Source organism: Oncorhynchus kisutch, unplaced genomic scaffold (genome assembly GCF_002021735.2).
Source record: "Oncorhynchus kisutch isolate 150728-3 unplaced genomic scaffold, Okis_V2 scaffold3971, whole genome shotgun sequence".
Lineage (NCBI taxonomy): Eukaryota > Metazoa > Chordata > Actinopteri > Salmoniformes > Salmonidae > Oncorhynchus > Oncorhynchus kisutch.
This window is the reverse complement of record NW_022265916.1, coordinates 490,382-556,186: the sequence shown is the minus strand read 5'-3', so window position 1 is coordinate 556,186 and position 65,805 is coordinate 490,382. Positions and strand designations below refer to the sequence as shown.

Genomic DNA, 65,805 nt, shown 5'->3' with positions numbered 1-65,805 from the left:
CGTTCCACAGGGATGCTGGCCCATGTTGACTCTACACGGTGTTGAAAGCGTTCCACAGGGATGCTGGCCCATGTTGACTCTACAAGGTGTTGAAAGCGTTCCACAGGGATGCTGGCCCATGTTGACTCTACAAGGTGTTGAAAGCGTTCCACAGGGATGCTGGCCCATGTTGACTCTACAAGGTGTTGAAAGCGTTCCACAGGGATGCTGGCCCATGTTGACTCAAATGCTTCCCACAGTCGTCAAGTTGGCTGGATGTACTTTGGGTGGTGGACCATTCTTGATACACACAGAAAACTGTTGAGCGTGAAAAACCCAGCAGCGTTGCAGTTCATGACACCTATCACACCCTGTTCAAACGCACATAAATCATTGTCTTGCCCATTCACCCTCTGAATGGCAACACATACACAATCCATGTCAGGGTTGTCTCAAGGCTTAAAAATCCTTCTTTAACCCTCCCCTTCATCTACACTGATTGAAGTGGATTTAACAAGTGAGATCACAGCTTTCACCTGGATTCACCTGGTCAGTCTACGTCATGGAAGGTGTTCTTGATGTTTTGTCATTGTGAAATCGACCATGTCTTTATCTCTGCTGCCCTCATGTGGTTTTGCCTCAACAGTGTCTCTGCTCTTTTCTGAGGTTGTGTTTTTTTTTTCTGTAGTTTCATCAAAATGTCTTATCAAGTGAGGACTACAAACAGAAAAAGTCGACGTCATGCAGGTTGGCATTTATTGTCATGAATGTTGTTCTGGAGGCAGCTCTGCAGAGGGCTCACTAGCTGGCACAGCCACAAAGTCATCACATCTGATTTTGGACCAAACCTTAACGATAACCTTAACCACACTGCTAACCCTAATGTCTGACCCTGACCTTAACCACACTACTAACCCCAATGTCTGACCCTAACCTTAACCCCAATGTCTGACCCTAACCTTAACCACACTGCTAACCCTAATGTCTGACCCTGACCTTAACCACACTGCTAACCCTAATGTCTGATCCTAACCTTAACCACACTGCTAACCCTAATGTCTGATCCTAACCTTAACCACACTGCTAACCCTAATGTCTGATCCTAACCTTAACCACACTGCTAACCCCAATGTCTGACCCTAACCTTAACCACACTGCTAACCCCAATGTCTGACCCTAACCTTAACCACACTGCTAACCTAATGTCTGACCCAAACCTTAACCACACTGCTAACCCTAATGTCTGACCCTAACCTTAACCACACTGCTAACCCTAATGTCTGACCCTAACCTTAACCACACTGCTAACCCTAATGTCTGACCCTAACCTTAACCACACTGCTAACCCTAATGTCTGACCCAAACCTTAATTAACCACACTGCTAACCCTCATGTCTGACCCTAACCTTAACCACACTGCTAACCCCAATGACTGACCCAAACCTTAACCACACTGCTAACCCTAATGTCTGACCCTAACCTTAACCACACTGCTAACCCTAATGTCTGACCCTAATGTCTGACCCTAATATCTGACCCTAATGTCTGACCCTAATGTCTGACCCTAATATCTGACCCTAATGTCTGACCCTAATATCTGACCCTAATATCTGACCCTAATGTCTGACCCTAATGTCTGACCCTAATGTCTGACCCTAATGTCTGACCCTAATGTCTGACCCTAATGTCTGACCCTAATGTCTGACCCTAATGTCTGACCCTAATGTCTGACCCTAATATCTGACCATAATGTCTGACCCTAATGTCTGACCCTAATATCTGACCCTAATATCTGACCCTAATGTCTGACCCTAATGTCTGACCCTAATGTCTGACCCTAATATCTGACCCTAATGTCTGACCCTAATGTCTGACCCTAATGTCTGACCCTAATGTCTGACCCAAACCTTAAATTAAGACTAAAAAGCTCATTTTGACTTTGCAGCTGGACTATCTTGCTGGAAATGGCTCAGTTCTGCCTCCAGGGAAAGATTCATGACAATAAACGTCAACTTGCACAAATGGCACCCTATTCCCTACATAGTGCACTACTTTAGATCAGGGCTGGCACCCTATTCCCTACATAGTGCACTACTTTAGACCAGGGCTGGCACCCTATTCCCTACATAGTGCACTACTTTAGACCAGGGCTGGCACCCTATTCCCTACATAGTGCACAACTTTAGACCAGGGCGGGCACCATATTCCCTACATAGTGCACTACTTTAGACCAGGGCTGGCACCCTATTCCCTACATAGTGCACTACTTTAGACCAGGGCTGGCACCCTATTCCCTACATAGTGCACAACTTTAGACCAGGGCTGGCACCATATTCCCTACATAGTGCACTACTTTTGATCAGGGCCCATAGTGCTCTGGTATAAAGTAGTACACTATATAGGGAATATTTTGCCATTTGGGACACGGATCAAATCTCTTGACCAGACTATCCTACTGTCTGATTCCTCTCTTTACACCATAGATTATGAGCCTCAATGCGTTTGAAATGTCACAGAATATCTACTGAATGTATTTTATACTGTTTCCATAGGCCTGTGTGGGTGGCAAATACCTCAAAGTAATGGATTTTATACACAAGCATACCATTAAAATAAAAACAAACATGTGTTTGACATTTTAAAAATGGTTTATTACAGATTTCACTTTAAGGACAATGGTTCTGGGCTTTTCAGTAGGCGACAGAACGTTGAAGTGGTGATAGAATGGAGCCTCGAGTTCCGAGACGTAGCAACAAGAGAGCTGTTTCCATGGCAACATGGATCTACCTTCCCTTTCCTCCATCAGGAGCACACTGAGTCACATTACTCTGTTGCGTGTGGAGAAAACAACTGTCTGTCTGTTCCAAATGGTACCCTATTCTCTATATGGTCCACTACTTTTGAACAGAGTCCTATGGGCCTTGGCTAAAAGTAGTGCACTACATAGGGAATAGGGTGCCATATCGGATGCAGCCAGTGTGGCTGTGTGGAGAAAATAACTCTTATGTGCTGTGTACTCGTTAAAAACAGTGGCCTTGATTAGAATAAAGGAGAGGAGATGGAGAGATGGAGACATGGGAAGATGGAGATATGGGGAGATATGGGGAGATATGGGGAGAGGGAGACATGGGGAGATGGGGAGATGGAGACATGGGGAGAGGGAGACATGGGGAGATGGAGACATGGAGACATGAGGAGAGGGAGACATGAGGAGAGGAGACATGAGGAGAGGGAGACATGGAGAGATGGAGACATGGGGAGATGGGGAGATGGAGACATGGGGAGATGGAGAGATGGAGACATGGGGAGAGGAGACATGGAGACATGAGGAGAGGGAGACATGAGGAGAGGGAGACATGGGGAGAGGGAGACATGGGGAGATGGAGACACGTGCTTCTCCACCTGCATTGCTTGCTGTTTGGGGTTTTAGGCTGGGTTTCTGTACAGCACTTTGAGATATCAGCTGATGTACGAAGGGCTATATAAATAAATTTGATTTGATTTGATTTGATTTGATGAGGAGAGGGAGACATGGGGAGAGGGAGACATGGGGAGATGGAGACATGGGGAGATGGAGACATGGGGAGATGGAGACATGGGGAGAGGGAGACATGGAGAGATGGAGACATGAGAGGAGAGGAGACATGGGGAGAGGGAGACATGGGGAGAGGGAGACATGGAGAGAGGGAGACATGGAGAGAGGGAGACATGGAGACATGGGGACATGGAGAGAGGGAGACATGGGGAGATGGAGACATGGAGACATGGAGAGAGGGAGACATGGAGAGAGGGAGACATGGAGACATGAGGAGAGGGAGACATGGAGAGAGGGAGACATGGAGAGAGGGAGACATGGAGACAGGGAGAGAGGGAGACATGGAGAGAGGGAGACATGGAGAGAGGGAGACAGGGAGACATGGAGAGAGGGAGACATGGAGAGAGGGAGACATGGAGACATGAGGAGAGGGAGACATGGAGACATGGAGACATGGAGACAGGGAGAGAGGGAGACATGGAGAGAGGGAGACATGGAGACATGAGGAGAGGGAGACATGGAGACATGGAGACATGGAGAGAGGGAGACATGGAGAGAGGGAGACATGGAGAGAGGGAGACATGGGGAGATGGAGACATGGAGACATGGAGAGAGGGAGACATGGAGAGAGGGAGACATGGAGACATGAGGAGAGGGAGACATGGAGACATGGAGACATGGAGACAGGGAGACAGGGAGACAGGGAGAGAGGGAGAGAGGGAGAGAGGGAGACATGGAGAAAGGGAGAGAGGGAGAGAGGGAGAGAGGGAGAGAGGGAGAAAGGGAGAGAGGGAGAGAGGGAGAGAGGGAGAGAGGGAGACATGGAGACATGGAGAAAGGGAGACATGGAGAGAGGGAGAGAGGGAGACATGGAGAGAGGGAGACATGAGAAGAGGGAGACATGGAGAGATGGAGACAGGGAGACATGGAGAGAGGGAGACAGGGAGACAGGGAGACATGGAGAGAGGGAGACATGGGGACAGGGAGACATGAGGAGAGGGAGACATGGAGAGATGGAGACAGGGAGACATGGAGAGAGGGAGACATGGAGAGAGGGAGACATGGAGAGAGGGAGACATGGAGACATGGAGAGAGGGAGACATGGAGACATGGAGACATGGAGACAGGGAGACAGGGAGACGGGGAGAGAGGGAGAGAGGGAGAGAGGGAGAAAGGGAGAGAGGGAGAGAGGGAGACATGGAGAAAGGGAGACATGGAGAGAGGGAGAGAGGGAGACATGGAGAGAGGGAGACATGAGGAGAGGGAGACATGGAGAGATGGAGACAGGGAGACAGGGAGACATGGAGAGAGGGAGACAGGGAGACATGGAGAGAGGGAGACATGGGGACAGGGAGACATGAGGAGAGGGAGACATGGAGAGATGGAGACAGGGAGAGATGGAGACAGGGAGACATGGAGAGAGGGAAACATGGAGAGAGGGAGACATGGAGAGAGGGAGACATGGAGAGAGGGAGACAGGGAGACATGGAGACATGGAGACAGGGAGACATGGAGAGAGGGAGACAGGGAGAGAGGGTTGGAGGAGATGGAGACATGGAGAGAGGGAGACATGGAGAGAGGGAGACATGGAGAGAGGGAGACATGGAGAGAGGGAGACAGGGAGAGAGGGTTGGAGGAGATGGAGACATGGAGAGAGGGAGACATGGAGAGAGGGAGACATGGAGAGAGGGTTGGAGGAGATGGAGACATGGAGAGAGGGAGACATGAGGAGAGGGAGAGAGGGTTGGAGGAGATGGAGACATGGAGAGAGGGAGACATGGAGAGAGGGAGACATGGAGAGAGGGAGAGAGGGTTGGAGGAGATGGAGACATGGAGAGAGGGAGACATGGAGAGAGGGAGACATGGAGAGAGGGTTGGAGGAGATGGAGACATGGAGAGAGGGAGACATGGAGAGAGGGAGACATGGGGAGAGGGTTGGAGGAGATGGAGACATGGAGAGAGGGAGACATGGAGAGGGGGAGACATGAGGAGAGGAGACATGGGGAGAGGGAGACATGGAGAGAGGGAGACATGGAGAGAGGGAGACAGGGAGAGAGGGTTGGAGGAGATGGAGACATGGAGAGAGGGAGACATGGAGAGAGGGAGACATGGAGAGAGGGTTGGAGGAGATGGAGACATGGAGAGAGGGAGACATGGAGAGAGGGAGACAGGGAGAGAGGGTTGGAGGAGATGGAGACATGGAGAGAGGGAGACATGAGGAGAGGAGACATGGGGAGAGGGAGACATGGAGAGAGGGAGACATGGAGAGAGGGAGACAGGGAGAGAGGGTTGGAGGAGATGGAGACATGGAGAGAGGGAGACATGGAGAGAGGGTTGGAGGATATGGAGACATGGGGAGATGGAGACATGGGGAGATGGAGACATGGGGAGATGGAGACATGGGGAGATGGAGACATGGGGAGAGGGAGACATGGAGAGAGGGAGACATGAGGAGAGGAGACATGGGGAGATGGAGACATGGAGAGAGGGAGACATGGAGAGATGGGGAGAGGAGACATGGGGAGAGGGAGACATGGAGAGAGGGAGACATGAGGAGAGGAGACATGGGGAGAGGGAGACATGGAGAGAGGGAGACATGAGGGGAGGAGACATGGGGAGAGGGAGACATGGAGAGAGGGAGACATGAGGAGAGGAGACATGGGGAGAGGGAGACATGGAGAGAGGGAGACATGGGGAGAGGAGACATGGGGAGAGGGAGACATGGAGAGAGGGAGACATGGGGAGATGGAGACATGGAGAGAGGGAGACATGGGGAGAGGGAGACATGGAGACATGGGGACAGGGAGACATGGAGACATGGAGACATGGGGACAGGGAGACATGGAGACATGGAGAGAGGGAGACATGGGAGAGGGAGACATGGAGACATGGAGAAAGGGAGACATGGAGACATGGGGAGAGGGAGACATGGAGAGAGGGAGACATGAGGAGAGGAGACATGGGGAGAGGGAGACATGGGGAGAGGGAGACATGGAGAGAGGGAGACATGGAGAGAGGGAGACATGGGGAGAGGGAGACATGGAGAGAGGGAGACATGGGGAGATGGAGACATGGAGAGAGGGAGACATGGGGAGAGGGAGACATGGAGACATGGGGACAGGGAGACATGGAGACATGGAGAGAGGGAGACATGGGGAGAGGGAGACATGGAGACATGGAGAAAGGGAGACATGGGGACAGGGAGACATGGAGAGATGGAGACATGGAGAGAGGGAGACATGGGGACAGGGAGACATGGAGAGATGGAGACATGGAGAGAGGGAGACATGGGGACAGGGAGACATGGGGAGATGGAGACATGGAGAAAGGGAGACATGGGGACAGGGAGAGAGGGTTGGAGGAGTGGGTAGTTGTTTTGATATATTGTTTCATCTGTTCTGTTATTGTGTGTCACTCTGTCTCCACTCCAATATCTGGTTTACACAGATGGTTTACACACCTAATGTGAAACTGCAAGGCATTGTAGTGTACCTCACGATCTGTAATCCAAAAACCTTCAACAGTCAATCCTCCTCTACAGGGCTGGTTGACCCAGACTCTCCACAGACTATGCTTTTTGCAGATAGAAAGTCTATTTCTGAAATTAAAGAAACATTTCAGTAGAGAGGGTCAGTTGGTTTTTCATTGACGTCAAAGTGTTTGAATGTGTGACTTCTCCAAGAGTAGGGTGCAGCACACTGGCACAGAATGTTCTCTGCTTTTAACCTAGGTGCTTCTGGCCCAGAATGTTCTCTGCTTTTAACCTAGGTGCTTCTGGCTCAGAATGTTCTCTGCCTGCACACTGGCCCAGAATGTTCTCTGTTTTTAACCTAGGTGCAGCACACTGGCCCAGAATGTTCTCTGCTTTTAATCTAGGTGCATCCTGGCCCAGAATGTTCTCTGCTTTTAACCTAGGTGCAGCACACTGGCCCAGAATGTTCTCTGCTTTTAACCTAGGTGCATTCTGGCTCAGAATGTTCTCTGTTTTTAACCTAGGTGCAGCACCCTGGCCCAGAATGCTCTCTGTTTTTAACCTAGGTGCAGCACACTGGCACAGAATGTTCTCTGCTTTTAACCTAGGTGCAGCACACTGGCCCAGAATGTTCTCTGCTTTTAACCTAGGTGCAGCACACTGGCCCAGAATGCTCTCTGTTTTTAACCTAGGTGCAGCACCCTGGCCCAGAATGCTCTCTGTTTTTAACCTAGGTGCAGCACACTGGCCCAGAATGCTCTCTGTTTTTAACCTAGGTGCAGCACCCTGGCCCAGAATGTTCTCTGCTTTTAACCTAGGTGCAGCACACTGGCCCAGAATGCTCTCTGTTTTTAACCTAGGTGCAGCACCCTGGCCCAGAATGTTCTCTGCTTTTAACCTAGGTGCATTCTGTCCCAGAATGTTCTCTGCCTGCACACTGGCCCAGAATGTTCTCTGCTTTTAACCTAGGTGCATTCTGGCCCAGAATGTTCTCTGCTTTTAACCTAGGTGCATTCTGGCCCAGAATGTTCTCTGCTTTTAACCTAGGTGCATCCTGGCCCAGAATGTTCTCTGCTTTTAACCTAGGTGCAGCACACTGGCCCAGAATGTTCTCTGCTTTTAACCTAGGTGCATTCTGTCCCAGAATGTTCTCTGCCTGCACACTGGCCCAGAATGTTCTCTGCTTTTAACCTAGGTGCATTCTGGCCCAGAATGTTCTCTGCTTTTAACCTAGGTGCATCCTGGCCCAGAATGTTCTCTGCTTTTAACCTAGGTGCAGCACACTGGCCCAAAATGTTCTCTGCTTTTAATCTAGGTGCAGAATTTGACATCTTCTGGGATCAGACAGTACCTGGAACATAGTCTGGACAGACTCAGGACCCAACATGTAACATTAATGATGTTCTGTTCCTGTAGGCCTGTTGCTCCTTTCCATGTGGAGAAGTAATGTGATCAAAATGTAATGTGATGTGTGGTGTCATGTGTCTCTCCTTTTCATGTGATGATGGTGATGATGATGCGTCATTCTCTGTCACATGTTGATTTTCCCACGGATGACCAGGCACAGCAGCTGTTACGTTCAAAGTGTTCCCCCCCTGGACATACAGGCACAACAGGTGTCACAATCAAAGTGTTCCCCCTCTGGACATACAGGCACAACAGGTGTCACAATCAAAGTGTTCCCCCTTGGACATACAGGCACAACAGGTGTCACAATCAAAGTGTTCCCCCTCTGGACATACAGGCACAACAGGTGTCACAATCAAAGTGTTCCCACTAGATCCACTGACACAATGATGTAGACAGACAGAGAGAGAGAGAGAGAGAGAGAGAGAGAGAGAGAGAGAGAGAGAGAGAGAGAGAGAGAGAGATCTGAGCTCTGCAGGGGAGTGTGTATGAGACAGAGAGAGAGAGAGAGAGAGAGAGAGAGAGAGAGAGAGAGAGAGAGAGAGATCTGAGCTCTGCAGGGGAGTGTGTATGAGACAGAGAGAGAGAGAGAGAGAGAGAGAGATCTGAGCTCTGCAGGGGAGTGTGTATGAGACAGAGAGAGAGAGAGAGAGAGAGAGAGAGAGAGAGAGAGAGAGAAAACATTTGTGAGAAAGAAGAACATATTGATGGATATGACAGAGACAGCAAATTGAGGCACAGATCTGTTGTTGTGTGTTTCAGTTTTTTCCTCAGGTAATTGTAGGTGTCTGCTAAATCATGTTCTTCCTTTACGATTACTAGTTGGATGACTCATCGCTGGGCGGTGTTGTCTTGAACAGTGTAGAGGCCTATCATTGAAATACAACCCACTGGCTGGGTTCTGAACCTCCATCATGTAATATGAAGTATGGACACGATGTGCCCTTTCTTCCCTCTCTGAAAGTGTGATGGTGTCTACATCCCAATATGGCACCCTATTCCCTACGCAGTGCACTACCACTGGTCTGAAGTAGTGCACTGGGAGTAGAACATATAGAGGTGCCATTTGGAATGCATCCATTATGACACAATCAAATATGATCCAGTTTATCACCTCGGTTCTAAAGAGCGACTGCATCAGATTCATAGCAGCCCGTGAGGGTGTTAAGTGACAAATGACACCCTATTCCCAGCCCCATTGGCCCCGGTCAAAAGTAGAGCACTATATAGGAAATAGGCTGGCATTTGGGACGCTACCCGAAGTCTCTCCACAGAAGGGATAATGTAAGTGGCCTGTGAAAGGCGTGATCACAGTGAACACTGAACAAGATGAGGCTCAAAAACATCATGTGTCACACGGCAGAAAGCACTAGAACTATTGAGCTGCAAGGTTGATAACAACCAGCCACAGCAAATAGACCAACCTGTTGTTGTTGTACTTCTGCATGGGACACTGATCCTTTACTGCAGCATTAAACACTGATCCTTTCCTACTGCATGGGACACTGATCCTTTACTGCTGCATGGGACACTGATCCTTTACTGCAGCATGGGACACTGATCTTTTACTGCAGCATGGGACACTGATCCTTTACTACTGCATGGGACACTGATCCTTTACTGCCTCGTGGGACACTGATCCTTTACTGCCTCGTGGGACACTGATCCTTTACTGCAGCATGGGACACTGATCCTTTACTGCTGCATTAAACACTGATCCTTTACTGCTGGGTGGGACACTGATCCTTTACTGCAGCATTAAACACTGATCCTTTACTGCTGCATGGGACACTGATCCTTTACTGCTGCATTAAACACTGATCCTTTACTGCTGCATGGGACACTGATCCTTTACTGCAGCATGGGACACTGATCTTTTACTGCAGCATGGGACACTGATCTTTTACTGCAGCATGGGACACTGATCCTTTACTACTGCATGGGACACTGATCCTTTACTGCAGCATGGGACACTGATCCTTTACTGCTGCATTAAACACTGATCCTTTACTGCTGCATTAAACACTGATCCTTTACTGCTGCATTAAACACTGATCCTTTACTGCAGCATTAAACACTGATCCTTTACTGCTGCATTAAACACTGATCCTTTACTGCTGCATTAAACACTGATCCTTTACTGCCTCGTGGGACACTGATCCTTTACTGCAGCATGGGACACTGATCCTTTACTGCTGCATTAAACACTGATCCTTTACTGCTGGGTGGGACACTGATCCTTTACTGCAGCATTAAACACTGATCCTTTACTGCATCTTGGGACACTGATCCTTTACTACTGCATGGGACACTGATCATTTACTGCAGCATGGGACACTGATCCTTTACTGCAGCATTAAACACTGATCCTTTAATGCTGCATTAAACACTGATCCTTTACTGCTGCATGGGACACTGATCCTTTACTGCTGCATTAAACACTGATCCTTTACTGCATCTTGGGACACTGATCCTTTACTACTGCATGGGACACTGATCCTTTACTGCAGCATGGGACACTGATCCTTTACTGCAGCATTAAACACTGATCCTTTAATGCTGCATTAAACACTGATCCTTTACTGCTGCATGGGACACTGATCCTTTACTGCTGGGTGGGACACTGATCCTTTACTGCTGGGTGGTACACTGATCCTTTACTGCTGGGTGGGACACTGATCCTTTACTGCTGGGTGGGACTCTGATCCTTTACTGCTGGGTGGGACACTGATCCTTTACTGCTGGGTGGGACACTGATCCTTTACTACTGGGTGGGACACTGATCCTTTACTACTGGGTGGGATACTGATCCTTTACTGCTGGGTGGGACACTGATCCTTTACTGCTGGGTGGGACACCGATCCTTTACTGCTGCATGGGACACTGATCCTTTACTGCTGGGTGGGACACTGATCTTTTACTGCTGGGTGGGACACTGATCCTTTACTGCTGGGTGGGACACGGATCCTTTACTGCTGGGTGGGACACTGATCCTTTACTGCTGGGTTGGACACTGATCCTTTACTGCTGGGTGGGATTCTGATCCTTTACTGCTGGGTGGGACTCTGATCCTTTACTGCTGGGTGGGACACGGATCCTTTACTGCTGGGTGGGACACTGATCCTTTACTGCTGGGTGGGACTCTGATCCTTTACTGCTGGGTGGGACTCTGATCCTTTACTGCTGGGTGGGACACGGATCCTTTACTGCTGCATTAAACACTGATCCTTTACTGCTGGGTGGGACACTGATCCTTTACTGCAGCATTAAACACTGATCCTTTACTGCTGCATTAAACACTGATCCTTTACTACTGCATTAAACACTGATCCTTTACTGCAGCATTAAACACTGATCCTTTACTGCAGCATTAAACACTGATCCTTTACTGCAGCATTAAACACTGATCCTTTACTGCTGCATTAAACACTGATCCTTTACTGCTGCATTAAACACTGATCCTTTACTGCAGCATTAAACACTGATCCTTTACTGCAGCATTAAACACTGATCCTTTACTGCAGCATTAAACACTGATCCTTTACTGCAGCATTAAACACTGATCCTTTACTGCTGCATTAAACACTGATCCTTTACTGCTGGGTGGGACACTGATCCTTTACTGCAGCATTAAACACTGATCCTTTACTACTGCATGGGACACTGATCCTTTACTGCTGCATTAAACACTGATCCTTTACTGCATCTTGGGACACTGATCCTTTACTACTGCATGGGACACTGATCATTTACTGCTGCATTAAACACTGATCCTTTACTGCAGCATGGGACACTGATCCTTTACTGCAGCATTAAACACTGATCCTTTAATGCTGCATTAAACACTGATCCTTTACTGCTGCATGGGACACTGATCCTTTACTGCTGCATTAAACACTGATCCTTTACTGCTGGGTGGGACACTGATCCTTTACTGCTGGGTGGTACACTGATCCTTTACTGCTGGGTGGGACACTGATCCTTTACTGCTGGGTGGGACTCTGATCCTTTACTGCTGGGTGGGACACTGATCCTTTACTGCTGGGTGGGACACTGATCCTTTACTACTGGGTGGGACACTGATCCTTTACTACTGGGTGGGACACTGATCCTTTACTGCTGGGTGGGACACCGATCCTTTACTGCTGCATGGGACACTGATCCTTTACTGCTGGGTGGGACACTGATCTTTTACTGCTGGGTGGGACACTGATCCTTTACTGCTGGGTGGGACACGGATCCTTTACTGCTGGGTGGGACACTGATCCTTTACTGCTGGGTTGGACACTGATCCTTTACTGCTGGGTGGGACTCTGATCCTTTACTGCTGGGTGGGACTCTGATCCTTTACTGCTGGGTGGGACACGGATCCTTTACTGCTGGGTGGGACACTGATCCTTTACTGCTGGGTGGGACTCTGATCCTTTACTGCTGGGTGGGACTCTGATCCTTTACTGCTGGGTGGGACACGGATCCTTTACTGCTGCATTAAACACTGATCCTTTACTGCTGGGTGGGACACTGATCCTTTACTGCAGCATTAAACACTGATCCTTTACTGCTGCATTAAACACTGATCCTTTACTACTGCATTAAACACTGATCCTTTACTGCAGCATTAAACACTGATCCTTTACTGCAGCATTAAACACTGATCCTTTACTGCAGCATTAAACACTGATCCTTTACTGCTGCATTAAACACTGATCCTTTACTACTGCATTAAACACTGATCCTTTACTGCAGCATTAAACACTGATCCTTTACTGCAGCATTAAACACTGATCCTTTACTGCAGCATTAAACACTGATCCTTTACTGCAGCATTAAACACTGATCCTTTACTGCTGCATTAAACACTGATCCTTTACTGCTGGGTGGGACACTGATCCTTTACTGCAGCATTAAACACTGATCCTTTACTACTGCATGGGACACTGATCCTTTACTGCTGCATTAAACACTGATCCTTTACTGCATCTTGGGACACTGATCCTTTACTACTGCATGGGACACTGATCATTTACTGCTGCATTAAACACTGATCCTTTACTGCAGCATGGGACACTGATCCTTTACTGCAGCATTAAACACTGATCCTTTAATGCTGCATTAAACACTGATCCTTTACTGCTGCATGGGACACTGATCCTTTACTGCTGCATTAAACACTGATCCTTTACTGCTGAGTGGGACACTGATCCTTTACTGCTGGGTGGGACACTGATCCTTTACTGCTGGGTGGGACACTGATCCTTTACTGCTGGGTGGGACTCTGATCCTTTACTGCTGGGTCGGACACTGATCCTTTACTGCTGGGTGGGACACTGATCCTTTACTACTGGGTGGGACACTGATCCTTTGCTACTGGGTGGGACACTGATCCTTTACTGCTGGGTGGGACACTGATCCTTTACTGCTGGGTGGGACACTGATCCTTTACTGCTGCATGGGACACTGATCCTTTACTGCTGGGTGGGACACTGATCTTTTACTGCTGGGTGGGACACTGATCCTTTACTGCTGGGTGGGACACGGATCCTTTACTGCTGCATTAAACACTGATCCTTTACTGCTGCATTAAACACTGATCCTTTACTGCTGCATTAAACACTGATCCTTTACTGCTGCATTAAACACTGATCCTTTACTGCCTCGTGGGACACTGATCCTTTACTGCAGCATGGGACACTGATCCTTTACTGCTGCATTAAACACTGATCCTTTACTGCTGGGTGGGACACTGATCCTTTACTGCAGCATTAAACACTGATCCTTTACTGCTGCATGGGACACTGATCCTTTACTGCTGCATTAAACACTGATCCTTTACTGCTTCATGGGACACTGATCCTTTACTGCAGCATGGGACACTGATCTTTTACTGCAGCATGGGACACTGATCTTTTACTGCAGCATGGGACACTGATCCTTTACTACTGCATGGGACACTGATCCTTTACTGCAGCATGGGACACTGATCCTTTACTGCTGCATTAAACACTGATCCTTTACTGCTGCATTAAACACTGGTCCTTTACTGCTGCATTAAACACTGATCCTTTACTGCTGCATGGGACACTGATCCTTTACTGCTGCATTAAACACTGATCCTTTACTGCTGGGTGGGACACTGATCCTTTACTGCTGCATTAAACACTGATCCTTTACTGCTGCATTAAACACTGATCCTTTACTGCCTCGTGGGACACTGATCCTTTACTGCAGCATGGGACACTGATCCTTTACTGCTGCATTAAACACTGATCCTTTACTGCTGGGTGGGACACTGATCCTTTACTGCAGCATTAAACACTGATCCTTTACTGCTGCATTAAACACTGATCCTTTACTGCATCTTGGGACACTGATCCTTTACTACTGCATGGGACACTGATCATTTACTGCTGCATTAAACACTGATCCTTTACTGCAGCATGGGACACTGATCCTTTACTGCAGCATTAAACACTGATCCTTTAATGCTGCATTAAACACTGATCCTTTACTGCTGCATGGGACACTGATCCTTTACTGCTGCATTAAACACTGATCCTTTACTGCATCTTGGGACACTGATCCTTTACTACTGCATGGGACACTGATCATTTACTGCTGCATTAAACACTGATCCTTTACTGCAGCATGGGACACTGATCCTTTACTGCAGCATTAAACACTGATCCTTTAATGCTGCATTAAACACTGATCCTTTACTGCTGCATGGGACACTGATCCTTTACTGCTGCATTAAACACTGATACTTTACTGCTGGGTGGGACACTGATCCTTTACTGCTGGGTGGTACACTGATCCTTTACTGCTGGGTGGGACACTGATCCTTTACTGCTGGGTGGGACTCTGATCCTTTACTGCTGGGTGGGACACTGATCCTTTACTGCTGGGTGGGACACTGATCCTTTACTACTGGGTGGGACACTGATCCTTTACTACTGGGTGGGACACTGATCCTTTACTGCTGGGTGGGACACTGATCCTTTACTGCTGGGTGGGACACCGATCCTTTACTGCTGCATGGGACACTGATCCTTTACTGCTGGGTGGGACACTGATCTTTTACTGCTGGGTGGGACACTGATCCTTTACTGCTGGGTGGGACACGGATCCTTTACTGCTGGGTGGGACACTGATCCTTTACTGCTGGGTTGGACACTGATCCTTTACTGCTGGGTGGGACTCTGATCCTTTACTGCTGGGTGGGACTCTGATCCTTTACTGCTGGGTGGGACACGGATCCTTTACTGCTGGGTGGGACACTGATCCTTTACTGCTGGGTGGGACTCTGATCCTTTACTGCTGGGTGGGACTCTGATCCTTTACTGCTGGGTGGGACACGGATCCTTTACTGCTGCATTAAACACTGATCCTTTACTGCTGGGTGGGACACTGATCCTTTACTGCAGCATTAAACACTGATCCTTTACTGCTGCATTAAACACTGATCCTTTACTACTGCATTAAACACTGATCCTTTACTGCAGCATTAAACACTGATCCTTTACTGCAGCATTAAACACTGATCCTTTACTGCAGCATTAAACACTGATCCCTTACTGCTGCATTAAACACTGATCCTTTACTACTGCATTAAACACTGATCCTTTACTGCAGCATTAAACACTGATCCTTTACTGCAGCATTAAACACTGATCCTTTACTGCAGCATTAAACACTGATCCTTTACTGCTGCATTAAACACTGATCCTTTACTGCTGGGTGGGACACTGATCCTTTACTGCAGCATTAAACACTGATCCTTTACTACTGCATGGGACACTGATCCTTTACTGCTGCATTAAACACTGATCCTTTACTGCATCTTGGGACACTGATCCTTTACTACTGCATGGGACACTGATCATTTACTGCTGCATTAAACACTGATCCTTTACTGCAGCATGGGACACTGATCCTTTACTGCAGCATTAAACACTGATCCTTTAATGCTGCATTAAACACTGATCCTTTACTGCTGCATGGGACACTGATCCTTTACTGCTGCATTAAACACTGATCCTTTACTGCATCTTGGGACACTGATCCTTTACTACTGCATGGGACACTGATCATTTACTGCTGCATTAAACACTGATCCTTTACTGCAGCATGGGACACTGATCCTTTACTGCTGGGTGGGACACTGATCCTTTACTGCTGGGTGGGACACTGATCCTTTACTGCTGGGTGGGACACTGATCCTTTACTGCTGGGTGGGACTCTGATCCTTTACTGCTGGGTGGGACACTGATCCTTTACTGCTGGGTGGGACACTGATCCTTTACTACTGGGTGGGACACTGCTCCTTTGCTACTGGGTGGGACACTGATCCTTTACTGCTGGGTGGGACACTGATCCTTTACTGCTGGGTGGGACACTGATCCTTTACTGCTGGGTGGGACACTGATCCTTTACTGCTGGGTGGGACACTGATCTTTTACTGCTGGGTGGGACACTGATCCTTTACTGCTGGGTGGGACACGGATCCTTTACTGCTGGGTGGGACACTGATCCTTTACTGCTGGGTTGGACACTGATCCTTTACTGCTGGGTGGGACTCTGATCCTTTACTGCTGGGTGGGACTCTGATCCTTTACTGCTGGGTGGGACACGGATCCTTTACTGCTGGGTGGGACACTGATCCTTTACTGCTGGGTGGGACTCTGATCCTTTACTGCTGGGTGGGACACTGATCCTTTACTGCTGGGTGGGACACGGATCCTTTACTGCTGGGTGGGACTCTGATCCTTTACTTCTGGGTGGGACTCTGATCCTTTACTGCTGGGTGGGACTCTGATCCTTTACTGCTGGGTGGGACACGGATCCTTTGCTGCTGGGTGGGACACTGATCCTTTACTGCTGGGTGGGACTCTGATCCTTTACTGCTGGGTGGGACACTGATCCTTTACTGCTGGGTGGGACTCTGATCCTTTACTGCTGGGTGGGACACTGATCCTTTACTGCTGGGTGGGACTCTGATCCTTTACTGCTGGGTGGGACTCTGATCCTTTACTGCTGGGTGGGACTCTGATCCTTTACTGCTGGGTGGGACACGGATCCTTTACTGCTGGGTGGGACACTGATCCTTTACTGCTGGGTGGGACACTGATCCTTTACTGCTGGGTGGGACTCTGATCCTGGGACTTCACAGATAATCATTATTTCATGTTGCAAACAACGTGATGCTTTTTAATTTGCTCCCTTTATTTCCCACATAAACCCTAACCCTGTCCATCTTGGAAATACTGTGATGCTTTTCAAAAGTCTCATTTAATACATTTTTATAAACTTTATCAATTTTTTTAGCACACAAATGAGCCAACCTGGTCACAAAGCTGAACCATTAGGAAACCAATTAGTGACAACAGACAGATAATGATCTTAATTACTGCAGTGTACCATACAGGAGAAACACAATGCCTGTTACTGCAGTGTACCATACAGGGAAACACTATGCCTGTTAATGCAGTGTTCCATAGAGGGAAACACTATGCCTGTTACTGCAGTGTACCATACAGGGAAACATTATGCCTGTTACTGCAGTGTACCATACAGGGAAACACTATGCCTGTTACTGCAGTGTTCCATAGAGGGAAAACACAATGCCTGTTACTGCAGTGTACCAGTGTACCATACAGGGAAACACTATGCCTGTTACTGCAGTGTACCATACAGGGAAACACTATGCCTGTTACTGCAGTGTACCATACAGGGAAACACTATGCCTGTTACTGCAGTGTTCCATAGAGGGAAAACACTATGCCTGTTACTGCAGTGTACCAGTGTACCATACAGGGAAACACTATGCCTGTTACTGCAGTGTACCATACAGGGAAACACTATGCCTGTTACTGCAGTGTACCATACAGGGAAACACTATGCCTGTTACTGCAGTGTTCCATAGAGGGAAAACACTATGCCTGTTACTGCAGTGTACCAGTGTACCATACAGGGAAACACTATGCCTGTTACTACAGTGTACCATACAGGGGAAACACTATGCCTGTTACTGCAGTGTACCATACAGGAGAAACACAATGCCTGTTACTGCAGTGTACCATACAGGAGAAACACAATGCCTGTTTACTGCAGTGTACCATACAGGGGAAACACTATGCCTGTTACTACAGTGTACCATACAGGGGAAACACTATGCCTGTTACTGCAGTGTACCATACAGGAGAAACACAATGCCTGTTACTGCAGTGTACCATACAGGAGAAACACAATGCCTGTTTACTGCAGTGTACCATACAGGGGAAACACTATGCCTGTTACTGCAGTATACCAGTGTACCATACAGGGAAAACACAATGCCTGTTACTACAGTGTACCATACAGGGGAAACACTATGCCTGTTACTGCAGTGTACCATACAGGAGAAACACAATGCCTGTTTACTGCAGTGTACCATACAGGAGAAACACAATGCCTGTTACTGCAGTGTACCATACAGGGGAAACACTATGCCTGTTACTGCAGTGTACCATACAGGGAAACACTATGCCTGTTACTGCAGTATACCAGTGTACCATACAGGGAAAACACAATGCCTGTTACTACAGTGTACCATACAGGGGAAACACTATGCCTGTTACTGCAGTGTACCATACAGGAGAAACACAATGCCTGTTTACTGCAGTGTACCATACAGGGGAAACACTATGCCTGTTACTGCAGTGTACCATACAGGAGAAACACAATGCCTGTGTGCACATGGTGAATGATGATCTGTCACTTTTCTCCAGAAACATTCCCCACCTACGCGTGAGCCCCCAGGACCCATGATGACTACCTAGCTGGATGATGTGGGTAGAGAGCTTGCACATTATTACAGAGAGAGGGGAGAACAGGGCCAGGGGGGTCCCATCGCCCACGTCTCATCGGATGTCCAGAAATAGCCGAAATCTAATGTCTAAATATACCCCATATACCTCTAAATATACCCCATATACCCCTAACTATACCCCATATACCCCTAATTACACCACATATATCCCTAATTACACCCCATATACCCCTAATTACACCCCATATACCCCTAACTATACCCCCTATACCCCTAATTATACCCCATATACCCCTAATTACACCCCATATACCCCTAATTACACCCCACATACCCCTAATTACACACCGTATACCCCTAATTATACCTCATATACCCCTAACTATACCCCATAAACGCCTAATTATACCACATATACCCCTAATTACACCCCATATACCTCTAAATATACCCCATATACCCTAATTATACCCCATATACCCCTAATTATACCCCCCAAAAAACCTAACTATACTCCATCTCTAGCTGTGCTCCATCTCTAGCCGTGCTCCATATCTAGCTGTTCTCCCTCTCTAGCTGTGCTCCATATCTAGCTGTGCTCCATCTCTAGCTGTGCTCCATCTCTAGCTGTGCTCCCTCTCTAGCTGTGCTCCATCTCCATCTCTAGCTGTTCTCCCTCTCTAGCTGTGCTCCATCTCTAGCTGTGCTCCATCTCCCTCTCTAGCTGTTCTCCCTCTCTAGCCGTGCTCCATATCTAGCTGTTCTCCCTCTCTAGCTGTGCTCCCTCTCTAGCTGTTCTCCCTCTCTAGCCGTGCTCCATATCTAGCTGTGCTCCATCTCTAGCTGTGCTCCATCTCTAGCTGTGCTCCATCTCTAGCTGTGCTCCATCTCTAGCTGTTCTCCCTCTCTAGCTGTGCTCCATCTCTAGCCATGCTCCATCTCTAGCCATGCTCCATCTCTAGCCGTGCTCCATCTCTAGCCGTGCTCCCTCTCTAGCTGTGCTCCATCTCCATCTCTAGCCATGCTCCCTCTCTAGCCGTGCTCCATCTCTAGCCATGCTCCCTCTCTAGCTGTGCTCCCTCTCTAGCCGTGCTCCCTCTCTAGCTGTGCTCCATCTCCATCTCTAGCCATGCTCCATCTCTAGCCGTGCTCCCTCTCTAGCTGTGCTCCATCTCCATCTCTAGCCGTGCTCCATCTCTAGCCGTGCTCCCTCTCTAGCTGTGCTCCCTCTCTAGCCGTGCTCCCTCTCTAGCTGTGCTCCATCTCCATCTCTAGCTGTGCTCCATCTCCATCTTTAGCTGTGCTCCCTCTCTAGCTGTGCTCCATCTCCATCTCTAGCTGTGCTCCATCTCCTTCTCTAGCTGTCCTCCATCTCCATCTCTAGCTGTGCTCCATCTCCATCTCTAGCTGTGCTCCCTCTCTAGCTGTGCTCCCTCTCTAGCTGTGCTCCCTCTCTAGCTGTACTCCCTCTCTAGCTGTGCTCCATCTCCATCTCTAGCTGTGCTCCCTCTCTAGCTGTGCTCCATCTCTAGCTGTGCTCCATCTCTAGCTGTGCTCCCTCTCTAGCTGTACTCCCTCTCTAGCTGTGCTCCCTCTCTAGCTGTGCTCCCTCTCTAGCTGTGCTCCATCTCCCTCTCTAGCCGTGCTCCCTCTCTAGCTGTGCTCCATCTCCCTCTCTAGCTGTTCTCCCTCTCTAGCTGTGCTCCATCTCTAGCTGTTCTCCCTCTCTAGCTGTGCTCCATCTCTAGCTGTTCTCCCTCTCTAGCTGTGCTCCATCTCTAGCTGTGCTCCCTCTCTAGCTGTGCTCCATCTCTAGCTGTGCTCCCTCTCTAGCTGTGCTCCATCTCTAGCTGTGCTCCCTCTCTAGCTGTGCTCCATCTCTAGCTGTGCTCCCTCTCTAGCTGTACTCCCTCTCTAGCTGTGCTCCCTCTCTAGCTGTGCTCCATCTCCATCTCTAGCTGTGCTCCCTCTCTAGCTGTGCTCCATCTCCCTCTCTAGCCGTGCTCCCTCTCTAGCTGTGCTCCATCTCCCTCTCTAGCTGTTCTCCCTCTCTAGCTGTGCTCCATCTCTAGCTGTTCTCCCTCTCTAGCTGTGCTCCATCTCTAGCTGTTCTCCCTCTCTAGCTGTGCTCCATCTCTAGCTGTGCTCCCTCTCTAGCTGTGCTCCATCTCTAGTTGTGCTCCCTCTCTAGCTGTGCTCCATCTCTAGCTGTGCTCCCTCTCTAGCTGTGCTCCATCTCTAGCTGTGCTCCATCTCCATCTCTAGCTGTTCTCCATCTCCATCTCTAGCTGTGCTCCCTCTCTAGCTGTGCTCCATCTCTAGCTGTGCTCCATCTCTAGCTGTGCTCCCTCTCTAGCTGTGCTCCATCTCCATCTCTAGCTGTTCTCCATCTCTAGCTGTGCTCCATCTCTAGCTGTGCTCCATCTCTAGCTGTGCTCCCTCTCTAGCTGTGCTCCATCACTAGCTGTGCTCCATCTCTAGCTGTGCTCCATCTCCATCTCTAGCTGTTCTCCATCTCTAGCTGTGCTCCATCTCTAGCTGTGCTCCATCTCTAGCTGTGCTCCCTCTCTAGCTGTGCTCCATCTCTAGCTGTGCTCCACCTCTAGCTGTGCTCCATCTCTAGCTGTACTCCACCTCTAGCTGTGCTCCATCTCTAGCTGTGCTCCATCTCTAGCTGTGCTCCACCTCTAGCTGTGCTCCATCTCTAGCTGTACTCCATCTCCCTCTCTAGCTGTGCTCCATCTCTAGCTGTGCTCCATCTCTAGCTGTGCTCCATCTCTAGCTGTGCTCCATCTCCATCTCTAGCTGTTCTCCCTCTCTAGCTGTGCTCCATCTCCCTCTCTAGCCGTGCTCCCTCTCTAGCTGTTCTCCCTCTCTAGCTGTGCTCCATCTCCATCTCTAGCTGTGCTCCATCTCTAGCTGTTCTCCCTCTCTAGCTGTGCTCCATCTCTAGCTGTTCTCCCTCTCTAGCTGTGCTCCATCTCTAGCTGTGCTCCCTCTCTAGCTGTGCTCCATCTCTAGTTGTGCTCCCTCTCTAGCTGTGCTCCATCTCTAGCTGTGCTCCCTCTCTAGCTGTGCTCCATCTCTAGCTGTGCTCCATCTCCATCTCTAGCTGTTCTCCATCTCCATCTCTAGCTGTGCTCCCTCTCTAGCTGTGCTCCATCTCTAGCTGTGCTCCATCTCTAGCTGTGCTCCCTCTCTAGCTGTGCTCCCTCTCCATCTCTAGCTGTTCTCCATCTCTAGCTGTGCTCCATCTCTAGCTGTGCTCCATCTCTAGCTGTGCTCCCTCTCTAGCTGTGCTCCATCTCTAGCTGTGCTCCTTCTCTAGCTGTGCTCCATCTCCATCTCTAGCTGTTCTCCATCTCTAGCTGTGCTCCATCTCTAGCTGTGCTCCATCTCTAGCTGTGCTCCCTCTCTAGCTGTGCTCCATCTCTAGCTGTGCTCCACCTCTAGCTGTGCTCCATCTCTAGCTGTACTCCACCTCTAGCTGTGCTCCATCTCTAGCTGTGCTCCATCTCTAGCTGTGCTCCACCTCTAGCTGTGCTCCATCTCTAGCTGTACTCCATCTCCCTCTCTAGCTGTGCTCCATCTCTAGCTGTGCTCCATCTCTAGCTGTGCTCCATCTCTAGCTGTGCTCCATCTCCATCTCTAGCTGTTCTCCCTCTCTAGCTGTGCTCCATCTCCCTCTCTAGCTGTGCTCCCTCTCTAGCTGTTCTCCCTCTCTAGCTGTGCTCCATCTCCATCTCTAGCTGTGCTCCATCTCTAGCTGTGCTCCATCTCTAGCTGTTCTCCCTCTCTAGCTGTGCTCCATCTCTAGCCATGCTCCATCTCTAGCCATGCTCCATCTCTAGCCGTGCTCCATCTCTAGCCGTGCTCCCTCTCTAGCTGTGCTCCATCTCCATCTCTAGCCATGCTCCCTCTCTAGCCGTGCTCCATCTCTAGCCATGCTCCCTCTCTAGCTGTGCTCCCTCTCTAGCCGTGCTCCCTCTCTAGCTGTGCTCCATCTCCATCTCTAGCCATGCTCCATCTCTAGCCGTGCTCCCTCTCTAGCTGTGCTCCATCTCCATCTCTAGCCGTGCTCCATCTCTAGCCGTGCTCCCTCTCTAGCTGTGCTCCCTCTCTAGCCGTGCTCCCTCTCTAGCTGTGCTCCATCTCCATCTCTAGCTGTGCTCCATCTCCATCTTTAGCTGTGCTCCCTCTCTAGCTGTGCTCCATCTCCATCTCTAGCTGTGCTCCATCTCCTTCTCTAGCTGTCCTCCATCTCCATCTCTAGCTGTGCTCCATCTCCATCTCTAGCTGTGCTCCCTCTCTAGCTGTGCTCCCTCTCTAGCTGTGCTCCCTCTCTAGCTGTACTCCCTCTCTAGCTGTGCTCCATCTCCATCTCTAGCTGTGCTCCCTCTCTAGCTGTGCTCCATCTCTAGCTGTGCTCCATCTCTAGCTGTGCTCCCTCTCTAGCTGTACTCCCTCTCTAGCTGTGCTCCCTCTCTAGCTGTGCTCCCTCTCTAGCTGTGCTCCATCTCCCTCTCTAGCCGTGCTCCCTCTCTAGCTGTGCTCCATCTCCCTCTCTAGCTGTTCTCCCTCTCTAGCTGTGCTCCATCTCTAGCTGTTCTCCCTCTCTAGCTGTGCTCCATCTCCCTCTCTAGCTGTGCTCCCTCTCTAGCTGTTCTCCCTCTCTAGCTGTGCTCCATCTCCATCTCTAGCTGTGCTCCATCTCTAGCTGTGCTCCATCTTTAGCTGTTCTCCCTCTCTAGCTGTGCTCCATCTCTAGCCATGCTCCATCTCTAGCCATGCTCCATCTCTAGCCGTGCTCCATCTCTAGCCGTGCTCCCTCTCTAGCTGTGCTCCATCTCCATCTCTAGCCATGCTCCCTCTCTAGCCGTGCTCCATCTCTAGCCATGCTCCCTCTCTAGCTGTGCTCCCTCTCTAGCCGTGCTCCCTCTCTAGCTGTGCTCCATCTCCATCTCTAGCCATGCTCCATCTCTAGCCGTGCTCCCTCTCTAGCTGTGCTCCATCTCCATCTCTAGCCGTGCTCCATCTCTAGCCGTGCTCCCTCTCTAGCTGTGCTCCCTCTCTAGCCGTGCTCCCTCTCTAGCTGTGCTCCATCTCCATCTCTAGCTGTGCTCCATCTCCATCTTTAGCTGTGCTCCCTCTCTAGCTGTGCTCCATCTCCATCTCTAGTTGTGCTCCTTCTCCTTCTCTAGCTGTCCTCCATCTCCATCTCTAGCTGTGCTCCATCTCCATCTCTAGCTGTGCTCCCTCTCTAGCTGTGCTCCCTCTCTAGCTGTGCTCCCTCTCTAGCTGTACTCCCTCTCTAGCTGTGCTCCATCTCCATCTCTAGCTGTGCTCCCTCTCTAGCTGTGCTCCATCTCTAGCTGTGCTCCATCTCTAGCTGTGCTCCCTCTCTAGCTGTACTCCCTCTCTAGCTGTGCTCCCTCTCTAGCTGTGCTCCCTCTCTAGCTGTGCTCCATCTCCCTCTCTAGCCGTGCTCCCTCTCTAGCTGTGCTCCATCTCCCTCTCTAGCTGTTCTCCCTCTCTAGCTGTGCTCCATCTCTAGCTGTTCTCCCTCTCTAGCTGTGCTCCATCTCTAGCTGTTCTCCCTCTCTAGCTGTGCTCCATCTCTAGCTGTGCTCCCTCTCTAGCTGTGCTCCATCTCTAGCTGTGCTCCCTCTCTAGCTGTGCTCCATCTCTAGCTGTGCTCCATCTCTAGCTGTGCTCCCTCTCTAGCTGTGCTCCATCTCTAGCTGTGCTCCCTCTCTAGCTGTACTCCCTCTCTAGCTGTGCTCCCTCTCTAGCTGTGCTCCATCTCCATCTCTAGCTGTGCTCCCTCTCTAGCTGTGCTCCATCTCCCTCTCTAGCCGTGCTCCCTCTCTAGCTGTGCTCCATCTCCCTCTCTAGCTGTTCTCCCTCTCTAGCTGTGCTCCATCTCTAGCTGTTCTCCCTCTCTAGCTGTGCTCCATCTCTAGCTGTTCTCCCTCTCTAGCTGTGCTCCATCTCTAGCTGTGCTCCCTCTCTAGCTGTGCTCCATCTCTAGTTGTGCTCCCTCTCTAGCTGTGCTCCATCTCTAGCTGTGCTCCCTCTCTAGCTGTGCTCCATCTCTAGCTGTGCTCCATCTCCATCTCTAGCTGTTCTCCATCTCCATCTCTAGCTGTGCTCCCTCTCTAGCTGTGCTCCATCTCTAGCTGTGCTCCATCTCTAGCTGTGCTCCCTCTCTAGCTGTGCTCCATCTCCATCTCTAGCTGTTCTCCATCTCTAGCTGTGCTCCATCTCTAGCTGTGCTCCATCTCTAGCTGTGCTCCCTCTCTAGCTGTGCTCCATCACTAGCTGTGCTCCATCTCTAGCTGTGCTCCATCTCCATCTCTAGCTGTTCTCCATCTCTAGCTGTGCTCCATCTCTAGCTGTGCTCCATCTCTAGCTGTGCTCCCTCTCTAGCTGTGCTCCATCTCTAGCTGTGTTCCACCTCTAGCTGTGCTCCATCTCTAGCTGTACTCCACCTCTAGCTGTGCTCCATCTCTAGCTGTGCTCCATCTCTAGCTGTGCTCCACCTCTAGCTGTGCTCCATCTCTAGCTGTACTCCATCTCCCTCTCTAGCTGTGCTCCATCTCTAGCTGTGCTCCATCTCTAGCTGTGCTCCATCTCTAGCTGTGCTCCATCTCCATCTCTAGCTGTTCTCCCTCTCTAGCTGTGCTCCATCTCCCTCTCTAGCCGTGCTCCCTCTCTAGCTGTTCTCCATCTCTAGCTGTGCTCCATCTCTAGCTGTTCTCCCTCTCTAGCTGTGCTCCATCTCTAGCTGTTCTCCCTCTCTAGCTGTGCTCCATCTCTAGCTGTGCTCCCTCTCTAGCTGTGCTCCATCTCTAGTTGTGCTCCCTCTCTAGCTGTGCTCCATCTCTAGCTGTGCTCCCTCTCTAGCTGTGCTCCATCTCTAGCTGTGCTCCATCTCCATCTCTAGCTGTTCTCCATCTCCATCTCTAGCTGTGCTCCCTCTCTAGCTGTGCTCCATCTCTAGCTGTGCTCCATCTCTAGCTGTGCTCCATCTCTAGCTGTGCTCCCTCTCTAGCTGTGCTCCATCTCCATCTCTAGCTGTTCTCCATCTCTAGCTGTGCTCCATCTCTAGCTGTGCTCCATCTCTAGCTGTGCTCCCTCTCTAGCTGTGCTCCATCTCTAGCTGTGCTCCATCTCTAGCTGTGCTCCATCTCCATCTCTAGCTGTTCTCCATCTCTAGCTGTGCTCCATCTCTAGCTGTGCTCCATCTCTAGCTGTGCTCCCTCTCTAGCTGTGCTCCATCTCTAGCTGTGCTCCACCTCTAGCTGTGCTCCATCTCTAGCTGTACTCCACCTCTAGCTGTGCTCCATCTCTAGCTGTGCTCCATCTCTAGCTGTGCTCCACCTCTAGCTGTGCTCCATCTCTAGCTGTACTCCATCTCCCTCTCTAGCTGTGCTCCATCTCTAGCTGTGCTCCATCTCTAGCTGTGCTCCATCTCCATCTCTAGCTGTTCTCCCTCTCTAGCTGTGCTCCATCTCCCTCTCTAGCTGTGCTCCCTCTCTAGCTGTTCTCCCTCTCTAGCTGTGCTCCATCTCCATCTCTAGCTGTGCTCCCTCTCTAGCTGTGCTCCATCTCCATCTCTAGCTGTGCTCCCTCTCTAGCTGTGCTCCATCTCCATCTCTAGCTGTGCTCCCTCTCTAGCTGTGCTCCATCTCCATCTCTAGCTGTGCTCCCTCTCTAGCTGTGCTCCCTCTCTAGCTGTGCTCCATCTCCATCTCTAGCTGTGCTCCCTCTCTAGCTGTGCTCCATCCTCCTTAGCTATGTGTTTCCCTGACATGTGAATTGGAAGGCTATAGCCTACACTTGACTGATATCACATGATTACAGATATTTCTATGAAACTACCATAAAAGGAGCGGAGCGTTAACGCGATGTGATGATTCTCTCTAATGACGTAGAAACCAATCTGCCCAGCCATACTCTATAAATAACCGCGCCGACGCTCCTCTCCGCACACTGCAACGCTCCACTGCAACGCATCACATGGTGAAGCAACAGGTGTAACAGACCTGTAACAACAGACAACCCGGATGATCCCCGTGCCTGGAAGGAACATGGAGGTGAACACAGCAGAGAAAGTAGTCTACCTTTCCGTTGATGGCACCGCCGACACGTTCAGCTCTTGCGCAACTGCCGGGCATCCACAGATCCAGCTCAACATGGACGATAATGTTGAACAAACGATTTCCAACCAGCTTCCCAATGTTAAAGTCACAGGTGTCAACTGTCAATCGCCTACAATCCTCATGCGATACAAAAAGGTCTCGAGCATGACCAAGGCGAGTAAAGGGATCTTTAAAACGGTCACTGAGCACTGGAGACACACGGACAAGAAGACGAGGGTGGTCCGGTCTTCCAGCACGGGGACCACTCAGCCTACATCCTCGGAAATGTTCCCCAAAAGAAGATCCTTCGACCCGCTAGCGACGTTGACCCTCCCGGATCAGACTGCATGCACCGCGCCACTGGAGGAGATGCGCCTCACCAAGCCCCGTAACTGCCGGCGCGTTGTAGTACTCGGCGCACCCAGAGTGGGCAAGACGAACATTCTCAGGCGGTTCCTGCGCGGCGGGTTCGAGGAACAGTACGAGCCCACGGCAGAAGACTTCCACAGGAAGTTGTACCAGATCCGAGGAGAAACCTATCAGATTGATATCCTGGACGCAGCGAAGGAGAGAGACTTCCCCGCCAGACGGAGGCTGTCCATACTGACAGGTGTGTAGGTTATGAGTGTATAGGCTTTTGACCGGCTATAGATCTAATTGAGTTGCATTGAATTGGCCTTTGCATAGCCTTGATCTAATACATTGAGTTGGGAAATAAATGTGGGTGTTTTTTAGTTGTTGCATTGAATTAAATCACTAAATCTGTACTCTTCTCTACAACAGGTGACATATTTCTCCTGGTGTTCAGTGTGGATGACAGAGACTCCTTCAAAGAGGTGTACACACTGCGCAAAGAGATAATAGCAGCCAAGACCAAGCTGATGAAGCTCAAAGAGAATGCCCGGGTTCCCATAGTGATATGCGGCAACAAAGTGGACTTAGAGGCGGAGAGGGTCATCAGTCGTCCGGAGATGTTCCGAGCTCTTGGGGAGGACACGGCGCTCTTCGAGACATCAGCCAAAGACAGTACCAGTCTAGAAGAGATGTTCCAAGCCCTTGTCAAGCTAGGCGGTCTCCCTACCGAGACGCGTCCGTCGCAGCACCGCGAGATCTCCATACGTACCTACCAGGCGCTGAGCACCAGCAGAAGCCGTTGCGGCAGACGGAGCCGTGCGTTGGTTCCAGACGCGCCTTGCGGTGCGGTTTACCCACTGGCCCGCCGCCCCAGCTTTAACAGCGACCTACAGCTGGTAATGGGCCCCAGCCCCACTAAACGGAGCAAACCCATAGAGAAGTGTCAAATTCAATGAATTGAGGGACTTCTCAGTACAATACACATATTGTAGTATTACAATATATAACCACTATGTCAAGAGTTATACTCTGCTTTAGGCTACTGGCTGGACCAGTTGAGCCAACTGTGTAAATGTAGATTTTATTTGTGTACTGTGAAATAATAAAAAATATATTATCATATTAATATGAGTTGTGTTGTGATATTTTAGTTAGCCTATCATTTTACACTTAGTTGAATCTCGCTTTGGGCTTCTGCTAAGTTAAAAAACATCAAAGACAATTTTACACAAGTGATCGATATCAAACAATTAACTCTTTATAGCTATTGGTTATATATATATATATATAAATTCCATTTAACAGACGCTTTAAATGGAATCCAGAGCGACTTACATTCATGCGTGCATAAATGTTACATGTGGGTGGTCCCAGGTATCGAAACAACTAGCCTGGCGTTGCAAGCGCCATTCTCCATCAACAGAACTACAAAGCTTCATATCAAATAGGTAGGATGACCATTTATGGACAGATTCACATGGAAAGTACGTGGGTGGTAAAAGCCTGCAGGGTGCTATGTTCTATAACATCTCTCCGGTGGGCACGTCAGTTCTCTCCTTTCTGTTAAAAAGCACAAGGCAAGGCTTTGAGTGTGGAGCATTTCCGAGTGAATGCAATGTCGTCGTCCCCCGGTCCCCCCAACACACAGTCCAGAACTTTCTATTGCAATGAAAGGCTCCTCATGACGTTAATTAATCGTGCTCAATTAACCATAGAAATTACACAATTACGCAGCCATAGTATCAGCACGGAAGTGAGAGTTCTTTTACAGATCAAGTTAATTATAAAATGCCAGGGTTATTAAGTTGATTACCAGATACTGAAAGCAACAGGCCTACAGTATGTCCACGTGATATCATCCATCCTCTGTGTTTCAGCACCATGGACAGGGCGTACCAAAACGTAAATTCATACGTATTTCCAAGGGCAACATGATCAAACATTAACCGGCACGAAGCACTCATTAAATACAGCTGAGGACCATGTCGTTAACGGTGAGCACTGCGGTTCCAATATAGACACGAACGTCTCCCTTGTGACAGACAATAAACTGCATATAATTCCTTTTGGGGGCAAGTAGACACAAGCATTCATTCTGAATGTGAAAACATTGAGAGAAAAGTACAACGAAGAAGACATATTATTCCAAAACGTTATTCTATAAATGTATTTTATGATGGAGCTTACTGTCCCGCCCTTGTCTAAAGCAAACGTTCACCACATTGAATGTCCTTTCATTATAAAAAACGAATAAAAATAAGACAGTTTATAAAAATAACAAATCTGAACACTCAATGTGTGACGTAGTAATTGACGAGTTTCATTCCAAAACGCCTTCTATCCATTTTCAGAAGTGTTGGTAAATTAGCTTTTATTATTTATAGAAATTATGAACGAGATTGGTGTGTTTCTTCACGATCTAAATCACTCACGCGGTTGTTCAATGACAGACGTGTTTAGTTTTAAATAACTTGTTTCATTTCAGAGACAAATAATCGTTTTTTTTTGCTAAATGGTATATATCTGCCTCACTCTCAGAGAAATCCGTAGTACTACTAGGTTTTACACAGTAATAATATATATCTGCCTCACTCTCAGAGAAATCAGTAGTACTACTAGGTTTTACACAGTAATAATATATATCTGCCTCACTCTCAGAGAAATCAGTAGTACTACTAGGTTTTACACAGTAATAATATATATCTGCCTCACTCTCAGAGAAATCAGTAGTACTACTAGGTTTTACACAGTAATAATATATATCTGCCTCACTCTCAGAGAAATCAGTAGTACTACTAGGTTTTACACAGTAATAATATATATCTGCCTCACTCTCAGAGAAATCAGTAGTACTGCTAGGTTTTACACAGTAATAATATATATCTGCCTCACTCTCAGAGAAATCAGTAGTACTACTAGGTTTTACACAGTAATAATATATATCTGCCTCACTCTCAGAGAAATCAGTAGTACTACTAGGTTTTACACAGTAATAATATATATCTGCCTCACTCTCAGAGAAATCAGTAGTACTACTAGGTTTTACACAGTAATAATATATATCTGCCTCACTCTCAGAGAAATCAGTAGTACTACTAGGTTTTACACAGTAATAATATATATCTGCCTCACTCTCAGAGAAATCAGTAGTACTACTAGGTTTTACACAGTAATAATATATATCTGCCTCACTCTCAGAGAAATCAGTAGTACTACTAGGTTTTACACAGTAATAATATATATCTGCCTCACTCTCAGAGAAATCAGTAGTACTACTAGGTTTTACACAGTAATAATATATATCTGCCTCACTCTCAGAGAAATCAGTAGTACTACTAGGTTTTACACAGTAATAATATATATCTGCCTCACTCTCAGAGAAATCAGTAGTACTACTAGGTTTTACACAGTAATAATATATATCTGCCTCACTCTCAGAGAAATCAGTAGTACTACTAGGTTTTACACAGTAATAATATATATCTGCCTCACTCTCAGAGAAATCAGTAGTACTACTAGGTTTTACACAGTAATAATATATATCTGCTTCACTCTCAGAGAAATCAGTAGTACTACTAGGTTTTACACAGTAATAATATATATCTGCTTCACTCTCAGAGAAATCAGTAGTACTACTAGGTTTTACACAGTAATAATATATATCTGCTTCACTCTCAGAGAAATCAGTAGTACTACTAGGTTTACACAGTAATAATATATATCTGCTTCACTCTCAGAGAAATCAGTAGTACTACTAGGTTTTACACAGTAATAATATATATCTGCCTCACTCTCAGAGAAATCAGTAGTACTGCTAGGTTTTACACAGTAATAATATATATCTGCCTCACTCTCAGAGAAATCAGTAGTACTACTAGGTTTTACACAGTAATAATATATATCTGCCTCACTCTCAGAGAAATCAGTAGTACTACTAGGTTTTACACAGTAATAATATATATCTGCCTCACTCTCAGAGAAATCAGTAGTACTACTAGGTTTTACACAGTAATAATATATATCTGCCTCACTCTCAGAGAAATCAGTAGTACTACTAGGTTTTACACAGTAATAATATATATCTGCCTCACTCTCAGAGAAATCAGTAGTACTACTAGGTTTTACACAGTAATAATATATATCTGCCTCACTCTCAGAGAAATCAGTAGTACTACTAGGTTTTACACAGTAATAATATATATCTGCCTCACTCTCAGAGAAATCAGTAGTACTACTAGGTTTTACACAGTAATAATATATATCTGCCTCACTCTCAGAGAAATCAGTAGTACTACTAGGTTTTACACAGTAATAATATATATCTGCCTCACTCTCAGAGAAATCAGTAGTACTACTAGGTTTTACACAGTAATAATATATATCTGCCTCACTCTCAGAGAAATCAGTAGTACTACTAGGTTTTACACAGTAATAATATATATCTGCCTTCACTCTCAGAGAAATCAGTAGTACTACTAGGTTTTACACAGTAATAATATATATCTGCCTCACTCTCAGAGAAATCAGTAGTACTACTAGGTTTTACACAGTAATAATATATATCTGCCTCACTCTCAGAGAAATCAGTAGTACTACTAGGTTTTACACAGTAATAATATATATCTGCCTCACTCTCAGAGAAATCAGTAGTACTACTAGGTTTTACACAGTAATAATATATATCTGCTTCACTCTCAGAGAAATCAGTAGTACTACTAGGTTTTACACAGTAATAATATATATCTGCCTCACTCTCAGAGAAATCAGTAGTACTACTAGGTTTTACACAGTAATAATATATATCTGCCTCACTCTCAGAGAAATCAGTAGTACTACTAGGTTTTACACAGTAATAATATATATCTGCCTCACTCTCAGAGAAATCAGTAGTACTACTAGGTTTTACACAGTAATAATATATATCTGCCTCACTCTCAGAGAAATCAGTAGTACTACTAGGTTTTACACAGTAATAATATATATCTGCCTCACTCTCAGAGAAATCAGTAGTACTACTAGGTTTTACACAGTAATAATATATATCTGCCTCACTCTCAGAGAAATCAGTAGTACTACTAGGTTTTACACAGTAATAATATATATCTGCCTCACTCTCAGAGAATCAGTAGTACTACTAGGTAGTACTACTAGGTTTTACACAGTAATAATATATATCTGCCTCACTCTCAGAGAAATCAGTAGTACTACTAGGTTTTACACAGTAATAATATATATCTGCCTCACTCTCAGAGAAATCAGTAGTACTACTAGGTTTTACACAGTAATAATATATATCTGCCTCACTCTCAGAGAAATCAGTAGTACTACTAGGTTTTACACAGTAATAATATATATCTGCCTCACTCTCAGAGAAATCAGTAGTACTACTAGGTTTTACACAGTAATAATATATATCTGCCTCACTCTCAGAGAAATCAGTAGTACTACTAGGTTTTACACAGTAATAATATATATCTGCCTCACTCTCAGAGAAATCAGTAGTACTACTAGGTTTTACACAGTAATAATATATATCTGCCTCACTCTCAGAGAAATCAGTAGTACTACTAGGTTTTACACAGTAATAATATATATCTGCCTCACTCTCAGAGAAATCAGTAGTACTACTAGGTTTTACACAGTAATAATATATATCTGCTTCACTCTCAGAGAAATCAGTAGTACTACTAGGTTTTACACAGTAATAATATATATCTGCCTCACTCTCAGAGAAATCAGTAGTACTACTAGGTTTTACACAGTAATAATATATATCTGCCTCACTCTCAGAGAAATCAGTAGTACTACTAGGTTTTACACAGTAATAATATATATCTGCCTCACTCTCAGAGAAATCAGTAGTACTACTAGGTTTTACACAGTAATAATATATATCTGCCTCACTCTCAGAGAAATCAGTAGTACTACTAGGTTTTACACAGTAATAATATATATCTGCCTCACTCTCAGAGGAATCAGTAGTACTACTAGGTTTTACACAGTAATAATATATATCTGCCTCACTCTCAGAGAAATCAGTAGTACTACTAGGTTTTACACAGTAATAATATATATCTGCCTCACTCTCAGAGGAATCAGTAGTACTACTAGGTTTTACACAGTAATAATATATATCTGCCTCACTCTCAGAGAAATCAGTAGTACTACTAGGTTTTACACAGTAATAATATATATCTGCCTCACTCTCAGAGAAATCAGTAGTACTACTAGGTTTTACACAGTAATAATATATATCTGCCTCACTCTCAGAGAAATCAGTAGTACTACTAGGTTTTACACAGTAATAATATATATCTGCCTCACTCTCAGAGAAATCAGTAGTACTACTAGGTTTTACACAGTAATAATATATATCTGCCTCACTCTCAGAGAAATCAGTAGTACTACTAGGTTTTACACAGTAATAATATATATCTGCCTCACTCTCAGAGAAATCAGTAGTACTACTAGGTTTTACACAGTAATAATATATATCTGCCTCACTCTCAGAGAAATCAGTAGTACTACTAGGTTTTACACAGTAATAATATATATCTGCCTCACTCTCAGAGAAATCAGTAGTACTACTAGGTTTTACACAGTAATAATATATATCTGCCTCACTCTCAGAGAAATCAGTAGTACTACTAGGTTTACACAGTAATAATATATATCTGCCTCACTCTCAGAGAAATCAGTAGTACTACTAGGTTTTACACAGTAATAATATATATCTGCCTCACTCTCAGAGAATCAGTAGTACTACTAGGTTTTACACAGTAATAATATATATCTGCCTCACTCTCAGAGGAAATCAGTAGTACTACTAGGTTTTACACAGTAATAATATATATCTGCCTCACTCTCAGAGAAATCAGTAGTACTACTAGTTTTACACAGTAATAATATATATCTGCCTCACTCTCAGAGGAATCAGTAGTACTACTAGGTTTTACACAGTAATAATATATATCTGCCTCACTCTCAGAGAATCAGTAGTACTACTAGGTTTTACACAGTAATAATATATATCTGCCTCACTCTCAGAGAAATCAGTAGTACTACTAGGTTTTACACAGTAATAATATATATCTGCCTCACTCTCAGAGAAATCAGTAGTACTACTAGGTTTTAACACAGTAATAATATATATCTGCCTCACTCTCAGAGAAATCAGTAGTACTACTAGGTTTTACACAGTAATAATATATATCTGCCTCACTCTCAGAGAATCAGTAGTACTACTAGGTTTTACACAGTAATAATATATATCTGCCTCACTCTCAGAGAAATCAGTAGTACTACTAGGTTTTACACAGTAATAATATATATCTGCCTCACTCTCAGAGAAATCAGTAGTACTACTAGGTTTTACACAGTAATAATATATATCTGCCTCACTCTCAGAGAAATCAGTAGTACTACTAGGTTTTACACAGTAATAATATATATCTGCCTCACTCTCAGAGAATCAGTAGTACTACTAGGTTTTACACAGTAATAATATATATCTGCCTCACTCTCAGAGAAATCAGTAGTACTACTAGGTTTTACACAGTAATAATATATATCTGCCTCACTCTCAGAGAAATCAGTAGTACTACTAGGTTTTACACAGTAATAATATATATCTGCCTCACTCTCAGAGAAATCAGTAGTACTACTAGGTTTTAACACAGTAATAATATATATCTGCCTCACTCTCAGAGAAATCAGTAGTACTACTAGGTTTTACACAGTAATAATATATATCTGCCTCACTCTCAGAGAAATCAGTAGTACTACTAGGTTTTACACAGTAATAATATATATCTGCCTCACTCTCAGAGAAATCAGTAGTACTACTAGGTTTTACACAGTAATAATATATATCTGCCTCACTCTCAGAGAAATCAGTAGTACTACTAGGTTTTACACAGTAATAATATATATCTGCCTCACTCTCAGAGGAATCAGTAGTACTACTAGGTTTTACACAGTAATAATATATATCTGCCTCACTCTCAGAGAAATCAGTAGTACTACTAGGTTTTACACAGTAATAATATATATCTGCCTCACTCTCAGAGAATCAGTAGTACTACTAGGTTTTACACAGTAATAATATATATCTGCCTCACTCTCAGAGAAATCAGTAGTACTACTAGGTTTTACCACAGTAATAATATATATCTGCCTCACTCTCAGAGAAATCAGTAGTACTACTAGGTTTTACACAGTAATAATATATATCTGCCTCACTCTCAGAGAAATCAGTAGTACTACTAGGTTTTACACAGTAATAATATATATCTGCACTTCACTGGAATCAGTAGTACACTAGGTTTTACACAGAATAATATACTGACCCATTCGAGAGTTACTACGGGTTTTACACAGTAATAATATATATCTGCTCACTCTCAGAGAAAATCAGTAGTACTACTAGTTTTACACAGTAATAATATATATCTGCCTCACTCTCAGAGAAATCAGTAGTACTACTAGGTTTTACACAGTAATAATATATATCTGCCTCACTCTCAGAGAAATCAGTAGTACTACTAGGTTTTACACAGTAATAATATATATCTGCCTCACTCTCAGAGAATCAGTAGTACTACTAGGTTTTACACAGTAATAATATATATCTGCCTCACTCTCAGAGAAATCAGTAGTACTACTAGGTTTTACACAGTAATAATATATATCTGCCTCACTCTCAGAGAAATCAGTAGTACTACTAGGTTTTACACAGTAATAATATATATCTGCCTCACTCTCAGAGAAATCAGTAGTACTACTAGGTTTTACACAGTAATAATATATATCTGCCTCACTCTCAGAGAATCAGTAGTACTACTAGGTTTTACACAGTAATAATATATATCTGCCTCACTCTCAGAGAAATCAGTAGTACTACTAGGTTTTACACAGTAATAATATATATCTGCCTCACTCTCAGAGAAATCAGTAGTACTACTAGGTTTTACACAGTAATAATATATATCTGCCTCACTCTCAGAGAAATCAGTAGTACTACTAGGTTTTACACAGTAATAATATATATCTGCCTCACTCTCAGAGAAATCAGTAGTACTACTAGGTTTTACACAGTAATAATATATATCTGCCTCACTCTCAGAGAAATCAGTAGTACTACTAGGTTTTACACAGTAATAATATATATCTGCCTCACTCTCAGAGAAATCAGTAGTACTACTAGGTTTTTACACAGTAATAATATATATCTGCTTCACTCTCAGAGAAATCAGTAGTACTACTAGGTTTTACACAGTAATAATATATATCTGCCTCACTCTCAGAGAAATCAGTAGTACTACTAGGTTTTACACAGTAATAATATATATCTGCCTCACTCTCAGAGAAATCAGTAGTACTACTAGGTTTTACACAGTAATAATATATATCTGCCTCACTCTCAGAGAAATCAGTAGTACTACTAGGTTTTACACAGTAATAATATATATCTGCCTCACTCTCAGAGAAATCAGTAGTACTACTAGGTTTTACACAGTAATAATATATATCTGCCTCACTCTCAGAGGAATCAGTAGTACTACTAGGTTTTACACAGTAATAATATATATCTGCCTCACTCTCAGAGAAATCAGTAGTACTACTAGGTTTTACACAGTAATAATATATATCTGCCTCACTCTCAGAGAATCAGTAGTACTACTAGGTTTTACACAGTAATAATATATATCTGCCTCACTCTCAGAGAAATCAGTTTACACAGTAATAATATATATCTGCCTCACTCTCAGAGAATCAGTAGTACTACTAGGTTTTACACAGTAATAATATATATCTGCCTCACTCTCAGCGAAATCAGTAGTACTACTAGGTTTTACACAGTAATAATATATATCTGCCTCACTCTCAGAGAAATCAGTAGTACTACTAGGTTTTACACAGTAATAATATATATCTGCCTCACTCTCAGAGAAATCAGTAGTACTACTAGGTTTACACAGTAATAATATATATCTGCCTCACTCTCAGAGAAATCAGTAGTACTACTAGGTTTTACACAGTAATAATATATATCTGCCTCACTCTCAGAGAATCAGTAGTACTACTAGGTTTTACACAGTAATAATATATATCTGCCTCACTCTCAGAGAAATCAGTAGTACTACTAGGTTTTACACAGTAATAATATATATCTGCCTCACTCTCAGAGAAATCAGTAGTACTACTAGGTTTTACACAGTAATAATATATATCTGCCTCACTCTCAGAGAAATCAGTAGTACTACTAGGTTTTACACAGTAATAATATATATCTGCCTCACTCTCAGAGAAATCAGTAGTACTACTAGGTTTTACACAGTAATAATATATATCTGCCTCACTCTCAGAGAAATCAGTAGTACTACTAGGTTTTACACAGTAATAATATATATCTGCCTCACTCTCAGAGAAATCAGTAGTACTACTAGGTTTTACACAGTAATAATATATATCTGCCTCACTCTCAGAGAAATCAGTAGTACTACTAGGTTTTACACAGTAATAATATATATCTGCCTCACTCTCAGAGAAATCAGTAGTACTACTAGGTTTTACACAGTAATAATATATATCTGCCTCACTCTCAGAGAAATCAGTAGTACTACTAGGTTTTACACAGTAATAATATATATCTGCCTCACTCTCAGAGAATCAGTAGTACTACTAGGTTTTACACAGTAATAATATATATCTGCCTCACTCTCAGAGAAATCAGTAGTACTACTAGGTTTTACCACAGTAATAATATATATCTGCCTCACTCTCAGAGAAATCAGTAGTACTACTAGGTTTTACACAGTAATAATATATATCTGCCTCACTCTCAGAGAAATCAGTAGTACTACTAGGTTTTACACAGTAATAATATATATCTGCCTCACTCTCAGAGAAATCAGTAGTACTACTAGGTTTACACAGTAATAATATATATCTGCCTCACTCTCAGAGAAATCAGTAGTACTACTAGGTTTTACACAGTAATAATATATATCTGCCTCACTCTCAGAGAAATCAGTAGTACTACTAGGTTTTACACAGTAATAATATATATCTGCCTCACTCTCAGAGAAATCAGTAGTACTACTAGGTTTTACACAGTAATAATATATATCTGCCTCACTCTCAGAGAAATCAGTAGTACTACTAGGTTTTACACAGTAATAATATATATCTGCCTCACTCTCAGAGAAATCAGTAGTACTACTAGGTTTTACACAGTAATAATATATATCTGCCTCACTCTCAGAGAAATCAGTAGTACTACTAGGTTTTACACAGTAATAATATATATCTGCCTCACTCTCAGAGAAATCAGTAGTACTACTAGGTTTTACACAGTAATAATATATATCTGCCTCACTCTCAGAGAAATCAGTAGTACTACTAGGTTTTACACAGTAATAATATATATCTGCCTCACTCTCAGAGAAATCAGTAGTACTACTAGGTTTTACACAGTAATAATATATATCTGCCTCACTCTCAGAGAAATCAGTAGTACTACTAGGTTTTACACAGTAATAATATATATCTGCCTCACTCTCAGAGAAATCAGTAGTACTACTAGGTTTTACACAGTAATAATATATATCTGCCTCACTCTCAGAGAAATCAGTAGTACTACTAGGTTTTACACAGTAATAATATATATCTGCCTCACTCTCAGAGAAATCAGTAGTACTACTAGGTTTTACACAGTAATAATATATATCTGCCTCACTCTCAGAGAAATCAGTAGTACTACTAGGTTTTACACAGTAATAATATATATCTGCCTCACTCTCAGAGAAATCAGTAGTACTACTAGGTTTTACACAGTAAATAATATATATCTGCCTCACTCTCAGAGAAATCAGTAGTACTACTAGGTTTTACACAGTAATAATATATATCTGCCTCACTCTCAGAGAAATCAGTAGTACTACTAGGTTTTACACAGTAATAATATATATCTGCCTCACTCTCAGAGAAATCAGTAGTACTACTAGGTTTTACACAGTAATAATATATATCTGCCTCACTCTCAGAGAAATCAGTAGTACTACTAGGTTTTACACAGTAATAATATATATCTGCCTCACTCTCAGAGAAATCAGTAGTACTACTAGGTTTTACACAGTAATAATATATATCTGCCTCACTCTCAGAGAAATCAGTAGTACTACTAGGTTTTACACAGTAATAATATATATCTGCCTCACTCTCAGAGAAATCAGTAGTACTACTAGGTTTTACACAGTAATAATATATATCTGCCTCACTCTCAGAGAAATCAGTAGTACTACTAGGTTTTACACAGTAATAATATATATCTGCCTCACTCTCAGAGAAATCAGTAGTACTACTAGGTTTTACACAGTAATAATATATATCTGCCTCACTCTCAGAGAAATCAGTAGTACTACTAGGTTTTACACAGTAATAATATATATCTGCCTCACTCTCAGAGAATCAGTAGTACTACTAGGTTTTACACAGTAATAATATATATCTGCCTCACTCTCAGAGAAATCAGTAGTACTACTAGGTTTACACAGTAATAATATATATCTGCCTCACTCTCAGAGAACTCAGTACTACTAGGTTTTACACAGTAATAATATATATCTGCCTCAGTCTCAGAGAAATCAGTAGTACTACTAGGTTTTACACAGTAATAATATATATCTGACTCAGTCTCAGAGAAATCAGTAGTACTACTAGGTTTTACACAGTAATAATATATATCTGCCTCACTCTCAGAGAAATCAGTAGTACTACTAGGTTTTACACAGTAATAATATATATCTGCCTCACTCTCAGAGAAATCAGTAGTACTACTAGGTTTTACACAGTAATAATATATATCTGCCTCACTCTCAGAGAAATCAGTAGTACTACTAGGTTTTACACAGTAATAATATATATCTGCCTCACTCTCAGTGAAATCAGTAGTACTACTAGGTTTTACACAGTAATAATATATATCTGACTCAGTCTCAGAGAAATCAGTAGTACTACTAGGTTTTACACAGTAATAATATATATCTGCCTCACTCTCAGAGAAATCAGTAGTACTACTAGGTTTTACACAGTAATAATATATATCTGCCTCACTCTCAGAGAAATCAGTAGTACTACTAGGTTTTACACAGTAATAATATATATCTGCCTCTCAGAGAAATCAGTAGTACTACTAGGTTTTACACAGTAATAATATATATCTGCCTCACTCTCAGAGAAATCAGTAGTACTACTAGGTTTTACACAGTAATAATATATATCTGCCTCACTCTCAGAGAAATCAGTAGTACTACTAGGTTTTACACAGTAATAATATATATCTGCCTCTCAGAGGAATCAGTAGTACTACTAGGTTTTACACAGTAATAATATATATCTGCCTCACTCTCAGAGAAATCAGTAGTACTACTAGGTTTTACACAGTAATAATATATATCTGCCTCTCAGAGAAATCAGTAGTACTACTAGGTTTTACACAGTAATAATATATATCTGCCTCACTCTCAGAGAAATCAGTAGTACTACTAGGTTTTACACAGTAATAATATATATCTGCCTCACTCTCAGAGAAATCAGTAGTACTACTAGGTTTTACACAGTAATAATATATATCTGCCTCACTCTCAGAGAAATCAGTAGTACTACTAGGTTTTACACAGTAATAATATATATCTGCCTCACTCTCAGAGAAATCAGTAGTACTACTAGGTTTTACACAGTAATAATATATATCTGCCTCACTCTCAGAGAAATCAGTAGTACTACTAGGTTTTACACAGTAATAATATATATCTGCCTCACTCTCAGAGAAATCAGTAGTACTACTAGGTTTTACACAGTAATAATATATATCTGCCCCACTCTCAGAGAAATCAGTAGTACTACTAGGTTTTACACAGTAATAATATATATCTGCCTCACTCTCAGAGAAATCAGTAGTACTACTAGGTTTTACACAGTAATAATATATATCTGCCTCACTCTCAGAGAAATCAGTAGTACTACTAGGTTTTACACAGTAATAATATATATCTGCCTCACTCTCAGAGAAATCAGTAGTACTACTAGGTTTTACACAGTAATAATATATATCTGCCTCACTCTCAGAGAAATCAGTAGTACTACTAGGTTTTACACAGTAATAATATATATCTGCCTCACTCTCAGAGAAATCAGTAGTACTACTAGGTTTTACACAGTAATAATATATATCTGCCTCACTCTCAGAGAAATCAGTAGTACTACTAGGTTTTACACAGTAATAATATATATCTGCCCCACTCTCAGAGAAATCAGTAGTACTACTAGGTTTTACACAGTAATAATATATATCTGCCTCACTCTCAGAGAAATCAGTAGTACTACTAGGTTTTACACAGTAATAATATATATCTGCCCCACTCTCAGAGAAATCAGTAGTACTACTAGGTTTTACACAGTAATAATATATATCTGCCTCACTCTCAGAGAAATCAGTAGTACTACTAGGTTTTACACAGTAATAATATATATCTGCCTCACTCTCAGAGAAATCAGTAGTACTACTAGGTTTTACACAGTAATAATATATATCTGCCTCACTCTCAGAGAAATCAGTAGTACTACTAGGTTTTACACAGTAATAATATATATCTGCCTCAGAGGAATCAGTAGTACTGCTAGGTTTCACAGTCAAATGTAACAAATAACTATTTTTTATATTTCTTTATCAAGAACTGAAAGAATTACGTGACAAATGAAAAAAGGTAAACAATTATTCAATACAGTAATTTGAGATCTGTATGTAAAACATTTACATTTCAAATTGTAGTCATTTAGGAGATGCTCTTACCCAGTGCATTGATCTTATGGTGAGACGACCACATATCACAGTCAACTATACAGGATATGAACATAACATGACAGCTAACCTGTATCGTGTTTAGCAACAACAACAACAAAACATTTTCATACACATCTAAAATCTACGAATAAAAAATGAATAAGAACAGTAATATTTTACAGACACATGAAGGCACCCATGAGCAATCATTTCTGATGAAAAAAACACAAAACGTGAAAACGTACCTAGTTAAATAAAAGGTAAAAAAAAATGTTTTTACAAAAAAATTGTGTTTGGATAATAAACTCATCAATTATGTAGGCAATTAAAGGCCGCGGGCCATCTTCCCATAGAATGTATCGTTCTATGATCCTACCTGCCTGGTATGTTGGGTCATAAAGCCATCTTCCCATAGAATGTATCGTTCTATGATCCTACCTGCCTGGTATGTTGGGTCATAAAGCCATCTTCCCATAGAATGTATCGTTCTATGATCCTACCTGCCTGGTATGTTGGGTCATAAAGCCATCTTCCCATAGAATGTTTCGTTCTATGATCCTACCTGCCTGGTATGTTGGGTCATAAAGCCATCTTCCCATAGAATGTATCGTTCTATGATCCTACCTGCCTGGTATGTTGGGTCATAAAGCCATCTTCCCATAGAATGTTTCGTTCTATGATCCTACCTGCCTGGTATGTTGGGTCATAAAGCCATCTTCCCATAGAATGTATCGTTCTATGATCCTACCTGCCTGGTATGTTGTGTCATAAAGCCATCTTCCCATAGAATGTATCGTTCTATGATCCTACCTGCCTGGTATGTTGGGTCATAAAGCCATCTTCCCATAGAATGTATCGTTCTATGATCCTACCTGCCTGGTATGTTGTGTCATAAAGCCATCTTCCCATAGAATGTATCGTTCTATGATCCTACCTGCCTGGTATGTTGGGTCATAAAGCCATCTTCCCATAGAATGTATCGCTCTATGATCCTACCTGCCTGGTATGTTGTGTCATAAAGCCATCTTCCCATAGAATGCATCGTTCTATGATCCTACCTGCCTGGTATATTGGGTCATAAAGCTGTATCAATTAAAGGCCGTGGGCCATCTTCCCATAGAATGTATCGTTCTATGATCCTACCTGCCTGGTATGTTGTGTCATAAAGCCATCTTCCCATAGAATGTATCGTTCTATGATCCTACCTGCCTGGTATATTGGGTCATAAAGCTGTATCAATTAAAGGCCGTGGGCCATCTTCCCATAGAATGTATCGTTCTATGATCCTACCTGCCTGGTATTTTGGGTCATAAAGCTGTATCAATACAGTTGTATTCATTGGGTCCTTGTCAACAGCCTCCAATTTGACTGCACCTGCTCCACTATTGAAATGCAACAAAAACAACAACTCAGCAGCACATTGTAGGAGTGATGAACATCACCCAGTAGTGTCAGTACTGGGAAACATCTGCTCCCATTACTGCTGATCATTCATCCAGATCTCTCTGAAGAACAGAGCAGCACTAGTCTAGGCCTGTCATGATACCAAGGAGGTCTACTAAATGGAACTCTATTCCCTACATAGTGCACTACTTTAGACCAGAACCCTATGGGTCAAATGTAGTGCACTACACAGGGAATAAGTGCCATTTGTGTCTCCTTCTCTATACCAGGTCAACACAGGGCCCTTCTCTATACAGGTCAACACAGGACCTTCTCTATACAGGTCAACACAGGGCCCTCTCTATACAGGTCAACACAGGGCCCTCTCTATACAGGTCAACACAGGGCCCTCTCTATACAGGTCAACACAGGGCCCTCTCTATACAGGTCAACACAGGGCCCTCTCTACACAGGTCAACACAGGGCCCCTCTCTATACAGGGCCCTCTCTATACAGGTCAACACAGGGCCCCTCTCTATACAGGGCCTTCTCTATACAGGTCAACACAGGGCCTTCTCTATACAGGTCAACACAGGGCCTTCTCTATACAGGTCAACACAGGGCCCTCTCTATACAGGTCAACACAGGGCCCCTCTCTATACAGGGCCCTCTCTATTCAGGTCAACACAGGGCCCCTCTCTATACAGGGCCTTCTCTATACAGGTCAACACAGGGCCCTTCTCTATACAGGTCAACACAGGGCCCCTCTCTATACAGGTCAACACAGGGCCCCTCTCTATACAGGGCCCTCTCTATACAGGTCAACACAGGGCCCCTCTCTATACAGGTCAACACAGGGCCTTCTCTATACAGGTCAACACAGGGCCCTTCTCTATACAGGTCAACACAGGGCCCTCTCTATACAGGTCAACACAGGGCCCCTCTCTATACAGGTCAACACAGGGCCTTCTCTATACAGGTCAACACAGGGCCCTTCTCTATACAGGTCAACACAGGGCCCTTCTCTATACAGGTCAACACAGGGCCTTCTCTATACAGGTCAACACAGGGCCCTTCTCTATACAGGTCAACACAGGGCCTTCTCTATACAGGTCAACACAGGGCCTTCTCTATACAGGTCAACACAGGGCCTTCTCTATACAGGTCAACACAGGGAACAGGGGAAAACACAAGTTTAGAATATCAGGCAGAGAGACAGAGAGAGATCTAGAGCTCTCTCATAGAGCTCAGGTCAGGGCTAATAGGGCTCAGGTCAGGGTTCATAGGGTTCAGGTCAGGACTCACAGGGCTCAGGTCAGGACTCAGGTCAGGGCTCATAGGGCTAATAGAGCTCAGGTCCGGGCTCATAGAGCTCAGGTCAGGGCTCATAGGGCTAATAGGGCTCAGGTCCGGGCTCATAGGGCTCAGGTCAGGACTCATAGGGCTAATAGGGCTCAGGTCAGGGCTCACAGGGCTCAGGTCAGGACTCATAGGGCTAATAGGGCTCAGGTCAGGGCTCATAGGGCTAATAGGGCTCAGGTCAGGGCTCATAGGGCTCAGGTCAGGACTCATAGGGCTAATAGGGCTCAGGTCAGGGCTCATAGGGCTAATAGGGCTCAGGTCAGGACTCATAGGGCTCAGGTCAGGGCTAATAGAGCTCAGGTCAGGGCTAATAGGGCTCAGGTCTGGGCAAATCGGGCTCAGGTCAGGGCTAATAGGGCTCAGGTCAGGGCTCATAGGACTAATAGGGCTCAGGTCAGGGCTCAGGTCAGGACTCATAGGGCTCAGGTCAGGGCTCATAGGGCTAATAGGGCTCAGGTCAGGGCTAATAGGGCTCAGGTCTGGGCAAATCGGGCTCAGGTCAGGGCTCATAGGGCTCAGGTCAGGGCTCATAGGGCTCAGGTCAGGGCTAATAGGGCTCAGGTCAGGGCTCATAGGGCTCAGGTCAGGGCTAATAGGGCTCAGGTCAGGGGTCATAGGGCTCAGGTCAGGGGTCAAAGGGCTCAGGTCAGGGCTCAGGTCAAAAGTAGTTACATTTATAGGGAATGCACACAATTTCTTTAATGAGCATGAATGAGCATAAATATCAGAATGAATAGTAGAAAGCATTTTTATTGAGTAAGAAATGGAACCAACTATGCATTTCACAGTCTGTCTTACTTGGCAATCGGTTATAATTATCCTATTATAAAAATGTGCTCTTCTTATTAACCCATGTACACTATACATACAATACACCCAGCGTGTCAACAGACCCATCTCAACAAGCCTCCACAATACACCCAGCGTGTCAACAGACCCATCTCAACAAGCCTCCACAATACACCCAGCGTGTCAACAGACCCATCTCAACAAGCCTCCACAATACACCCAGCGTGTCAACAGACCCATCTCAACAAGCCTCCACAATACACCCAGCGTGTCAACAGACCCATCTCAACAAGCCTCCACAATACACCCAGCGTGTCAACAGACCCATCTCAACAAGCCTCCACAATACACCCAGCGTGTCAACAGACCCATCTCAACAAGCCTCCACAATACACCCAGCGTGTCAACAGACCCATCTCAACAAGCCTCCACAATACGCCCAGCGTGTCAACAGACCCATCTCAACAAGCCTCCACAATACACCCAGCGTGTCAACAGACCCCTCAACAAGCCTCCACAATACACCCAGCGTGTCAACAGACCCATCTCAACAAGCCTCCACAATACGCTCCAGTCTACAGTGTTGTGATGCTGTCTTCAGGCTTAAAACAACACGCTCCAGTCTACAGTGTTGTGATGCCGTCTTCATGCTTAAAACAATACCCTCCAGTCTACAGTGTTGTGATGTTGTCTTCATGCTTAAACAACACGCTCCAGTCTACAGTGTTGTGATGCTGTCTTCAGGCTTAAAACAACACGCTCCAGTCTACAGTGTTGCGATGCCGTCTTCATGCTTAAAACAACACGCTCCAGTCTACAGTGTTGTGATGCTGTCTTCATGCTTAAAACAACACGCTCCAGTCTACAGTGTTGTGATGCTGTCTTCAGGCTTAAAACAACACGCTCCAGTCTACAGTGTTGTGATGTTGTTTTAAGCCTGAAGACAACACTCTCCAGACTCTTCTTGGTGGATTACATGTTGTGTACCTGTCAGACCAAGACTTTCATCACAGCTGATGGACAACAGAAGGTTTAAGCCCGTCTGTCTAATCTGGGATCTGCTCTGCACCTGGGCCAGATACAGGGACCACGGCCACGTCACTCCTGATACTGATAAAGCTCTGTACTTTACAGTTTAACAGGATGCTGTCGGGACTCTGATAAAGCTCTGTACTTTACAGTTTAACAGGATGCTGTTGGGACTCTGATAAAGCTCTGTACTTTACAGTTTAACAGGATGCTGTCGGGACTCTGATAAAGCTCTGTACTTTACAGTTTAACAGGATGCTGTCGGGACTCTGATAAAGCTCTGTACTTTACAGTTTAACAGGATGCTGTTGGGACTCTGATAAAGCTCTGTACTTTACAGTTTAACAGGATGCTGTCGGGACTCTGATAAAGCTCTGTACTTTACAGTTTAACAGGATGCTGTCGGGACTCTGATAAAGCTCTGTACTTTACAGTTTAACAGGATGCTGTCGGGACTCGGGAAAGGTTCTCCACACCATGTCTTCTATGAACAAATCATTCTGTACCCCTTCAATGTAGTAGAGGTAATATCTCTCTCACACACACACACACACACACACACACAAACACACACACACACACACACACACACACACACACACACACCAAAAGCAGCAGTTAAATAGGTTGTTTATGAAGGTCAGCGTGCCACGGACTCCAGTTCCTCCACGCTTCTCTAGTTCTCTGTCATCAGAGCTGTAGTGAACCACTGTTGTTGTCGAGGTCTAGTTGTCTGTCATCAGAGCTGTAGTGAACCACTGTTGTTGTCGAGGTCTAGTCGTCTGTCATCAGAGCTGTAGTGAACCACTGTTGTTGTCGAGCCCCTGGGTGATGTAGGCCTCCAGCAGCAGCAGCAGAGTGGGTAACATGCTGTCCAGTAAGGCCAGGCCCTGCCACGAGCACCGCAGACCCCTACACACAAGACAAAAGGGCTGGTCAGTGTTTCCCGGACTCAGTCCCGGGGACCCCCAGGGGTGCATGTTTTGGTCCCTACCACCTCACAGCTGGTTCAAATAGACTCATACAGACACGGAGATACAACTACTGGGTCCCACTTTTAAAAAACCACAAGTTATAAGGCTTAGAAGAACTGTCTGTTGAAGGTCTGGGTTACCTGTCATCCAGGATTAGAAAACCTGTCTGTTGAAGGTCTGGGTTACCTGTCATCCAGGATTATAAGACCTGTCTGTTGAAGGTCTGGGTTACCTGTCATCCAGGATTAGAAGACCTGTCTGTTGAAGGTCTGGGTTACCTGTCATCCAGGATTATAAGGCCTGTCTGTTGAAGGTCTGGGTTACCTGTCATCCAGGATTAGAAAACCAGTCTGTTGAAGGTCTGGGTTACCTGTCATCCAGGATTATAAGACCTGTCTGTTGAAGGTCTGGGTTACCTGTCATCCAGGATTTTAAGACCTGTCTGTTGAAGGTCTGGGTTACCTGTCATCCAGGATTAGAAGGCCTGTCTGTTGAAGGTCTGGGTTACCTGTCATCCAGGATTAGAAGACCTGTCTGTTAAAGGTCTGGGTTACCTGTCATCCAGGATTATAAGGCCTGTCTGTTGAAGGTCTGGGTTACCTGTCATCCAGGATTATAAGGCCTGTCTGTTGAAGGTCTGGGTTACCTGTCATCCAGGATTAGGAGGCCTGTCTGTTGAAGGTCTGGGTTACCTGTCATCCAGGATTATAAGACCTGTCTGTTGAAGGTCTGGGTTACCTGTCATCCAGGATTAGAAGGCCTGTCTGTTGAAGGTCTGGGTTACCTGTCATCCAGGATTAGGAGGCCTGTCTGTTGAAGGTCTGGGTTACCTGTCATCCAGGATTAGAAGGCCTGTCTGTTGAAGGTCTGGGTTACCTGTCATCCAGGATTAGGAGGCCTGTCTGTTGAAGGTCTGGGTTACCTGTCATCCAGGATTATAAGACCTGTGTTGAAGGTCTGGGTTACCAGTCATCCAGGATTACAAGACCTGTCTGTTGAAGGTCTGGGTTACCTGTCATCCAGGATTAGGAGGCCTGTCTGTTGAAGGTCTTGTACTTCAGAGGATGAGCTGAGAATCTGGTACAGATCTGCCCTGGGACTGAACAACTGCCAATGCTGCCACAGAAATAACATGAATCAGAGACAGATGTAGACAGGAAGTAAGGCGAATCAGAGACAAAGACATATGTAGGCAGGAAGTAAGGTGAATCAGAGACAAAGAAAGATGTAGACAGGAAGTAAGGTGAATCAGAGACAAAGACATATGTAGACAGGAAGTCAGGTGAATCAGAACAATGGTGTGGAACATACAAATACTGAACACATCAGGTAAAAAAATGATTTTATCACTGATGGCCCCTATTGATGCAAACAATGAATCTAGAAACAACTGAAACCTCCTCTTGGTATAGCATATAGTGTGTATATATATACTGTATAGTATGTGGCCAGACAATGTAAACATAACCAAATGATGTGAGACTTTTGGTTCTGGGTTAGCCTAGATTACCTGGTGAGTGATGCCGTCAGTATTCTGGGTTAACCTAGATTACCTGGTGAGTGATGCCGTCAGTATTCTGGGTTAACCTAGATTACCTGGTGAGTGATGCCGTCAGTATTCTGGGTTAGCCTAGATTACCTGGTGAGTGATGCCGTCAGTATTCTGGGTTAACCTAGATTACCTGGTGAGTGATGCCGTCAGTATTCTGGGTTAGCCTAGATTACCTGGTGAGTGATGCCGTCAGTATTCTGGGTTAGCCTAGATTACCTGGTGAGTGATGCCGTCAGTATTCTGGGTTAGCCTAGATTACCTGGTGAGTGATGCAGTCAGTATTCTGGGTTAACCTAGATTACCTGGTGAGTGATGCCGTCAGTATTCTGGGTTAACCTAGATTACCTGGTGAGTGATGCCGTCAGTATTCTGGGTTAGCCTAGATTACCTGGTGAGTGATGCCGTCAGTATTCTGGGTTAACCTAGATTACCTGGTGAGTGATGCCGTCAGTATTCTGGGTTAACCTAGATTACCTGGTGAGTGATGCCGTCAGTATTCTGGGTTAGCCTAGATTACCTGGTGAGTGATGCCGTCAGTATTCTGGGTTAGCCTAGATTACCTGGTGAGTGATGCAGTCAGTATTCTGGGTTAACCTAGATTACCTGGTGAGTGATGCCGTCAGTATTCTGGGTTAACCTAGATTACCTGGTGAGTGATGCCGTCAGTATTCTGGGTTAGCCTAGATTACCTGGTGAGTGATGCCGTCAGTATTCTGGGTTAACCTAGATTACCTGGTGAGTGATGCCGTCAGTATTCTGGGTTAACCTAGATTACCTGGTGAGTGATGCCGTCAGTATTCTGGGTTAGCCTAGATTACCTGGTGAGTGATGCTGTCAGTATTCTGGGTTAGCCTAGATTACCTGGTGAGTGATGCCGTCAGTATTCTGGGTTAGCCTAGATTACCTGGTGAGTGATGCCGTCAGTATTCTGGGTTAGCCTAGATTACCTGGTGAGTGATGCAGTCAGTATTCTGGGTTAGCCTAGATTACCTGGTGAGTGATGCCGTCAGTATTCTGGGTTTAGCCTAGATTACCTGGTGAGTGATGCCGTCAGTATTCTGGGTTTAGCCTAGATTACCTGGTGAGTGATGCCGTCAGTATTCTGGGTTTAGCCTAGATTACCTGGTGAGTGATGCCGTCAGTCAAACGCAGTCCCATGACCAACACTTCCTCCAATCTGCAATCAGATGAATAAAGTTAACAGGTTGCTACAGTATATCATCTGCCACGCTGCGAGACAGGAAGCCTTGTCCGAGGCAGAATGGCCCACAGGGCAGGATTTCCTGTTTCTGTAGCGTAGAATCCCATGCTATGAGTGAGTCTGGAGTATTATTGGATGTAGGTCATTAACGTGCAGCACCGAATGAACTCTGCAGGTGAACACAGTCTAAAGAGCAGACAGTAGATCAGCTGACTCACAGTCAACCAGTCTGTCCATACCTTCTATTGGCTGATATGGGGAGTGCACTGACAGATTTTTTAAAAAGCGTTTTGAAATGTGATAGGTTTGTTTTTCCCCTATTGACAGTGACGAGAACCTTATCGCAATGACGTGGCACGACACAATTTCCTGTTTGCACAGACGGACCACTTAGAAGTCAAATCAATGGTGAAAATAGTTGATCCTAGATGATTAACAAATTGACAGGCGTTTTATTCTGAAGTGGAGTATCCCTTTAATGAGCAGCACGGTGTGAACTCTGCAGGTAAACAGCCTGAAGCAGAAAGAAGTGGACTCACAGTCCCAGGTGGGTGAGGGGTATCCTGCGTCGAGTCCCGTGACTCCTCTGCTGCACCTCTCTCAACCAGACATCAGGCTCCAGAGTCTGGGTACGGGCCTCTCGACACACATACCCCTCTCCACGGGGGACGAAGCGACCATGGGCACCTGGCAGACAGAAGAGTCTCACTTCAAATAAACAACCACAGATAAAGGCTTTATAGAGCATTCATAAAGTCTTTATAGAGCATTCATAAAGCCTCCAGTATTTATGCTGCAGTAGTTTGTGTCGGGGGGCTGGGGTCAGTTTGTTATATCTGGAGTACTTCTCCTGTCCTATTCGGTGTCCTGTGTGAATCTAAGTGTGCGTTCTCTAATTCTCTCCTTCTCTCTTTCTTTCTCTCTCTCGGAGGACCTGAGCCCTAGGACCATGCCCCAGGACTACCTGACATGATGACTCCTTGCTGTCCCCAGTCCACCTGGCCATGCTGCTGTTCCAGTTTCAACTGACCTGAGCCCTAGGACCATGCCCAAGGACTACCTGACATGATGACTCCTTGCTGTCCCCAGTCCACCTGGCCATGCTGCTGCTCCAGTTTCAACTTCCACCTGACTGTGCTGCTGCTCCAGTTTCAACTGTTCTGCCTTATTATTATTCGACCATGCTGGTCATTTATGAAGATTTGAACATCTTGGCCATGTTCTGTTATAATCTCCACCCGGCACAGCCAGAAGAGGACTGGCCACCCCACATAGCCTGGTTCCTCTCTAGGTTTCTTCCTAGGTATTGGCCTTTCTAGGGAGTTTTTCCTAGCCACTGTGCTTCTACACCTGCATTGCTTGCTGTTTGGGGTTTTAGGCTGGGTTTCTGTACAGCACTTTGAGATATCAGCTGATGTACGAAGGGCTATATAAATAAATTTGATTCATAACGGTGCTATAGAGCATTCATAAAGGTGTTATAGAGCATTCATAATGGTGTTATAGAGCATTCATAATGGTGTTACAGAGCATTCATAACGGTGCTATAGAGCATTCATAAAGGTGTTATAGAGCATTCATAAAGTCTTTAGAGCATTCATAATGGTGTTATAGAGCATTCATAATGGTGTTACAGAGCATTCATAACGGTGCTATAGAGCATTCATAAAGGTGTTATAGAGCATTCATAACTGTGTTATAGAGCATTCATAATGGTGTTACAGAGCATTCATAAAGGTGTTATAGAGCATTCAGAAAGTCTTTATAGAGCATTCATAACGGTGCTATAGAGCATTCATAAAGTTTTTATAGAGCATTCATAAAGGTGTTGTAGAGCATTCATAAAGCACTATTAACTCACCTGGGCCCACTCCAAGGTACTGACTGGCCTTCCAGTAACTCATATTGTGTTGGCTGATGGCACCCTTCAAAACAGACAGAAAATACACCAGGTATATTACAGATGTGTGTTGACTGTAGCAGGTAATATTCATATTCAATAGATATGACAACCAATACAGCACAGAGAAAAGCCTGGTGTTTCTACTGCAGGGTTTTCTACTCAATGTATTTCTACTGCAGGGTTTTCTACTCAATGTATTTCTACTGCAGGGTTTTCTACTAAATGTATTTCTACTGCAGGGTATTCCACTAAATGTATTTCTACTGCAGGGTTTTCTACCAAATGTATTTCTACTGCAGGGTATTCTACTAAATGAATTTCTACTGCAGGGTATTCCACTAAATGTATTTCTACTGCAGGGTTTTCTACTCAATTTATTTCTACAGCAGGGTTTTCTACTAAATGTATTTCTACAGCAGGGTTTTCTACTAAATATATTTCTACTGCAGGGTTTTCTACTAAATGTATTTCTACTGCAGGGTATTCTACTAAATGTATTTCTACTGCAGGGTATTCTACTAAATGTATTTCTACTGCAGGGTATTCCACTAAATGTATTTCTACTGCAGGGTTTTCTACCAAATGTATTTCTACTGCAGGGGTTTCTACTAAATGTATTTCTACTGCAGGGTATTCCACTAAATGTATTTCTACTGCAGGGTATTCCACTAAATGTATTTCTACTGCAGGGTATTCCACTAAATGTATTTCTACTGCAGGGGTTTCTACCAAAATTAATTTCTACTATAGCACAGTGGTCGGACAGACACAAGGACACACACAGAGAAAGAGAGTAGAACTTACATTTCTGGCAAAGTTGGACACCTCATACTGCAGATAGCCTCTCTTCTGAAGAATCCTCCTGGCAGAGTCATACATGACAGCTGTGATGTCATCACTGGGCACGCTCAGTTGGCCTTTCTGGACCTGTCTGAAGAGCTGTGTGCCTGCAGTTGACATGTTAACATTGGAGTCATTTAGCAGCAGAATCTCTGATCCAGAGTGACTTACAGTCAGGTCATATATTCATTTGGAGACCTATTACCTGTCAATCACTACAGCTACTAATTCAACTACAGTAAGTAGAAACAACCACATATCACAGTCACTGCAACAAAAACCTTCAAAATGTCTGTCAATTCAGTCTGCTTGGGAAGGTGTAGTGGTGGTGTTCCTGCTACTGTCTCTCCTGTAGTCCTCTCCTCCATCTCATCTGTACCTGTCAATTCAGTCTGCTTGGGGTGGTGTAGTGGTGGTGTTCCTACTACTGTCTCTCCTGTAGTCCTCTCCTCCATCTCCCCCATCTCATCTGTACCTGTACCTTGGGGTGGTGTAGTGGTGGTGTTCCTGCTACTGTCTCTCCTGTAGTCCTCTCCTCCATCTCCTCCATCTCATCTGTACCTGTACCTTGGGGTGGTGTAGTGGTGGTGTTCCTACTACTGTCTCTCCTGTAGTCCTCTCCTCCATCTCATCTGTACCTGTCAATTCAGTCTGCTTGGGGTGGTGTAGTGGTGGTGTTCCTACTACTGTCTCTCCTGTAGTCCTCTCCTCCATCTCCCCCATCTCATCTGTACCTGTACCTTGGGGTGGTGTAGTGGTGGTGTTCCTGCTACAGTCTCTCCTGTAGTCCTCTCCTCCATCTCCTCCATCTCATCTGTACCTGTACCTTGGGGTGGTGTAGTGGTGGTGTTCCTGCTACTGTCTCTCCTCCATCTCCTCCATCTCATCTGTACCTGTCAATTCAGTCTGCTTGGGGTGGTGTAGTGGTGGTGTTCCTGCTACTGTCTCTCCTCCATCTCATCTGTACCTGTCAATTCAGTCTGCTTGGGGTGGTGTAGTGGTGGTGTTCCTGCTACTGTCTCTCCTGTAGTCCTCTCCTCCATCTCCCCCATCTCATCTGTACCTGTACCTTGGGGTGGTGTAGTGGTGGTGTTCCTGCTACTGTCTCTCCTGTAGTCCTCTCCTCCATCTCCTCCATCTCATCTGTACCTGTACCTTGGGGTGGTGTAGTGGTGGTGTTCCTGCTACTGTCTCTCCTCCATCTCCTCCATCTCATCTGTACCTGTCAATTCAGTCTGCTTGGGGTGGTGTTCCTGCTACTGTCTCTCCTCCATCTCCTCCATCTCATCTGTACCTGTCAATTCAGTCTGCTTGGGGTGGTGTAGTGGTGGTGTTCCTGCTACTGTCTCTCCTGTAGTCCTCTCCTCCATCTCCCCCATCTCATCTGTACCTGTCCCAACTTCTAAATAACGCACACAAAAACGATCAGGAAGAAAAGACATGCCTCTCTCCAGGGTCAGCTGGTACAGGGAGACGTGGTCATCACACACCGACAGCAGCTCATCCAACTCCAACTCCCAGGATGCAACGCTCTGACCAGGACGTCCGAACATGACGTCGACCGACACCCTACCCGGGCAGAGCCTCCGAGCCTCCGCTACGGTCTGCAACGCATGCTGGGAGTTGTGGTCCCTCCCCAGAACCTTCAGGTCGTCGTCCCGGAGAGACTGTTTGAAAAGAAGCAGACATATGAGACATGTTAAAACAGTGTTTCATATGTCTCTCCTTCTTCTCCCCTCACGCCTCCTTCATTTCTCCTTCAGCTCTCCTGACCTGCTCTCCTTCAGCTCCCTGACCTGCTCTCCTTCAGCTCCCTGACCTGCTCTCCTTCAGCTCCCTGACCTGCTCTCCTTCAGCTCCCTGACCTGCTCTCCTTCAGCTCCCTGACCTGCTCTCCTTCAGCTCCCTGACCTGCTCTCCTTCAGCTCCCTGACCTGCTCTCCTTCAGCTCCCTGACCTGCTCTCCTTCAGCTCCCTGACCTGCTCCCTGACCAGATTCACATAGGAAAAGGACAATTGGTTATCAGAACAGAGCTAGTGATCAGTGACTGACTGTTCAGAACAAAGCTGGTGATCAGTGACTGACTGTTCAGAACAAAGCTGGTGATCCGTGACTGACTGTTCAGAACAAAGCTGGTGATCCGTGACTGACTGTTCAGAACAAAGCTGGTGATCCGTGACTGCCTGTTCAGAACAAAGCTAGTGATCAGTGACTGCCTGTGTTGCATCACACTCTTATCCTCCAGGGACTCCTCCTCTCCTTCCTCCCTTTCCACCAGTAATACTGTTTTCTGTTGTTTCAGTTTCCGTAGCAGAAAAGGTTTTATGGGAAAGGGTTGCTAGTTTCCACCTAACCATTCCCATTACTCTTATAGCCCAGGAGGATGTACAGTAGTAGGACGTACTTCTACTTCTACTGAGAACGCTTTCTGGAAATCTACTATGTGCAACTGACTGAACACCAGCCTTAATCTCACCTGCACCCCGATGGAAAAACGGTTGACGCCAGCATGGAGGAAGTCCTCCAACTTAGAGCTTCCTACAGGGGTGGGGTTGACCTCCAGAGTGACCTCCGCCTCCTCTGATAGTCCAGCGTGCCTGGTAACCGTCTGTAGGACCGCAGCGATAGTGGAGGGGCGGGCCAGGCTGGGAGTCCCGCCTCCAAAAAACACAGAGGTGATCCTGAAGATGAGAGAGAGAGAGAGACAGACAGACCGAGAGAGAGAGACAGAGAGAGAGAGAGACAGAGCGAGAGAGACAGACAGAGCGAGAGAGAGACAGAGCGCGTGAGAGAGAGAGAGAGAGAGAGAGAGGGAGGGAGACATGGAGAGAGAGAGAGAGAGATAGAGAGAGAGAGAGGGAGGGAGGGAGGGAGAGAGACAGAGCAAGAGAGGGAGACAGACAGTGAGGGAGACATGGAGAGACAGAGAGTGAGACGGAGAGAGAGAGAGAGAGAGAGAGAGAGAGAGAGAGAGAGAGAGAGACATGGAGAGAGAGAGACAGAGAGTGAGACATGGAGAGAGAGAGAGAGAGAGAGAGAGAGAGTGAGACATGGAGAGAGACATTAAAATAGAAAGAAGAAAAATGCTCAGACTGTGTTTGGAGTTGAACTCCAGGAGGTGGAGGAGCAGTCTGAAAATGTTCCCTCCATAGTCAGCCTCAGGCACTCTGGAAATAGTGCACTGTTTAGGGAATAGTGTGCCATTTCAGATGTTACCATGGAGACACTAAAGCTAAAGGCGATGACCCACAGAGGAGGGTTGAATTTAGACAGTAAACCTACCGGGACACCTGGCTGAGCTTTAGTAAGGTCTCCGTCTCCCGCTGGAGACACTCCAACATGACATCCTGGTTGTCAGAGCGAGGAATGTACTTGTTGAAGTTACAGTAGGAGCATCTCTTCAGACAGTAAGGCCACTGTGAACAGGAGAGGATCAGGGTTAGTATCAGGGTTGTACTTGTTGTTACAGTAGGAGCATCTCTTCAGACAGTAAGGCCACTGTGAACAGGAGAGGATCAGGGTTAGTGTCAGGGTTGTACTTGTTGTTACAGTAGTAGCATCTCTTCGGACAGTAAGGCCACTGTGAACAGGAGAGGATCAGGGTTAGTATCAGGGTTGTACTTGTTGTTACAGTAGGAGCATCTCTTCAGACAGTAAGGCCACTGTGAACAGGAGAGGATCAGGGTTAGTGTCAGGGTTGTACTTGTTGTTACAGTAGTAGCATCTCTTCGGACAGTAAGGCCACTGTGAACAGGAGAGGATCAGGGTTAGTATCAGGGTTGTACTTGTTGTTACAGTAGGAGCATCTCTTCAGACAGTAAGGTCACTGTGAACAGGAGAGGATCAGGGTTAGTGTCAGGGTTGTACTTGTTGTTACAGTAGGAGCATCTCTTCAGACAGTAAGGCCACTGTGAACAGGAGAGGATCAGGGTTAGTGTCAGGGTTGTACTTGTTGTTACAGTAGGAGCATCTCTTCAGACAGTAAGGCCAATGTGAACAGGAGAGGATCAGGGTTAGTGTCAGGGTTGTACTTGTTGTTACAGTAGGAACATCTCTTCAGACAGTAAGGCCACTGTGAACAGGAGAGGCTCAGGGTTAGTGTCAGGGATGTACTTGTTGTTACAGTAGGAACATCTCTTCAGACAGTAAGGCCACTGTGAACAGGAGAGGATCAGGGTTAGTGTCAGGGATGTACTTGTTGTTACAGTAGGAGCATCTCTTCAGACAGTAAGGTCACTGTGAACAGGAGAGGATCAGGGTTAGTATCAGGGTTGTACTTGTTGTTACAGTAGGAGCATCTCTTCAGACAGTAAGGCCACTGTGAACAGGAGAGGATCAGGGTTAGTGTCAGGGTTGTACTTGTTGTTACAGTAGGAGCATCTCTTCAGACAGTAAGGTCACTGTGAACAGGAGAGGATCAGGGTTAGTGTCAGGGTTGTACTTGTTGTTCCAGTAGACAGAGGAGGCTGGTGGGAGGAGCTATAGGAGGACAGGCTCGTTGTAAAGGCTGGAGACTCAATGGAACTGATTCAAATACGTTGTTCCCATGTGTTTGGCACCATTCCATTTGTTTTACATTGAACCTTTATTTAACTAGGCAAGTCAGTTAAGAAACACATTCTTATTTACAACGACGGCCTACACCGGCCAAACCCAGACGACGCTGGGCCAGTTGTGTACCGCCCTATGGGACTCCCAATCACGGCCGGTTGTGATACAGCCTGGAATCCATTACAGCCATAATAAGGAGCCCATCCTCCTATAACACCTCCCACCAGCCTCCTCTGCAGTAGGCGCATCCCCTCAGACAGTATGGCCACTGTGTGTGCGTGAGACTGACTGACAAAGTGTTAGTTGAAATCGGATCTCATTCATTCATTGCCTTTTGCGAGAAGGATAGATAGCAGAAAGAGGGAGGCAGAATGGAAGAAAGAGATAAACTGGTTGAATATAACGTTAGTAGTTTACTAATACTCACGTGAACATAGAGTGAAGCCTCCGTTGAAAACGGTGGAGAGGAGAAACCGGCTAACGTGGAATCTGCACCACTCACTTCACTACTGAAACACCGACCCACGCAGACCGCAGGACCGCGGACAGCTGTTAAACATGTTCTCAGCATCCTCTCACTCAATATGTGAGCGAATGTCAGACGATCATTTCAAGTTGTTGCACTACTGTACAGTAACGTTACCTCGTGAGTTGGTTGCCTTTGAACTGTAGCACCAACCACACGTAAGTCCGGTTATTTTAGTAACAATGTAACACCATGTCGATGTAGTGATCCGTGATTTACCGCGGGCATAATCATGACATGACACAATGTAGATAAACCGTTACTGTCCATAGACCGTGCAATAGCATGCGATCAACTTCATACCGCGGCACACATCTAGAAACAGGAAGACAACAAACCGATTTCCTTTGTGTAATACCTACTACAACCAGACGGTGGTGCTGTTTCGTTTGATTTAAATGTGTCACCTTGCTGTACAGGCAGAATGATTGGTCAGGCTGATGGGCCAGACCATGAATTTTTCCCAGGACCAGGAGTTGTTCCTGGTAAACTAAAGTGGTCGGGAAAAAAACTGTTATCATATATTTTGGCCTCCAAAACAGTCAGGCCATGAAGTGTAACTTTATATAGAGACATGTGACCACTGAGCACCATATACAGCAGACCAATCTCATCTCTAACCACACTGTGGAGATATCAGATGTCTTCAGGCAACAGGTTTGAAATGTAAGAGATGTAGCGCCGTAGCAGGAGTTGGACTATCTAGACGATGTGGACGTGTTCACATGGACCAGACATCATGTTTGGAATCTAAGACGACAAGACGCCATTTTATTATGTATTAACATAATTCATACTTTATTTAACCAGATAGGCCAGTTGAGAACAAGTTCTCATTTACAAATGTGGCCAAGATAAAGTAAAGCAGTGCGACACAAACAACAACACAGAGTTACACATGGAATAAACAAGCGTACAGTCAATAACACAATAGAAAAGTCTATATACATTGTGTGCAAATAAGGTAAGATTAGGGAGGTAAGGCAATAAATAGGCCGTAGTGGCGAAGTAATTACAATTTAACAATTAAACACTGGAGTGATGGATGTGCAGAAGATGATGTGCAAGTAGAGATACTGGGGGGCAAAGGAGCAAAAAATAAATACCAGTATGGGGATGAGGTAGCTGGATGGGCTATTTACAGATGGGCTATGTACAGGTGCAGGGATCTGTGAGCTGCTCTGACAGCTGATGCTTAAAGTTAGTGAGGGAGTTATGAGTCTCCAGCTTCAGTGATTTTTGCGGTTTGTTCCAGTCATTGGCAGCAGAGAACTGGAAGGAAAGGCGTCCAAAGGAGGAATTGGCTTTGGCGGTGACCAGTGAAATATACCTGCTGGAGCATGTGCTACGTGTGGGTGCTGCTATGGTGACCAGTGAGCTGAGATAAGGCGGTCCTTTACCTAGCAATGACTTATAGATGACCTGGAGCCAGTGGGTTTGGCGACAAATATGAAGTGAGGGCCAGCCAACGAGAGCATACAGGTCGCAGTGGTGGGTAGTATATGGGGCTTTGGTGACAAAATGGATGGCACTGTGATAGACTGCATCCAATTTGCTGAGTAGAGTGTTGGAGGCTATTTTGTAAATGACATTGCCGAAGTCGAGGATCGGTAGGATAGTCAGTTTTACGAGGGTATATTTGGCAGCATGAGTGAAGGAGGCTTTGTTGCGAAATAGGAAGCCGATTCTAGATATAATTTTGTAGACTAATGGAAATGGAAACATCTATTTGTATGAAAACAAATGGAAAAATCTATTTCTATGGAAACATCTATTTCTATGGAAACAAATGGAAACATCTATTTCTATGGAAACATCTACTTCCATGGAAACATCTATTTCTATGGAAACAAAGGGGGCTGAGCTTCCTGCCATCCAGGACCTATAAACCAGGTGGTGTCAGAGGAAGGCCAAAACAATTCCAGTCTGTTCTCTATGCTACCACATGGCAAGCGGTACCGAAGCACCAAGTCAGCATCCAAAAGGTTCCTTAACAGCTTCTACCCCCAAGCCATAAGACTGCTGAACAGTTTCTACCCCTAAGCCATAAGACTGCTGAACAGCTTCTACCCCCAAGACATAAGACTGCTGAACAGCTTCTACCCCCAAGCCATAAGACTGCTGAACAGCTTCTACCCCCAAGCCATAAGACTGCTGAACAGCTTCTACCACCAAGTCATAAGACTGCTGAACAGCTTCTACCCCCAAGCCATTAGACTGCTGAACAGAGTGTAGGGGCGGCAGGTAGCCTAGTGGTTAGAGCATTGGACTAGTAACCGAAAGGTTGCAAGATCAAATCCCGAGCTGATAAGGTACAAAGCTGTCGTTCTGCCCCTGAACAAGGCAGTTAACCCACTGTTCCTATTTGCTGTTTATTATCTATACATAGTCACTTTACCCCTACCTACATGTACAAATGACCTCGACTGACCTCTACCCCCACACAATGACTCAGTTTTATTTTATTTCCCCTTTATTTTATTTAACCAGGTAGGCCAGTTGAGAACAAGTTCTCATTTACAACTGCGACCTGGCCAAGATAAAGCATAGCAGTGTGAACAGACAACAACACAGAGTTACACATGGAGTAAACATTAAACAAGTCAATAACACAGTAGAAAAAAAAAGAGAGTCTATATACATTGTGTGCAAAAGGCATGAGGAGGTAGACGAATAATTACAATTTAGAAAGATTAACACTGGAGTGATAAATGATCAGATGGTCATGTGCAGGTAGAGATACTGGTGTGCAAAAGAGCAGAAAAGTAAATAAATAAAAACAGTATGGGGATGAGGTAGGTGAAATGGCTATTTAACGATGGACTATGTACAGTACCGGTACCCCCTGTATATAGCCTCATTATTGTTATTTAATTGTGTTAGTTTAAATATATATATATATATTTACTTTAGTTTATTTAGTAAATATATTTAAGCATTTCATTTTGATTTAATTTGATACTGGTACAGTGCAACTGAATGACCTCTAGAGGAGTTTACTGATCTAAGCTGCTATACTGTACCCCTTGGGGATAGGGCTGATATAGTAAACAGAAAAAAAATCTGTCAAAAATTGCTAATATATGCTAATATATGCAATTAAAAATTATTATTGAATAGAAAACGCTCTAAAGCTTCTAAAGCCGTTTAAATTATGTCTGTAAGTAAAGCAGAACTCTCAGGGCACTCATTCTCCCAAACTCTCTCTTGTCATCATAAAAGTTGGCCCAACTTTGACGTCATCGCCCCCACCCTTCCCAAGCACCTACAGTCCTGGGAACAGTTTCTATGCCTTCAGCGCGATGTCCGCTTTCAATGGGGCTTCTCATTGTGTGAATCGCGTGCTCACGAGAGTTTTGGCGGGCCGAAACCTTTCGGTCATGCGAGAAAACAGGTTACTCTCATGCGCCGGTGATGTCTTTCTTCCAAGATTGATTAAACGATGCGTGTGTTTCTGTTCGTCCTGAGAAAAGCTGTGAAGCTATATAACATGCTAACGCTGTGTTCTGAACATAGTTTGACAAGTTTAGTCGACATATAATATGTAATTTCGACGTTTTGGTGCGCACCCACTTTACTTTTTGGCTGCATTTCAACCGAAATATGTCGTGTTTGATAACCGAAAGACACAGACTTCAAAACTAAAGCTGTTTTTGGTAAGTATAAACCCTTCCAGGTCTTCTGATGGAAGAACAGCAAAGGTAAGGGAATATTTATGTGTTAAATTTGGGTTTCTGTGGACTCCGAGATAGAGGAGCCAAAATGCTAATTCCTGAGCGCCGACTCATATTATAGCCTAGTGAACGAAATCTGTAACGTTAAAAATAAATGTAACACAGCGATTGCATTTAGAAGAAGTGTATCTTTCTATATATATGTAGAACATGCATATTTAGTCAAAGTTTATGCTGCTATACTGTTTAACTGAATGACCTCTAGAGGAGTTTAATGATCTAAGCTGCTATACTGTTTAACTGAATGACCTCTAGAGGAGTTTAATGATCTAAGCTGCTATACTGTTTAACTGAATGACCTCTAGAGGAGTTTATTAATCTAAGCTGCTATACTGTTTAACTGAATGACCTCTAGAGGAGTTTATTAATCTAAGCTGATTTACTGTTTAACTGAATGACCTCTAGAGGAGTTTATTAATCTAAGCTGCTATACTGTTTAACTGAATGACCTCTAGAGGAATGACCTCTAGAGAGTTTAATGATCTAAGCTGCTATACTGTTTAACTGAATGACCTCTAGAGGAATGACCTCTAGAGAGTTTAATGATCTAAGCTGATTTACTGTATAAAGATGTTATGTACAGTAGGTCACACTTTAAACAAGCAACAAGCTGTACAGGCTTCATAGAGCATTCATAAAGGCTTCATAGAGCATTCATAAAGGCTTCATAGAACATTCATAAAGGCTTCATAGAGCATTCATAAAGGCTTCATAGAGCATTCATAAAGGCTTCATAGAGCATTCATAAAGGCTTCATAGAACATTCATAAAGGCTTCATAGAGCATTCATAAAGGCTTCATAGAGCATTCATAAAGGCCTCATGGAGCATTCATAAAGGCTTCATAGAGCATTCATAAAGGCTTCATAGAGCATTCATAAAGCAACTGTGCATCTGTATCTGCAATACTTGCTCTTTGGGGGTTTAGGCTGGGTATCTGTAATACTTGCTCTTTGGGGGTTTAGGCTGGGTATCTGTAATACTTGCTCTTTGGGGGTTTAGGCTGGGTATCTGTAATGCTTGCTCTTTGGGGGTTTAGGCTGGGTATCTGTAATGCTTGCTCTTTGGGGGTTTAGGCTGGGTATCTGTAATGCTTGCTCTTTGGGGGTTTAGGCTGGGTATCTGCAATACTTGCTCTTTGGGGGTTTAGGCTGGGTATCTGCAATACTTGCTCTTTGGGGGTTTAGGCTGGGCATCTGTAAAGGACTGTGAGACAACTGCTGATGGAAAAAGTGCTTTAAAAAAGACATTTGATTCATTGATTGAGCACCACATAGATTTGTAAGCAAAATCATACTACATAAAGGGTGATAATATCCTACTGCTACTATGTAAATGGTGATACAATTATACTACTACTACGTAAAGAGTAATAGAATCATACTACTACTACGTAAAGAGTAATAGAATTATACTACTACTACTACATAAAGAGTAATAGAATCATACTACTACTACTACGTAAAGAGTAATAGAATCATACTACTACTACGTAAAGAGTAATAGAATCATACTACTACTACGTAAAGAGTAATAGAATCATACTACTACTACATAAGAGTGATAAAATTATACTACTACTACGTAAAGAGTAATAGAATCATACTACTACTAAATAAGAGTGATAAAATTATACTACTACTACATAAGAGTGATAAAATTATACTACTACTACATAAAGAGTAATAGAATTATACTACTACTACGTAAAGAGTAATAGAATTATACTACTACTACGTAAAGAGTAATAGAATTATACTACTACTACGTAAATGGTGATACAATTATACTACTACTACATAAAGAGTGATACAAATTTACTACTACTACGTAAATGGTGATACAATTATACTACATAAAGAGTGATACAAATGTACTACTACTACGTAAAGAGTAATAGAATTATACTACTACTACGTAAAGAGTAATAGAATTATACTACTACTATGTAAATGGTGATACAATTATACTACATAAAGAGTGATACAAATGTACTACTACTACGTAAATGGTGATACAATTATACTACTACTACGTAAAGAGTGATACAAATTTACTACTACTACGTAAATGGTGATACAATTATACTACATAAAGAGTGATACAAATGTACTACTACTACGTAAATGGTGATACAATTATACTACATAAATAGTGATACAAATGTACTACTACTACGTAAATGGTGATACAATTATACTACTACTACATAAAGAGTGATACAAATTTACTACAACTACGTAAGAGTGATAAAAGCTTAAATCAGGTGTGCCGAATTAATGTTTGGTTAAAGTAGGCCAATTACATATCACATTGCATAAGCCAGACATAATCAGGCCATCATTCTCCCTCACGCTACCATAGTTTTAGCCGTCGATATCGGATATGACAACAGGCGTATGTGTCACAGGTGAATTCAGTCATGCAAACCAAATGCTCTCCTGACATAACATTGATCTCTGAGTGAACCACACACTGGCTCCATGGAGGATGCTCCACAGAAACACTACTTACTGTAGACTCAGTGGCTTTGGATATGACAACAACAGGTGAATTCAGTCATGCAAACCAATCAAGCTGTTCCCAAAATGCTCCCCTCCCTTTCCCTAACTCTGACCCTTGCCCTCTGATGTCAGATCTGTAGGGTCTGGGGTGTTTCTATGGAACCACACATGCGGAGATCATCCGTTCACCTACTCTGCATCTCACAAAGACACGGCGGTTGGAACCAAAAATCTCACATTTGGACTCATTAGTCCAAAGGACAGATTTCCACTGGTCTAATGTCCATTGCTCATGTTTTTTGGCCCAAGCAAGTCTCTTTTTCTTATTGGTGTCCTTTAGTAGTGGTTCCTTTGCAGCAATTCGACCATGAAGGTCTGATTCACACAGTCTCCTCTGAACAGTTGATGTTGAGATGTGTCTGTTACTTGATCTCTGTGAAACATTTATTTGGGCTGCAATCTGAGGTGCAGTTAACTCTAATGAACTTATCCTCTGCAGCAGAGGTAACTGTATGGTTTTTGCAACTGCACTTAACGAAACTCGAAATGTTCTTGAAATGTTACGGATTGACTGACCTTCATGTCTTAAAGTAAAGTAATGATGGACTGTCATTTCTCTTTGCTTATTTGAGCTGTTCTTGCCATAATATGGACTTGGTCTGTTACTAAATAGGGCTATCTTCTGTATACCACAGAAGGGGGTGGCAGCGTAGCCTAGTAGTTAGAGTGTAGGGGTGGCAGGTAGCCTAGTGGTTAGAGTGTAGGGGCGGCAGGTAGCCTAGTGGTTAGAGTGTAGAGGAGGCAGGTAGCCTAGTGGTTAGAGTGTAGGGGAGGCAGGTAGTCTAGTGTTTAGAGTGTAGGGGTGGCAGGTAGCCTAGTGGTTAGAGTGTAGGGGCGGCAGGTAGCCTAGTGGT

General features: G+C 44.8%; 2 protein-coding genes across 3 annotated transcripts; one reads left to right on the top strand and one right to left on the bottom strand.

Annotated features, from left to right (window-relative positions):
• The first annotated feature begins 27,192 nt into the window (after positions 1-27,192).
• On the top strand, positions 27,193-28,820 carry LOC109876694 (GTP-binding protein Rhes). Its single transcript, XM_020469086.2, has 2 exons — positions 27,193-27,954; positions 28,128-28,820. Exons 1-2 carry the CDS (start codon positions 27,270-27,272, stop codon positions 28,652-28,654), a joined length of 1,212 nt encoding a protein of 403 aa, XP_020324675.2. The 5' UTR covers positions 27,193-27,269; the 3' UTR covers positions 28,655-28,820.
• A 13,642-nt stretch (positions 28,821-42,462) lies between these two features.
• LOC109883009 (radical S-adenosyl methionine domain-containing protein 1, mitochondrial-like) lies at positions 42,463-58,998 on the bottom strand. Of its 2 annotated transcripts, XR_004209456.1 has the most exons (11): positions 58,556-58,998; positions 56,860-56,993; positions 56,054-56,258; positions 55,021-55,243; positions 53,541-53,683; positions 52,695-52,758; positions 51,373-51,520; positions 50,755-50,809; positions 49,093-49,196; positions 43,749-48,018; positions 42,463-43,477 (listed from the first exon to the last, which is right to left on the bottom strand). XR_004209456.1 is itself a non-coding variant. In XM_031821424.1 (10 exons), exons 1-10 carry the CDS (start codon positions 58,697-58,699, stop codon positions 47,895-47,897), a joined length of 1,344 nt encoding a protein of 447 aa, XP_031677284.1. In that variant the 5' UTR covers positions 58,700-58,998; the 3' UTR covers positions 42,463-47,894. The 2 variants fall into 2 exon arrangements, 1 of the variants encoding a protein (XP_031677284.1); XM_031821424.1 differs by having other exon boundaries at positions 42,463-48,018.
• Positions 58,999-65,805: the final 6,807 nt, after the last annotated feature.

Excerpts from the sequence above, each read along its gene's own strand:
- LOC109876694 (XM_020469086.2), top strand. The coding sequence starts at position 27,270 with ATGATCCCCGTGCCTGGAAGGAACATGGAGGTGAACACAGCAGAGAAA. Across the intron at positions 27,955-28,127 it reads GAGGCTGTCCATACTGACAG|GTGACATATTTCTCCTGGTG; the intron begins GTGTGTAGGTTA and ends TCTCTACAACAG.
- LOC109883009 (XM_031821424.1), bottom strand. The coding sequence starts at position 58,699 with ATGCTGAGAACATGTTTAACAGCTGTCCGCGGTCCTGCGGTCTGCGTG. Across the intron at positions 56,994-58,555 it reads AGGCTTCACTCTATGTTCAC|TGGCCTTACTGTCTGAAGAG; the intron begins GTGAGTATTAGT and ends TCCTGTTCACAG. Across the intron at positions 49,197-50,754 it reads CTGACGGCATCACTCACCAG|CATTGGCAGTTGTTCAGTCC; the intron begins GTAATCTAGGCT and ends TTTCTGTGGCAG.